General features: G+C 36.3%; 2 protein-coding genes and 1 long non-coding RNA gene across 9 annotated transcripts; 1 reads left to right on the forward strand and 2 right to left on the reverse strand.

The window, feature by feature from the left end:
* Positions 1 to 704: 704 nt before the first annotated feature.
* On the reverse strand, positions 705 to 2,186 carry LOC101973059 (large ribosomal subunit protein uL3). The gene has a single exon (XM_078047486.1). It carries the CDS (start codon positions 2,148 to 2,150, stop codon positions 939 to 941), a length of 1,212 nt encoding a protein of 403 aa, XP_077903612.1. The 5' UTR covers positions 2,151 to 2,186; the 3' UTR covers positions 705 to 938.
* Positions 2,187 to 11,289: 9,103 nt separating this feature from the next.
* Carnmt1 (carnosine N-methyltransferase 1) lies at positions 11,290 to 58,839 on the forward strand. 7 transcript variants are annotated; one of them, XM_040285661.2, is made up of 8 exons: positions 11,290 to 11,775; positions 19,676 to 19,871; positions 20,835 to 20,998; positions 37,928 to 38,068; positions 38,990 to 39,168; positions 42,027 to 42,140; positions 57,132 to 57,286; positions 57,930 to 58,839. In XM_040285661.2, the coding sequence occupies exons 1-7, from the start codon at positions 11,324 to 11,326 to the stop codon at positions 57,254 to 57,256; spliced, it is 1,371 nt and encodes a 456-aa protein (XP_040141595.2). In that variant the 5' UTR covers positions 11,290 to 11,323; the 3' UTR covers positions 57,257 to 57,286; positions 57,930 to 58,839. The 7 variants fall into 7 exon arrangements, with proteins under 7 accessions (XP_040141595.2, XP_040141594.2, XP_040141593.2 ...); XM_040285660.2 differs by having other exon boundaries at positions 58,422 to 58,839; XM_040285659.2 differs by lacking the exon at positions 57,930 to 58,839 and adding an exon at positions 50,376 to 50,479 and having other exon boundaries at positions 11,291 to 11,775; positions 56,602 to 57,368.
* LOC120889788 (uncharacterized) lies at positions 27,473 to 40,870 on the reverse strand. The gene is made up of 2 exons (XR_005733899.2): positions 39,789 to 40,870; positions 27,473 to 35,881 (listed from the first exon to the last, which is right to left on the reverse strand). It is a non-coding gene; the product is annotated as an uncharacterized LOC120889788 (long non-coding RNA).
* Positions 58,840 to 59,063: the final 224 nt, after the last annotated feature.

Genomic DNA, 59,063 nt, shown 5'->3' on the forward strand with positions numbered 1-59,063 from the left:
CCAGACACTGGAGAACTATCATCTCAAAGATATATTTAAAAAGAAGGATCTCAAAGTGGTTCCTGAGGCCTAGAAGGGCCTCACAGGGATGTGGGAGAAAAGGAAGAAAATAATTTGCAGGATGCATGTTTATTGTCAACATTTATCTCTACCAGGGTCAGCAAATTTTGTCTCAGTGGCCAAATCCAGCCAGTGACTTGTTTTTTTAAAAAATAAAGTTTTATTAAAACACAGTCACATCCATTCTTTCATCTGTTCCCTGTGGTTGCTTGCATGCTGTAACAGCAGAGTGGAATATCTGTGAAAGACTTTAGCTTGCAAAGCTGAAAATATTATCTGGTTCTCTGAAGAAGTTTGCCAACCTTAGCTCTATATATCTTTCTTACGTTTCTAAATTGCCAATACTGTGCCAGATACTGTGCTAAGAACAGGGTCAGTTCATGACCTAAACAAGTTCATGTTCCACTGGGGAACCAGATATTTTAACAGTATGAGAAGCTCAGTATGAGAGGAAAGAGAGCTTTTGAGTTTGTAGAGCAAGGAGTGATTCTTCAAGATGGAAGTGAGGGGATAAGGACAGAGTCATGGGAGAAGATTAAAAAGATGGCCTGTGGGAAGGAAATGTTATGTCAAAGAAATTACACTTTATCTAACAGGCAGTGGGACACCATTAAGGGATTTGAATCAGGAGAGTAACAGAATCATTTCATGTTGGAGAAATAAACTATTTATTAAAAAAAAGAATCATCTGAAATCGCTCACATGTCCTATGTCACTGAAGGGAAGTGTGAAGACTAGCAGATAAATTAAGAAGGGTTGTAATAGGCCTAATTTTTGGCCTAGGCGAACCACTGTCACAAATAATTTTTTTTTTTTTTTTTTTTTTTTTGTCACTAAAACGCTTTATTGGCCACAGCCAGCTGCTCAGGATCCAGACATCAAGCACCTTCCTCCTTGGCAATGCGGTCTTTCTTAAGTGGTCCCATGAATGCTTTCTTCTCCTCCATGGTCTGGAAGCGGCCATGGCCAAACTTGGAGGTGGTGTCGATGAACTTAAGGTCAATCTTCTCCAGAGCGCGCCGTTTGGTCTGTACCAGCAAGGACTTGCGGAGAGTGAGCACCCGCTTCTTGGTCCCTACCACACAGCCTTTCAGCATGACGAAGTCATTGGTCACTTCACCATAGTGGACAAAACCACCCAGAGGGTTGATGCTCTTGTCAGACAGGTCGTAGTCAGTGGAAGCATTATTCTTGATTAGTTTGCCATCCTTGATGAGGTAGCCCTGGCCAATCTTGTAGATCTTCTTATTGATCTCGGTGCGGTGATGGTAGCCTTTCTGGCCAGCCCGAGCCACAGAGAATGCCACACGGGCAGGATGCCAGGCTCCAATACAGGCGACCTTACGCAGCCCTCGGTGGGTCTTGCGGGGAAGCTTCTTGGTGTGCCAGCGACTGGTGACCCCTTTGTAGCCTTTGCCCTTGGTCACTCCTATGACGTCAATCATCTCATCCTGTCCAAACACCTGGTTCACTGGGACCTGCTGCTCTAGCCTCTCCCGGGCCCAGTCCAGTTTCTCAGCCACAGTGCCTCCATTCACCTGGATCTCCATCAGGTGGGCTTTCTTCTGGCGCAGAGGAAGCAGCCGCATCTGAGTGTGGGCGATAATGCGGATGACCTGGCAATATTTCTTCATGCTATTGAAGTCCTTCTCCAGTTGCTTCTTGCCCATGTCATCCTGCCACTTCTTGCAGTATTTGGTAAAGGCCTTCTTCTTAGATTTATGCCAGTTCTTATAGAAGCGCCTTTTGCACTCATCACTGATATGCTCAGCAAAGATGGTCTTGAAGGTTCGGAGGCCTCTAGGGGTTTCCACGTAGCCCACAATGCCTACAACCACCATGGGCGGTGTCTCCACTATGGTCACAGCCTCCACAACCTCCTTCTTGTTCACCTTGGATCCTGGCCTATCAACTTCCCGGACGATGTGAGTCATGCCAGCCTTGTAGCCCAGAAAGGCTGTGAGGTGGACAGGCTTTGAAGGGTCATCCTTTGGGAAGCTCTTCACCTTCCCTCGATGCCTGCTGCTACGCTTTCGAGGCAAGAAGCCTAAGGATCCATGTCTGGGAGCGGAGAACTTCCTGTGAGACATCGCGCCGCCAAATCCCGCCGGTAGAGACAAATAATTTTTAAGTAAGCCTATTGATTAGCAAGTAAAGTACACACTAGGATTTCATTGGCAGAGAGCATAGAATACATTAAAGTAATCTGAGGCCAAACATTAATTATGTACATGCATATTTATTTACTAACACTTGTAGTATGAATATGTATGTGAATATATATTAAATTAGAGAGGATTCATTTCTTTCTTTTCTTTTTTTTGGTACTGGGAATTGAACTGTGGGACACTTTACCACTGAGCTACATCCCCAGCTCTTTTTTTAACTTTTTATTTTGAGACAGGGTCTCACTGGGTTGCTGAGGCTGACCTCAAACTTGTGATCCTCCTGCCTCAGTTGCTTAGTCACAGAGATTACACGTGTGTACCATCATACCAAGTAAGATAATTCATTTCTTAAAGAGGATTTCTGTTCTCACTACTTTGTTTCCTTTCCTTTTCCTTTCCCTCCTTTCCTCCCTTCCTCCCTCTCTCCCTCTTCCTTCTTCTTTCCTTCCTTCCTTTCCTAAACATGAAGACAAACCTGCCTAGGAGGACTGACACAGGAGGATGGCAGGTTCAAAGCCAGCCTCAGCAACTTACTGGGGCCCTATGCAACTTAGTGAGACCCTGTCTCAAAACTAAAAGGGCTGGAGATGTAGCTCAGAGATAAAGTGTCTTTGGGTTCAATCCCCAGTACCAAAAAGAAAATAAAGGGGGCTCATGTAAGTAAGTAAATAAATAAATAAATAGATAAATAAATAAAATAAAATATATAGAAATTTAGGATATATGAAAGAGTGTGTATATATATAAATTTTGTATATACATTTCAACAATGTACTATTTTCATTTATGTCAATCACAAATTTCTACTCATTAAAATAATGTCAAGAAAGTAAAAAAAAAAAAAACTGAAGATAAATTTATTACCAATGGCCTTTCTAGTGTTAAACTTCCCTACTCAATGCCACCCCATCCATTGTTCACCTTTGGAATTTCCCCCCTTCCCTTACTGAGGATTGACCCCAGGGATGATTTACCACTAAGTTATATCCCCAGTCCTGTTTTTATTTTGCTTTTATAGGCTCTTGCTCTAAAAATACTGTTTTACCCATCTTTATCCCAGACGTAATTTCAAACAACAAAAATAATCTGTAAATTAAGTATAAGGAAGTTTAATCAAACTGATATATTTCCCATGATTATGGCTTTGATGCTCTTCTGAGAAGTAATAAATACCCAACTCTTCCCCAAATGTTTTATCTGAGGACATTTGCTTGGCTATTTTCTTGAGCATGCATGGACATAAGTACTGGGTATTTCAGCCTAGATTTCCAGGTGGGGAAGTGTGGAATGTCCACCAACAGACAAAACAACAAAAAGATTTAGAGCTGGGCTGGGGATGTGGCTCAAGTGGTAGCGTGCTCGCCTGGCATGCGTGCAGCCCGGGTTCGATCCTCAGCACCACATACCAACAAAGATGTTGTGTCTGCTAAGAACTAAAAAATAAATATTAAAAAAAATTTTCTCTCTTTCTCTCTCCCCTCTCACTCTCTCAAAATAAATAAAATTAAAAAGTCTGGATAGTTTCATCCTTAAAAAAAAAAAAAAAGATTTAGAGCTTATCAGTTGGAAAAACATCCTTGTAGTGACTCCTTTAGTGCCCCTGGAAAGAAATATCTAGCAGTAAGTAACCTATGATTTATTTTGTAAACTTACATCATGGTAGGGAGCATGTGGTGGAGTCGAGCTGCTAAGGACAAGATATACTATTCCAGGGCTTGTCTCCAGTGACATACTTCCTCCAACTAGGCCACACCTTTTACAGTTTCCACCACCTCCATTCAATTATAACCCACCAGTGGATTAATCCAAACCATCAATGGATTCATCCACTGATAAAATCAGACTTTTCGTGATCCAATCATTTCCCAAAGTTCCACTTCCAAACATTGATGCATTGGGGACCAGGCTTTTACCACATGGACCTTTGAGGGGCATTTCATATCCAAATCATAACAATAGCTATGTGACTTTATAGTCATATAAAGTCTCTATATTACAGTGTTCTCATCTGTTTTTTTTTTTTGTTTTTTTTTTTAAAGAATGATGACTCAGGCTCAGTGGCATATGCCTGTAATCCCAGAGGCTTAGGAGGTGAGGTAGGAGGATCACAAGTTCATAGACAGCCTCAGCAATTTAGCAAGGGCCTAAGCAAATTAGTGAGGCCCTGTGTCAAAAGATCAAAGGGGCCAAGGATATGACTCAGTGGTTAAGTGCCTCCATGTAATCCCTGGTACAAAAAAAAAAAAAAAAAGATGATACTATTGTGAATATTAAGTTATATGCAATGATATACCACAGTGCTCAGTGCCATACCTGGTACTTATAATTCATTTATTCATTCCATAGAAATTATAGAAAATCTTCACATGTCAGACACTGCACAAGATGCAAGAGATATGGGCATGAACTAAGTAGGTGGTCTTCCCACCCTCCAAGAACTTAGAGTTGAAGCAGACAAAGCAGTCTGTTAAAAGGTAATCAACAAAGGTAATCAACAAAATATATACTTACAAAATTTCAACGAGGTATCTACCTGGGGAATGTGAGGCTAATAAAAATATACTTAGGATTAATAGATGAGTTGACCTACAGACTTCAAAGCTTTTATTTACAAACATTTACTGATTATGAAACACCTTTGAGAAGAATGAGGCAGTAACTGTGTTGGTATGACGGGAAAGACTAAAGGGTGTTTCTGTGAATTGCTTAACCTAACGTGGAAGAACAAGCTGAGGCTTCCTGTTCAGAAACTAGAGCAGAGTTTCTTTCTTTCCTGTTCATCATGTTCATCACTTGTACACCTGTTGGAAAGATCAGCTTTGGAAACGGCTGCAGCAAATCTATACTGGATACCAAGGCAATTTAGGAAATAATAGATAAATTCAGAGCAAAAGAGAAGCAACTAAATACAGAAAACTGCAGATATAAATATTGTTATCAGGGCATGTTCTGAAGAAAAAGACTGCTGAAAACAAAGGATATTATCTGTAAAATTGTCTTCGAGTCAGACTATCAGAGCCAAAAGGATCTTTTTTTTTTTTAATATTTATTTTTTAGTTGTAACTGGACACAATATTTTATTTATTTATTTTTATGTGGCTCTGAGGATTGAACCCAGGGCCTCAATCTCATTGTTTCTTTTCATAGATGAAGACAGTGAGTCCAATAAGTTAAATAACCTGCTCAAGGTCATATACCTTGGTGTGCCAAAGACAACATCTTAAGTCAAATCTGTTTTTTTTTTGCTCCTATACTGCATTTCCACTTCTTTACTGGACATGTCCAACCAAACCAGAAGACAGTGTTAGTTAGTGACACACTAATCAATGACATAATCTGGCAATTACTGTGGATTTACTCATTGAACATACTTCCTTCAACTTTCTAGCTTGATTTCTACTATCTTAGAAATTAGAAAGATAAAAACTCCATCTATAAACTTCCCTTTAAGTTTCTAACTTGGAAGAAGTGAGGACAATGAGGTGGCAGTAATGTATAGGGAAACTGGATCTTATGCGGAAGCATTTGGTTCTTCCATGGTAATTACACGACAGGTTTTACTATCTTGTTTCTTAACACTGTAATTAATGCATAGTGGGCAGTGCGTGCATTGGTGGCTACGAAAAAGTTTCCTTAGAAACAACAGGTATACAGTGGCTCAGGGGTCTGAGACAAAAGGATTGTGAGTTCAAAGCCAGCCTTAGCAACGGGGAGGTGCTAAGCAACTCAGTGAGACCCTGTGTCCAATAAAATATAAAATAGGGCTGGGAATGTGGCTCAGTGGTTGAGTATCCCTGAGTTCAATCCCTGGTAACCCCCACCCCCTCAAAAAAACCCAACAGGTATAGCTGTGTTGTTCCTGAATGACACTTGAGCTTGATTCCTGGGTCTTCCAGAAATTCTTTAGTCTTAATTTCCTAATATTGATCAGTTTTTGCTTAAACTAGCTAGAGAAGATTCTGTTGTCTGCAACTAAAAATCATGACCGAGGTCTTAGTAACAAAGACCTTTTATCAAACTCACTAATAAGAAGAAAATTGAAATTAAGAAACTTGAAGGTGTATTAAGTACTTACTTATAAATAAGTTGAGGGAGGCATAAAAAGACTTGATTATCATCCTCAAAGCAGTTAAATAAGAATCCATTATATGCCCAAGGGACTGAATGTCTAAGAGTACAATTGCTAGGTTGTATGGTAAGTTTGTATTTGATTGTTGTATTTTGTTTGTTCATTCACTTGTTTGTTCTGGAGATTGAACCCAGGAGTGCTTAACAACTAAGCTACATTCTTAGTCCTTATTTTTAAATTTTGATGCAGGGTCTTACTAAGTTGTTGAGGATCTCACTAGGTTGCCCAAACTGGCCTTGAACTTGTGATCCTCCGGCTTCAGCCTTCTGAGTCACTGGGATTACAGTTTTGCACCACTGCACCTGGTCTATCATTCAGTTTTCTAAGAAACTATGATAGTCTTTGCAGGACATCTCTCAGGAAGGACCTAGACCAATCTAGTTCTCTCCCCTTTCTCACTTGTGGTTCTCAAGAATAACTGTAGAATCTGCAGGGAATGCAACAGCCCTGAAGAGACTGAATGTAACAGCCTGGGCTCTGTTCCAGAAACAGGATGCCCTTCAACATTTTAGCATGATGTGTCATGTGGCCCCTGGGTGGACTGATTTTCAGGGTCCCTCAGCTGTGATGTAGGGGACATATGTACAAATGAGACTCCATCCTACCTGGGCAGTTTTCTTGACCCTTGGGAGACCAGATCACAATGAATGCTAGGCTTCTGTTGTCCCTTGATGGCTATCTGTAAATAATAAATCAGCCTCATTAACTTGTTGTACATTTAAGTGTTCTGTCTCACCAGACTCAAGACAAATTGGTAGCCAATGCATAGAATTCCTGCTTTGCATTATTTTCCAGCACATCTGCCATCACTTCATATTCCCATCAGCGATATATAAAATGTATGAGCTCTAACTGTTCAACAGTTCTGCAGAAAAAGTAAAGAAAGCATGATGGTGCTTTGGGGTCATTTCTGGAGATTAACTGATCTCGTCCTGCTGAAAACATTCCAAAGCTTTCAGTCCAAGTGTGTTGCCATGATTGGGAAAGTGTCCATACCCCTATGCAAATTCACTGCAAAGGAGTTAGATGAAGAAGTCCTAAGAAAAGTGTTTTGAAACAAGCAAGGCTAAAATGTATTCGAAAAGGCTTCTGAAAGAAGAGAAGAAAACTTCATTTATTGAGTCAACATGTCAGGCATTTCTCTTTATGGTATCTATTTCTCTTTATGGCATCCATTTCTGGAAAACCAGGCAAGGAACTGGTAGATCATATCTAGAGAGAGAATATAAGGGTAATCCTTTTCAGATTTCTCCCTTGACCCTGTAAGAAAGGTAATATTGTGTCCATTTTAGAAAAAATACAATTGAAGTTTCATGTAACTTTTCAAACAGGACTTGAATTAAGAAGTGGCAAAATGAAAATGAGAAGGCCATACTTCTATTAGCTTGAAGTTGCCTTCAGCTCAGTTTAAGAATAATATGAGAAACATAGGCAGTCAACATAGGAAGAAATTAATTAATTAACTTTGGCTTTGCTATTTGTGTGTCCCTAAGCAGGAAAATTAATTTATCTGAGTCTGTTTCTTCATTTCTTAAAGAAAGACAGCGACACTTCCTTCATAGAATTGAGGTATTGAACAAATGTGATAAAATAGGAAAAAACAATTTGAAAATGTAAAATAATAAAAAAATGTGAGATAGCATAATATTTTAAAAATTCAATTGAGTCATCACCAAATACTATTAAATACAGGCATGAGACATGGGTGGATAGGTGTGGTGCTAATAACTTTGTAAATGATCTAATAACAATCACTTAATATTTGTTTCTCTAACTGTAAAATCAAAATTGTTTAAAGTCAAGCACCTTAATAACAAGAAGACCCTAAGAGTTTCCAAGTTATGACACAATCAAGTAAGCCTTTACATATGAAATTAATTTGAAAACGTTTATATTTCCCAGTATATTGAAAAAAAACACATGGAAATGATTATCAATGGCACTGTGGATTATATCAAAAGGTCATTCTGATTTATGTTAATACATGTCACAAATTATGACGTATAATTCACGTTTGTATACAAAAACAACATCAGCAATGGTCAATATTGTAAGAACTTATACATAACTTCCAAATATCAGTCTCTAAGAAAAATAGGCATTAGACAATCTCTGGAAAACCAGGCAAGGAACTGGTAGATCATATCTGGAGAGAGAACATAAGGGTATTTCCTTTTGAACTTTGAATTAGTTATTACTGCATTACTGTTAAGAAACAGATTGAAATTTTATTTATTTATTTATTTATTTATTTATTTATACTGGGGATTTAACTGAGTAGCATTTAACAGAGCCACATCCCATCCCCAGTCCTTTTTTTTTTTTTTAAATATGAGACAGGGTCTCAGCTGCTGAGAGTTTCACTAAATTGCTGAGTGATAAACCCAGCCTAATTCCATCTTAAGACTGGGAGCCATCTCATCACAAAGTCATGAAAAGTTAATTTCTGTTTTACTGTAAATTACTGTGATTTCTAAACTTATTTAGAATTCCTGCCCCTGCCTTGAACTCACCCATGCCTGGCTTTCCCTGACCAGATAACAACCCTCTAAAACCTTAGTGGTTCCTCATAAATTCTGATGTTGGAATCTAAATTTACTCCCTATCTTGAAATATCATGCCATGTAGATCATTGACATACTATCTGCCTTTGTATTATCCTTCTCAAAATCCTGTTATCTTTAAATTCTCAAGACACTCCCTTTATGCAGCTTTTTGTGCTATAAAACCTTCTTCCTAGAGGGCTCGGTCTGCTGTTCTCTGGCCTGGGATTTCGGGTGAGACAGTTGCTGGCCACCTTTTGTGTACACAAATACAAGCTTGCTTTAGTTTGATTTAAAATTGGAGTTGGTAATCTTTTCTTTGAGGCCTTGAACTTGCCATTCTCTTTTCCTCAGTATCCCCATCCACTAGAATTATAGGTGTGTATCACCTTGTTCAGTTTTTATTTTCTTATTTTGAGACAGGGTCTGGTTAAGTTACCCAGGAGGGCCTTGAAATTGTAATCTTTTTGTCATTGCCTCCTAAATTACTAGAATTATATGTCTACACTACTGGTCTGGAAATAGCCTGACATTTTAGAAAAGTCTTACATAAAACTTAAGATTACCACTTTTCAAAAAAATTTTTTGTCATTGTCTTTACATCCAATATTAATTTTGATCATGAAAATATGAAGCCATTTACTTTCAATATAATTATACCTTTTTAACAGACTTTAGAATATATGGACATATTTAACTCTTCTGAATAAAACAATCTTTTTATTATTATTTTGTAGGAGTGATTTTCTAGGTGGTGCCTTAAATTTAAAGGAATAGTTATTTCCTAAAAATAACATCAAATCAAGTAGGACATTCATTTTAGCATTGAGCCATAGAAGAAATTAAGCATACATACATAAATAAAAATTGTTGCAAGGGGCAAAATTGAGACATATGTAATTGAGGGGAGAAATAATGTCCCTGTGCTTTTGCCCCTTTCAATGCTTTATTCACTCAAATTACTCAATACAATTTCACTCTATAGGTTCTTAAGAAATGACAATCGTTAATGCTGGCACTGCAATAGACATAATCAATTCACAGCAAACAATTATAGATTAATTTTAAGCACTGCAAACAGTGCTAGTGACAGACATTCCTCTGCATGCTAAATACAAAAGCCTCAAGCCTTAGGCTTTATGTCCAGCAGATGCACACTCACTCAGACCAAGGTGACCAGGTCAGGAACCAAGGCAGGCTTTTCCTGGTGTGGAGGGGACAAAGACCGGTTGAGGTCAGGGTTGGAGGGAAAAGGTCCAGATGAGGCAGCAGAGTTTTAGAGCTGTGAAGATCACACAGAGGATCAGGAAATGATGACAAGTATTGGCATGTTAGTCCAGGTCCTCATCAGGCTCTCCTGATGCGCAAGTGCATCCTTGTCTTGGCTGGCTGAATCCCTGTTCATTAGCTCTATTATTTATACTAAATTTGGGGGGCTTTTGAGCCCCCCTTTCAATCATTATCAGCTACCACCAGATTTCTCCATGACATCATTTACCTTGGGATCAGAAACATCTGGTCTGTTGGTCTCCACCCTGATCTTCTCTCTTTTCCCTGTTATCAGAGGCTTCACTCTGTTTATCAGGATGAAGGAAGTAACATGTTTGAGGCCAAACTAGAGGGCTCTGTGGGTCTGCCTGGTGAGACTGCAGGTTTCAAATTGGAGTTTTTTAAAATGGGGTTGCTTAGGCTTAGGCCTAAGGCCATCCTCACAAAACTAAAGAAAAGAAAAAAGAACTCAAAAGAGGTTAGGTCAGATCTACTATTGCTAGGAGCCACTTTTAGATGTTTTTGGGTGTGATGGTCTTCCCAGGCACTGGCTTTGAACAGAATTAGGTTTCAGCATCACCAGCTAGGACAAAATTAGGACTTTATGTATGTTTTGCTTTATTTGTTTTTTGAGACAAGATTTCGCTATTTTTCTCTGATTGACCTTCAACTTGGGATCCTCCAGTAACTGGAAGTACAAGTGCCGGCTGATGCACCCAAACTCGGCCTGGTCCCAGGACCTGCAGCTCATTCACCATTGGAAAGATGATTATGCTTATGTAATTAATAGAAATTCATTTAGGAAGTTCATTAAAACTTAAACTTAGATGAATTCAAAACCTTTCTTTTAGACTTTTTGAATTAGAAATTCCAAATAAATTCAAAATCTAACTTGTTCTCTTTCCTCTTCCTTTACTTGCTAGTACCTCAGCCTGAGTTAACTTGCCTGTTCCAGAATCCAGCCCTGGCAGGCTCTTAATTAAGGTCCACCCACGCCGACGCTCACAGGTGCCAGCTGTTCAAGTCCCACCCCAACTCCTCCACCTGGCTTATAGTCCCGCCCCCTGGAAACGTCGTCCTGACGTCAGCGCGTCGTCGCCGAAGCCCGGCAGCAAATGAACGCAGGCGGCCACAGTCCACCGTCGTACCCTCGTATGCGCCTGCGCGCATGTTCCAGGACTCCTGAAGACCTGGCGGAGCCCAGCGCGGATGGAGGCCTGAGGGCGGCGGGGGCGGGGCGCGCCACGAGCTGGGGGCATGTCCTCGGCGGGCGCCGTCTAGAGGAAGGCCGGGCAGCCGCCACCACGCTTTCAGTCGCAGCGAGACGCAAGCGAGCCAGGCCGAGGGCCGTGGCAGCTATGCAGCGACGGCGGCGCCCTCCACCGCCGGCCTCTCAGCTGCCCGAGGGCTGCGGGGGAGGTGGCGGCGGCGGCGGCGGCGGCGGCGGCGGCGGGAGCGAGGAGGTGGAAGTGCAGTTCTCCGCCGGGCGTTTGGGCTCGGCCGCGGCGGTTTCGGTGGCGGCAGCCGCGCGCAGCACGGAGGAGGAGGAGGAGAGGCTTGAGCGCGAGCACTTCTGGAAGATCATTAATGCCTTCCGCTACTACGGGTAAGGAGCCCGTGGCGGACCCCGGCCCAGCGCGTCGGGTCCTTCGACCCGGCTGCCGGAGCTGACCCCAGCGCCGGAGTCCTCTCACACCACCCTAGCCCCTCCCAGCCCTGCATACCCGCGTGTGGTGCCGCGCCGTCCTCTGCTCAGCCTCGTGTCTCCTGACCTCAAGATCAGATTAGCTCTTCTGCCTTCATTTTCCCATTAAAGGTTCGGCGTTGGGGGTGACCTTAGATGTGCTGTGGCCATAGTTTCAGATAGAAGAGGATAGTGGAAAAATTGCCCAGTGCAAAGCATGATATGGTATTTGTTTTCGATATCTTCCAAACTGAACGTATGGAGCGCGCAAGTTCACCTACACGTGGGATACAGGATACCGTAGACTTGTTTTCCCAAACTGTAGCCAATTATCGTAAGAACAGGTTTCCAGCTCACCCTCACCCTCCTCCTTGTTAACCTAAATGCACTTTTGTGGTGAGCGATCCAATGATGCCGCTCAATGACTCTTAACTGGTCGGCAGAGGTATTCCTTATATCCACAATTTGCTAATTTAGTAAGGGAGATGAGAAAAAGCGCTGAAAGAGCCAGCATTATGTTCTTTTATTCCGAAAATTTGTATCAAATTCTCTTCGTGGGCTAGGCATGGTGGTAGGACCTATATGTTCCTCGTTCATAATACAACTTCCTAACTTTAACCTTTCTTCTAGATAGATGTTAAAATATAGCTTAATCACAAAATTATAATTCCAAGATCTGAGAGGGACTTGGACCAACTGGATTTTCAGGTAAAGATAACACATTTATTCATAAGTGATATGAGACTCCACCTATCTGGCTTCAATTGGAGCCAGAGAGATAAGACTTCTTAGGAAGTAAACTCAGATGGGATCTTGCTGTGCAGTACAAACTTTTTTTTTTTTTTTTTTTAATATTCATCCCATTAGCATTACAGTTCAACTGGTGACCTCCTCAAGGGCAGGGACTGAGCCTTATTTATTTTTGTGCTTGGCAAATAGTGTTTTAAGGTTCTATTTTTAACAAATAAAATATAGTAGCAAAGAAATACGTTAATCATTCTGAAATAGTCTTGTTAATTTTTGGCTTATGGTTACACTAGTTTGTTACTATTCTGAATTCAGATGCTTGCTTTTATTAAAAGTTATTTAAGATCTAATACATTTAACAACAGGTTTTTTGGGGATTGAACCCAGTGCCTTGAGTTTGCTAAATACATACTCTGCCACTGAGCTACATTCATCCCTTTTGACAAAAAGCTCAAAGGTCTTGACAAAATAATATACTGGGGCTGGGGTTGTAGCTTAATGGTGGAGTGCTTGCTTAGCATGTGTGAGGAGGCACTGGGTTTGATTCTCAATAGTGCAAATAAATAAATAAAATAAAGGTCCATTGACAACTAAAAAAAAAAAAAAAAGACTGATTAAATCTAGGGTTTAGGGCTGTATTGCTTGGAGAACCCAAAAGAAAATTTGAGCATTTCTCCAGATTGAGTAGCAATCAAGGGAATAAGCCTGAACACCAGAGAGGGGATCTGTTACAAGATTGTGCCTAGAATTTCTATACCATGAGAGGAAGCAGCTGACATTAGGTAGCTGAGTGATGGGTGCAGAAAAATCTGATTCATTTTACTATTGAAATATCTATAAGCTGGGCAATGTGTCTCAAGCTTATATTCCAGTGACTGGAGAGGCTGAGGCAAGAGGACGATAAGTTTGAGGCTCACCTGACAACAAGACCTGTCTCAAAATAAATTTTTTAAAGAAAAGGGCTAGGAGTATCACTCAGTGGTATAGAGTGCCTCTGGGTTCAACCACCAGATAAATAAATAAAGAATATTGAGAAACATCTTGAAATATAGAAGACTTAATTGGTTAAATGTTGAGTAATTACACCCTGTTTTATTATGTTAAAACCATTTTAGGACTGATATTTATTATTATGTATTGGTTGGGCCTTTGGGGTGAAGGATTTTCACTTGGAACTAGTCTTAAGTGTGGCAATATATAGAAAATGGTTCTGTGTGCATGTACTAGTAGTTGTGATTCTGTTCCCAGCACTCACCTTTCTTCTTTACCAGATTAATACGGGATTGAGGACAATTTCATTTATCAAAAAACCCCCTTTATTTGCATGCACTCTCTGCATGAAACACTTCAAGTCCCTGGATTGAAAAATAGTATGGCATCAAAAATATGCTTTTAAAAATATCATTTAGAAGTGAGGAATATGGAAAGCATTGTGTAGCAGAAAACACTCTGGATTTTTTAATGGTATTGTAGACTTTCACTGTCTAATACTGCAGTCACTAATTATATCTGACTAAATTTAAGCTTAAATTAATTAAAATTTAATGAAATTCACAACTTAATTGCCCTGTCTTATGGCCTTATTTCAAATGCTTAGTAGCTATACATGGCTGGTGTCGGCTGTATTGGATTGTGTATGGAAATCTTTTTATCATTGAGTTAAATTCTGATTCCTAGTCCTGTTTTAGACCCATAGCAATTTCACATTTTGAAGTGTTTGGTTTTATTGCAAAATTTCTTCTAGTGAATGTGTAAACGATTTAGAATAAAGATCAAAGGGCAGCAATAATCTTTTGATTCATGGATGTGGACTTCTGATGCTTGGTTTAGAACCAAGGAGTCTGTTGTTTGTAACTAACTGTTCCTTTAAAGCAGGGTAAACAGTTTCTTCAAAAGGCCAGGCAGGGGCAGGGGCTGGGGTTGTGGCTCAGTGGTAGAGCACTTGCCTAGCACGTTTACGGCACTGGGTTCAATCCTTAGCACCACTTAAAAATAAATAAATATTATCCATCTACAACTAAAAAAAAAAAAAAATCCTCTGTACAACTACTGGGGATTCTGCCCTTGCATGGAAGGAACATAAATAAATGGGTTTGGCTGTGTTCCAGTCAGAGGCAACCAAGTTGCCAGTGGGCCATAACATAAGTATTTCCAGTATAATGAAGTTAGCTTCAATTATAATAGTGTAATAAGGATACTATGTTCTTATGTTCCTGTAAGATGCCACCAAGGACCTTGCGTATGCTGAACATATGCTCTTTCACTGAACTGTTTCTGAATCCAGACACCACCAATTTTAAGAGTGTCCTTGAGTGTATTTTTGGGCAGGTTTGCACATCATTAGTGTGTTAGTAAGCTTTTTTTTCAGTGTAACCAAATTACTTAACAAGAACAACTTAAAGGAGGAAAAGTTTATTTTGGCTCGGGTTTCAGAGGTTTAGCCCATGGTTGGTGGGTTTCATCACTCTGGCCCCAGGTGACATTAAAGCATCCTGGCAGAAGGGTATAGAGGTAAAAACCTGCTCATGGTGGCTAGGAAGCAGAGAGAGAGAGGAGGAGGAGGAGGAGGAACCAAGGGTACAAAAATGTAAACCCAAAGGCACACCCTCAGATACATACTTCTTCTGGCTACAACCCATTTGCTATGGTTACCACCTAGTTGATCCTTTTAAATTATTTGTCCATCAGAGGGATAAATGCCTCATCTGATGGACAAATAATAATTAGGTTATAGCTGACATAATCTGATCATTTCACCTGCATTAACACAGGAGCTTTTGGGGGAACACCTCATGTCTAGACTGTAACAAGTAACCAGGGGTTAAAGATTATCCTGCATCTCATCCTGCTCTGTATTTTCTTCATTTCTATATGAAGAAAATTGACAGCATAACTCACCTCATCTGCAACCATAGTAATAAGTTTCCAAGGAGAACAAAAAATGTCTTGGGAGGGTAACTGAACATTTATTGACTACTTTTTACATATGCTGAAATCTAGAAATTCAGTAGTGACAAAATGAGACTTGTATTTTAGAAGAATTTATTAGATTAGAAGTGGTGAGAGAGGGTCAAAGAGGACTTATGTTGGTGCAGTGTGCAGTTGGGGACAGTATTCTTAGGTAGCAGGATTCTCAGTAATCTTTGGGAGACACAATGGGGCCTGTGATAGAGCATTAGAGGTAGAGTAATTGCAGATAACTTTGTGAAGTAGAATCAGAAAGTTTGAGCTTGTTGATGCTGTGACTAAGATTTGGAGATGATGACACCTTTGACTGTGATGGGCATATTTATGGTGTATATTCATCAATATTTGCATATAGAAAGGAATCCAAGTTTTCGTAGGCCTGGGCTAAAATCATTTTGGTTAGGAGTTGTTTAGATAGTAGGGATTGAATCTGGGGCCTGCCTCATGCATGCTAGGAAAGCACTCTGCCACTGAACTGTATCCCTAGCCCTAGTTGTATTTTGAGAATGGCAAGAGGAAGGTTGGGAGCATCTTGTTGGCAAGGAATTCTTTTTAGATATAAGTATTTAATTTTTTTTTTTTTTTTGTAGTTGTAGATGGACAGCATGCCTTTGTTTTATTTTTTTATATGGTGATAAGGATCAAACCCAGTGCCTCACACATGCTAGGCAAGCAGTCTCCCACTGAGCTACAACCTCAGCCCAATATAGTTTTCATGTTTTGTTTTGTTTGGTTTGGTGGTGCTGGGGATTGAAGTGAGGAATTATTGAAAGGGTGTTCTGAAGACATTTTAACCTGGTTGACAGTAAATTTTATTGGGGGGGGGCTATCACTAAGTTTTAAATTTATTTCTTTCCACATTTTTTATTGATGCATTATAATTATATATAAAGATCGTTTTTTTTAAAACATTCACACATGCGCACAATATAACAATATAATTTGTCTAGTATCACTCCCCAACACTTCCTCCTTCCCTTCTTCCCACCCAGACAGTGAATTTTAAACTGTTGCAGCTCTGCTGTTTGCCTATTGAAGTCAAATACATAAGAATGTAAATTGATACAATCTTTCTGAAAATCATTTTGTATAGTCTTAAAAAATATTTATTATTTCAGACCTGTTAATTCTACTTTTAGTAATTTATGCTGATTTTTCTAAAAGATTGTCTATCTATTTTCTGAATTTAACTGAGTAATTCGGGCTGAGTAATTTATGTGGAAAAGAGCATATAGTTCACAGTGTTGAAGACTGGGAAGTTCAAGATAGTAAGGTCCTTCTTGATGGCAGTCCACAGAGCCCCAGAGGCAATGGCAAACATCACATGGTGAAAGGAACTGGGACTTGACTAAAATCTCTTCTCCTTTTCTTATAAAGCCACAATCTCATTGGATTAGGGCTCCACCTTTATGACCTCATTTAACCTTAATTACTTCCCAAGGTTCCTCCCTCCAGATACCATAATTCACTCTTTCTGCCTCACATGAGGATTCCAGTTTTAGCATGAGTTTTGACAAGACTTTCAAACCTGTCGTCATAAAGACAAAAGTATCTAAATACCCAGTATCTGGGCAACCAAGATTTACTAAGCTATTTAGAATTATGGTATATATGAGAACTTTTTCCTAATCTGGGAAAATTCTTTTGATAAGGATGAAGAATTACATGTTCTTCTCAAACTTTGTGCATATGAATCACTTGTGGAATTTGGCGGACTGCAACTCAGTAAGTCTTGGGCAGGGCCTGAGATTCTGCATTCCTTACCATTTCCAAGTGATCTTCTATTGTTTCTATGGGATTTTAAGTAGAAAGATGGTAAATGAAATAAACCAGCCACAGAGAGACATAACTTATCTACAGTAGTCTTACAGGAATAGAGAACAGAATGGTTACCACAGACTGACTTGTGGGTTGGAGAAAATGGGGGAGATTTTGGTCAGAGAATACAGTGTTTCAGTTAGACAGGAGGAGTATTAAGTAGGTGAGGTGACAGATTTGTTAATAAGCTTGATTTAATCATTCTACTTTGTGCATGTATAGCATCACTTTTTAACCCCATAAATATACCCAATTAGATTTCAATATTCCGTTTTTTAAAAAGGAGCTAGATGACTTTGTTTTAACAACCAAACAAATATGCCAAAAGTTTTGCACTAGAAGAGGTAGTTATTTATTAACCTTCTTTCCACGAACAGTTTTACTTTTCTGCATTTTTCAGATTTTCACAAGTGAAAAAGATGTGCCTATTACTTTTTGAATGTTTACTAAGTTTTGCATGCATTAGTTCCATTTTCAATGAAACAGATTGGGGTAGATGGAGGAGTATCCACCTCATGGGGTTTTTGTGAAGATTTTCTTCAGGTTAATGTAAGTTAAATACTTGGTATAGTGCCTGGCATTTATTAAAGCTCCACAAATGGTAGCTTCTATGATCATCATCATTGTTATTTATTATTTTGTTTTAGATGAGATAGTTGGCACAGAGGAAGGAAGTAACTCTACCAGGGTCACTTAGCAAATGGGTGACATAACCTTGATTTCAATACAGATAATGTTTGACTTCAAAGCTCACTATTATACTGTTTCCTGGGGAAAAAAGCCAATAGCAGTGCAGCTACTATATACACTACACATAAGTTTCTAAAACCAGGGCCAGATTTTGTCAAGAACTTCTGAATTTCTTTTTACTGTTTAGTAATTTGGCATATAAAGGTAAAAATGCAAGAATTATTTCGATGTACAGAGAAAAAGATTAAGGCAACCAAGTGATAAAGGCATTTTTCGTATTCATTTAGTAGTGAGTAAATTACAACAAACATTTAAGATATTTTGTATCTAGAAAATAAAAGGAACAATGCAGTGAATCCTCGTGAACCTTGGTTTTCTTTAACATTGTCCTATCCCTATTTCCCTCAAAGAATGTTCCTGAATTATAATTTTTTGATTTCCTTATAGTTTTTTTTCATATAAGTTCAGTCCTTAAGTGATATATTGTTTGGTTTTATATAAACATTTGATATAGTCGGGTTTTTACATTTTACCCATCTGGGTTGATATAAAGTGACATTTCATTGTGAGTGTATATTTAACTTAAAAATTATATTCTCTATTTTTTTTTTAATAAGTAGTTCCCAAAGTGACAAACTTATTTGGAAACTTTTGGAATACACATTATGAATACTGTCATGAAACCCTGTAAAATTTTAAATTTTACATTTGCTTAATATTTTTGTAGTAAGACTCCATATATTTTTCAAAATCAATTTGATTAGCTTTTCTTTTTTTTTTTTTTGGTACCAAGGATTGTACTCATGGGATCCTTACCCACCAAGCATATCCTCAGCCCTTTTTTATATTTTATTAGAGACAGGGTCTTGCTGAGTTGCTGAGGCTGGATTTGAACTCTCAATCCTCTTGCCTCAGTCTCCCAAGTTGCTAGGATTACAGGCGTGTGCCGCTGTGCCCGGCTTGATTAACTTTTTATTAGTTTCAAACTACACTTTTTATATATTCTAAGATATTTTGTGCTCTTTTTGTATGTGTGTGTGTGTGTGTGTGTGTGTGTGTGTGTGTGTGTGTGTGTGTTTGTGTGTGTACTGGGTTGGGAATTGAACTCAAGGCCTTGTGCATGATAGACAAGTGTTATATCACTGAGCTAAGTCCCCAGCCCATTATAAAAAATTTTCACAACAGTATTTTGCTATTTAATGATGGAAGAATCTAAGACATTCATTTGATTTGCTAAAATATTAACTTTAAAAATCAAAGTCATAAAACTAATTGAACATTAATGCTATTTGTTTCCTTTTCTTCCCTTCTAATTGGTGACAATATTTACTTTTACTAGATGTAAAGCATTTGTTGCTGGATATAAAGCATTTTACTAGATACAAAGCATTTTGTTTCATTGCTCTGTGTAGGATTTGTAATAAAGTAAAAATGTACAAAATTTTCTAAGTTGATATTCCTTAAGAAGCTATGAGGTAAATGATAGAACAGTATGCAACATAATAAGGGAATAATTACATAGAAAGACATTCTTAAAAAATAAGATTGGCCTCTGATGAGAATTCTTTCGCCAATTTAAAAAACACCTTTTATGTTTTAGCACCAGTATGCATGAGCGAGTGAACCGAACAGAAAGACAGTTTCGATCACTTCCAGATAATCAACAGAAACTACTTCCTCAGTTTATTCTTCACTTGGACAAGATTCGGAAATGCATTGATCATAATCAAGAAATACTACTGACCATTGTGAATGATTGCATACATATGTTTGAAAATAAAGAATATGGAGAAGATGTATGTGAAAGTTTGTTCTACTTGCTTTTATTTTAGGATTTAACTTCTATATTTTGAGGTCTTTAAGTTATCGTTCTAGATTTCAATTTTATAATCTTGTACATGTCATTTGCTTTACTTAGGGAATATTTTCATGTCTATGTTGAGTCATTAGATTTGGCTTAGAGCAGTATGCCAGAGAACTAGATTTGTTCACTGATTTTTTTTTTTTTTTAATACTAGGCATTTTGATATACTTTTTTTTTTTTTTTTTTTAGTTGTAGTTGTCAATACCTTTATTTATTTTTATGTGGTGCTGAGAATCGAACCCAGGGCCTTACACATGCTCGGTGAGCACTGTACTGCTGAGTCACAGCCCCAGCCCTTGATATACTTCTGACATAGGGTTTTAAATGTTCTGGCATATGAGGTTAGGTACTTTAATTTTTATAAATGACTTTTCTAGCTAACTAAAATTAATTTCCCTTGCTAAACTAATTTTTTTTTCAGTATCTTGTAACTATTGGTATTCATCTTTTATTTTAGAAATTATTTTCACTTAAATCTCAAGGGACTGGCAGTAATAGAAACTGAAGTCCTCTTTTTGTATCCACAGGATAGATACAGTTGGGCCACTCCAGTGTGAGCCTCTCCACGCTGCCCCATCAATGACCTGGAGGGACTTTCTTCCCTCTCTTAGAAGATAGGATGTTTGGTCTCCATAGCAGCTCAGTTCTGGTCTCTCCTGAGTAAAGACTGCTTAATTATATTGTGGTTTTATGATTAATGAACCTTAAGCTATTGAGGGTAGAAGTGAGACCACCAAACTCTTTCATTTAGGATCTCAAGCTGCACTTGAACCCCATTGAGGTGAGAGGCTAGTGATTTATCCATTAAACAACCATATAGCCCCTTAGTAGTATGCCTATTTACCCTATTCAAAATTGATACTCAGTACCTAATTAATTTCTGTTTTTTAAACAGGGGAATGGAAAGATTATGCCAGCATCTACATTTGACATGGATAAATTAAAATCTACATTGAAACAGTTTGTGAGAGACTGGAGTGAAACTGGGAAAGCAGAAAGAGATGCCTGCTACCAGCCAATCATTAAAGAAATTTTAAAAAATTTTCCAAAAGAGAAATGGTAAATAGTACTTTGTTTATGATCAATCTCCTTAAGATGTGTAAACAGTTTCTCTATAAGACATTTCATGGTCTTGATACAATTTTATAGTTACCCTGTGACTTCATGTTTTGCATGTGAGCATTATATTTTTTAACCAGATAATTTGTCTGTGTGAGGTTGCAGATCACATTTTTGAATGCTTTTTAAGAGTTAAAACAAATTAGAATGAATGTTCATTATCAGTGATGTCCATTTTTTTTTATAATATGCTTTATGGCATGTAAAAAGCTGCAAACTTTTAATTCTCATTACTTAGTAATGAAGCAAATGAGGGATCTATGTCTTAAAGTTCTTAACATTGGTGTGCTGTGGAATTGTTGGACTGTTTGAAGCCCATTCTCTACTTTTCAGATAGTATTTGTAAATAAATAAAATGCATAGGATTGCAAACAAACCAGTTATTTTGAGAGAAAGTTATCAAAATATTTAAAAAGCAAATTTGTGATATAATGTGTTTTTTACAACATGTTATATTAAATACAGCCTAGCAGCAGGTGTAATTACTGTATTAAGAAGATGCTGAATGATGTGTACATTATCTTGAGAACTTCAGCAACTGATGTAAAGTGAAAATAAATGATTTCTGTTGATGATAAAGTCACAGGTGCTGCTAAAACTACAATCATTTGTTACCTGCATTCAAAATTGAAAATATCAAAGATAATTATCTTAAGGTATAGCTCCTCCCTTCCCCATCCCCTCCATAGATTCAGTAAATTTTGTATACACACCCCTTGGATTCATTGATCTCAGTTTTGGACCCCTGACTTAGAGGCTCTGTAGTTAGAGAACAACTGGACGGAACTAGTTGAGAGATTGGTTGATGAGAGACTTAAGGATCTTTGTAGAGAAGCTCCTACAGCTTTTAAGTTTGATCTTATCCTTTCATATTCATATTCATATATATATATATAACACACACACACATACACATGTGCCTTTTTTCTCTTTTTAGCTTTTTATTTTGAAATAAATATTACAGCTAAGTTGCATGAATTGTGCTGAGAATTTTCATATACTCTTTACCTAAACCTATCCATTTTTAGCATTTTAGCAGATTGTTTTATGATTTCCATTTCTTCCTTCCCTTCCTCTACTGCCTTGTGTGTCTAAACTCACATATACATCTACATTAAATCATTTGAGAGATTAGTTTGTATACATCATGTTTTTTTTAATTGCTTATTTGAGAGTTTATTCTAAGAACAAGCATGCTTTCTTAGTTATCAAATTAAGGAAATTTAACCATATATACTGTTATGGAATTTAACTGTTTATTCACATTTCATAGGTTACCCTAGAATCTGGTTTAGAATCTAGTCTAGAATATTGTATTACATTACATTTTATATATATTAGTCTTTAATCTGGAACAGTTCTTGGCCTTTTTTGACTTTTAAACATTGACATTTTTGAAGAATACAAGGAAGTTATTTTTAATTGCTTCCTTTTGGAATAACACAAAAGATAGCTTGCTATATGTTTTATTTTGTATTTTGCTTTTGTCAGAGATATCACATTCAGAGACATACAGTGTCTTTCAATCCATCATTGATATGTTTAGTGTTGTTCCCCACCACCCCATTGACATGTTTAATATTGATTACCCTCTAAAGGTATTACTCAGTTATTATTTCTCTTCTCTCAGCTAATAAGCAGTTTCTGGCAAGGCACTTTTAGACCATGCAATTAATATTCTGTGTCCTCTCAAGCTTTCTCCCTCCATAGAATTATCCTCCATTGTTGATTCTTGATGGACTAAACTGTGCTGCGATTTTATAACTGTACTGTAAGGAAGAGCCCTTCCTTCTCCCATGCCTTTCTGTTTAGCTATTTTTTGGTTGCAAGCTACTCTTGGTCCCTATTTTATTCAATGGATTATAATCCATTACTTTTATTTTTTGTTGTTCATATTGCCTCAGGTTTATCCCTCTGAGTTGCTTCCTCTCCTTTTGTCCTGTTCCTTTTTTTTTTTTTTTTTGGATGTGTGAGTGTAAAAATGAGATTTCAGGCCCATCTTGTACTTTTCCTGACTTCATTTATGGAATTGACTATTCTTCCAAGGACCTAGTTCCTTTTAAAATGAAAATGGTATATGGAAACCAAAATCTCAAGCTCAGTCTGTTCATTGTTCCTACGATTTCATTTGCTTCTGGACCTTTCAGAAGACAGAGCTACACATATTTAAACACACACATCCATGCATGCACATGAAATCATGCTGATAACCAGTGCCATTCCCAAACTCGGTGGGGCTTCCCTCTTGTCTCCCTCTGTTTTCTAATTGTTTACCTTTTTCCACAATGAGAATCCTAGCTTCCAACATCAGTACATTCATTCATTTGTTGAAGTATATACAAAGTGTTTTCACGATTCTTGTAATAAGGAATTTAGGATTTGTTAGCAGTTATTTTTCTAGACTAAGGGTAAATAGTAAAAATATTCTTCACAGTTTAATTCAAATTAGCCCTCCTTTCAACTTTCAGCCCAGTTATGTAGTTCATTTGAAATTCAGTACCTAAAGATTTATTTGTTTTTGTTTACTTTTAGGGATGTTGTCTTTCTTTCTTATTAATTCTTTTTAGTTTTCAATTCATAGACAAGCAACTTGACCAAAAAGTGATGCGCAGAAGTGTCATTCCTTTCCTTTTCCTTTTCCTTCCATACTCCATCTCACCACCCCCACATTCCATTTATGTAATCAATGTCTGGCTTCTCCCCTGGCTCCCCCATTCCCACCCCCCACCCCCCAAAATAAGCAGGCTACTTTTGGAAAAAAAAATAATTTTAACCATCTACTTTTAGCAGATATAAAAGGTGTTATATAATTTATTTTGCACTTCACTTTTTTTACTTTGTAGTTGCAGAGTACTCTTTCATTTAGATGTATCATACTTTATTCAAATAATCTGTTACATTTAGCTTTTTGGTAGTTGGCAATATCTTGCAAATATTAATGCTGCAACTAATAATCTTATGCATATAAAGTTCCATATGTGTATGTGTATATACATATATATATATACAAACACACACACACACACATTTTTTTTTCTTTTTTTGGTATCAGAGATTGAACCCAGGGGTGCTTAACCTTTGAGTTACATCCCCCGCCCTATTTATTTATTTATTTATTTATTTATTTATTTATTTATGTATTTGGAGGCAGGATCTCACTAAGTTGCTTAGGGGCTTAGATCCTTGCTAAGTTGCTGAGGCTGACTTTGATCCTCCTCCCTCAGCCTCCTGAATCACTGAGATTATCTGGCCAGAGGTATATTTTTAGTTTAAATTCTTAGAAGTGAGAATTGTTGAACAAAAGATAAATGCATATGTAGCTTGGGTAGTGTTCTGAATATCTATTACCAGAACAAATTACCAGAAACTTCTTAAAGTGGCACACATGTATTTCACAGTTTTGGGGGGTTAGGAGTCTGGATGTGGCTTAATTGGATCTGCAGTGTAGGATCTTACAAGACTACAACAGGTCTGCTGGGGCTGTGAATTCACTTTGAGGCTTGACTGGAAAAATATCTTCTAGGGTCACTCATGTTTTATTTTGTTTATTGTTTTTTGGATTGAGGACCTTAACTCCTGACTGGCTGTCAATGAGAAGCCTATTTTGGCTCCTAGAGACAACCTATAGTCCCCTTGTCTTGTGGTTTTTCCCACAATGGCTATTTACTTCAGCAAGCCATCAAGGAGAATCTCAGATCTAGAAAGCGCTAGGTAATCTATGCAGTGTAGTAGTCCAAGTAGTGATATCTCATTATCTTTGTCATATTCTGTTGTAGGAGCAAATCACAGGTCCCACACACTCTCAATGTGAAAGGAAATGCATAAAGGCGTGGGACAACAGGAGTTGGGTAGTACTAGGAGAGCACTTCAGAGTATCTACCACAATTAGTGCTGAATTTCCTTATAAGAGAGGTACTGTTTTGCCATCCTATCAATAATGTATAAAAGTGCCTTTTTGCTTAGAGCTCTGAGAAACTTTTTTTTTTTTTTAAGAGAGAGAGAGAATTTTAATATTTATTTTTTAGTTTTCGGCGGACACAACATCTTTGTATGTGGTGTTGAGGATCGAACCTGGGCCGCACGCATGCCAGGCGAGCGTGCTGTCGCTTGAGTCACATCCCCAGCCCCAAACACTTTTGATAATCCAATGGGTGTGAAATTGTACTTGACATTGTACTTTTTAATTTGCATTTTTCATGAAAGAAGTTGAATATCTTCATATATTGAGACCATTTTTTTTCTTTTTATTTTGAACATTACATACCCATGCACTGCCTCCTTTTAAAACTGAGGTGAAATACATATAACAAAAGTAACTTTGGGGTAGGGAATACTCAGGATTGAACTCAGGGGCATTGTACCACTGATCTACATGCCTAGCCCTTTTTATTTTTATTGAGACAGAGTCTTCCCAAGTTGCCTAGGCTGACATTGAACTTGTCATCCTCCTGCCTCAACTTCCTGAATAAAAATTAACTGTTTTAAAGTAAATATTCAGCCGGACATGGTATCACACGCCTGTAATCCCAGTGACTCTGGAGGCTGAGGCAGGACTGTCTCTAAATAAAAAATACAAAATAGGGCTGGGGATGTGGCTCAGTGGTCGAGGGCCCCCGAGTTCCATCCCTGGTAGCCATAAATAAATAAGTAAATAAGTGAGTAAGTATTCAGGTCTGGCATGTAGCTCAGTAGTGGAGTGGTACTTGGGTTGAGGCACCATCAAAAATAAAACAATTCATTTAGTACATTCACAGTTCATTTAGTACATTCACAGTATTGTACATGAGCCTCTATATAGTTCCAAAGTATTTTCGTTTAACCAAAATAAAACCCCATACCTATTAAGCAGCTACCCCGCCATTCTCCCCACTGTATACCTGACCCTGACTTTTCAACTGTTTGACTCTGAGATGCTTTGATGTGATTTTCTTTGTATATATCCTGCCTGTGGTTTGCTGTTCTTGGTGTTTAGGTAAATCTATATCATCAATTCGAAAATCTTTGCTATTGTCTCTTCATGTTATTTCTTTATCCTTTTTTTTATTGCTTTCTCTTTTGGAACTACAATTACAATGTGTATATGTATATAAAATTATTATTCCCTCTAGTAGGTTTCACATTGTCTTTTTTTCTCATTATTCCAGCCCCCAACTCTTTTTATATTCTTTTCAAAGCTTTCTCTCATAACATCTTGCTTCTTTGCGTGTCTCTTGCCAGACACTGTATGTAAAAGAACAATGGAACAAAAGAGGTAAATAACATTAACTAGAGAAAAAGGCATTTTCTAACATCCATGAGGCTATTAGTGTGTGGGGGCTTAATGAATATTTTTAACTTTCTGATATACTTGCATGTATCAGCTGCTTCAAACAACCATTTAAGAAAAAGTTGTCCATAAACCTTGCATCTGGAAATATGGTAATGCAACAATATTATTCTTCTCTAGGAAATGAAACAATTTCTGAGGTTTCAATTGCTTTTTACCTTTTATTTTATACACATTTACTTCAGCACTTTCCTGAAGTAGAGTAATAGGAAAACTTTCGCAACATGAAGAAATACTTGGTCTCTCAAGGCATAAAATATAGTTAATTCTTCAGCAGTAAAGGAACTGTGTCCAAAGGAAACTCTTAGCATATGGGTTCTGTCATCTGAAGGGTAGTATAAGGTATTTTGTTGTTTAGTCAGCTTTTAACATGTAATGGCTTCTGATTTACCTTGTTTGAATACTGACTTGTCTGTGTACCCTGTAGATTGTTTTCAGCTGAATAAATATCATGACAATCACTCACTGTATATCTACTTGTGGCCAATAATTTTTTGACATGCTGTGCTATAATTGCTTTCTGAACAGAAAGTAAAATGGTAATGGTCATTCATTGTATACTCATGGTTCATATATCACTCAAAGCTGTCATTTTATTTAATTGTTGTTGACAGTTCTGGCAATACTTGATTTCTGATTTTATATTTTTTTCGAATTTGTTCGTGTTAGTGGTGTGAAATCTAGAAACAGCTCAGTAAGCAAGCACAGTTGGAAGGATAGTTGAATTTATAATTATTCTAACCATTTACCAGACTTTTAAAAAACTTCTTGCTTCTGTACGTTCACATATCTGATGTATAGGATTCAGAAGTAGTATGGTTAATAGTTTACTTCCTTTTAAAAATTTTATGTCCTGCAGAATTTAAAAGAAAGATTTTAGAGATAATGTTTTCTAGAAACTAGTTTTATTCATAGGCTACAAAGCTGGACAAATTTCAAATACTTGAACTACTAGAAATACTTGACAATGTATAATACTCATTTGACAAACTTTTACTTTCATCTTTAGGGCTTAGAGGTTTATGCATTTTCTGCTCAAAATTTTTGTAAAAGGTATAGGATGCCTGAAGTTCCTGTTTCTCTATATAGTGTCTAATACTTTTTATGCTCTTTTTCTGTGTCTGGATTGAATATAATTTGTTATAGATGAGATTGTAGGATCCTCCCCTCCTCCCTTTTTTTTTTGCATGCATTACTTATATACATGGTTTGCAAATATTTTCTCCCATTCTGTAGATTGTCTTCACTTTCTTGATAGTATCCTTTTATGCACACAAGTTTCTAATTTTGATGAAGTCCAGTTTAATCTAATTTTTTGTTGTTATCAGTCTAGGCTTTTCCAATTTCTGCAGGAAAGGCTGTTGGATTATTAATAGGGGTTGTGTTGAATAAGTACATGGCTTTGGGTAGTTCGCATTTTTTGTTAATGAAGTCAGATCTTCCTGTGAACACAGGATGGATGTCTTTCTATTTATTTATCTTTAATTTCTTTCAACAGTGTTTTGTAATTTTTAGTGTTTAAGTCTTTCACCTTGGTTACATTACTCATGATATTTAAATGGCTTAGATGCTACCATAAATGAAATTGGTTTATTAATTTCCTTTTCAGAATTTTCTTTGGTAGTAAATAGAAATATAACTGATTGTTCTATCTTGTACCCGACAACCTTGTTTAATTAATTAATTTTTTGGTACCAGGGATTGAACCCAAGGGTGCTTAACCACTGAGCCATATTACTAGTCCTTTTTATTTTTTATTAAATGCTTAGAACTTTCACTAAGTTGCTGAGGTTGGCTTCGAATCTGAGATCCTCTTGTCTCAGCTTCCCAAACTGCTGGGATTTCAGCTTTGTTGTAGATTCCTTAGGATTTCCATATGTAAAATCATATGTTAAAAGTGATAGTTTACCTTTTCCATATGTAAAATCATGTTAAAAGTGATAGTTTTACCTTTTCCTTCCCAATTTGAATGCCTTTTATTTCCTTGTTTTGTTTCTGTTCTTGGGAAAGCTTTCAGTCTTTCACATTGAATATGATATTAGCAGTGGGGTTTTCATAAATACCTTTTATCATGTTGAGTAATTTTTCCCCTTTCTAGTTTCTGAAGGTTTTTCTCATGAAATGATGATGAATATTGTCAAATGCCCTTTTTTTAAAAAATATTTATTTATTTATTTTTAGTTCTCGGCGGACACAACATCTTTGTTGGTATGTGGTGCTGAGGATCGAACCCAGGCCGCACGCATGCCAGGCGAGCGCGCTACCGCTTGAGCCACATCCCCAGCCCTCAAATGCCTTTTTTTATTCTATTGAGACAACCGCAAACCTATTCATTTTGTTAGTGATATATTACATTAAATGATTTTCTTATGTTAAATTCTAACCTTTCATTCCTGGAGTAAGTCCCATTAGTTATGGTAAATAATTCTTTTAATTCATTGGATTTGATTTGCTAATATTTTGTTTAGGAATTTTACATTTATATTCATAAGATATACTGACCTGTAATTTTCATTTCTTTTTATTTTTCAAGATTTTGAGTTCTGTTTGTTATTTTTTTCCTTATTCTAATTAGTTATACATGACAGTATAATGCATTTTGACATATCTTACATAAGTGGAGTATAACTTCTCATTCTTCTGGTTCTACATTTTGTAGAATTATACTGATTACATAATCATACATGCACATAGAGTAAAAATGTCTGATTCATTCTATTATCCTTTCTACTCCCTTACCCTGTCTCCTCCCATCACTCCCTTCTGTCTAATCCAAAGTACCTGTATTCTTTTCTAGGCTTCCCTCCCCCATTGTGAATTAGCATCCACATATCAGAAAAAACATTCATCCTTTGATTCTTTGTGATTGGTTTATTTTGCTTAGTATGATATTCTCCAGCTTCTTCCATCTACCAGCAAATGCCATAATTTCATCCTTCTTTAAGGCTAAGTTATAGTCCATTGTGTATATATTCCACATTTTCTTCATCCATTCATCTGTTGAAGGACACCTTTTCTTAGTGCTGTCATGTCTTTATCTGACTTTGGTGGCCTCATGGACTTAAGTTAGAGCATGTTTGTCCGCTTCAGTTTGAGATTGAGAAGAGCTGGTGTTGATTCCTCTGTAGATTTGGGCAGAATTCACCTGAGACCATCTGGTCCAGGACTTCTGTTTGTTAGAAGTGATCTTTGTCTTTTTATCTATGGAATATTATGTTGACAACAATCTGTTTTTAATTCTTCTCCTTAGGAAGCCTTCCTTAGTAAGAATGGTTTTGAAAAATCATAGCTTAACTCGCAATAACTAAAAGTAACAAATTTTTAAATGCTAGTCTTATTTAATAAATTCTAATACATGCTAAAATTTTATGGACTTTTATGAGCATTATTGATCAAAATATCTTAAAGTTTCTAATTCATGTTTTCTCTGAATACATATATGCAGTACTCTGCTCAACTAAGTAATAGAAATTAGTTATTTAGCATCTGTGAAAATAAATCCTGAAACCCAGAATACCTTTGTTTCTGAAAGTGGGTTGTAAGGTAAGGATCTTTGCAATAGGTGTGTACCAGAGTTTGAATTTCGAAGACTAAAGGTAGAATGCTTATGTCAACATTATTTCTAGCATTTAAAACTAAATTTCCTTATTCTCACTGACCACTGAATAGTGTGTATGTTATGATATCTAGTCAACCCAATGATGTCAGTGTGTCTAAAATGATTTGTCATTGCTAAAGAGAGTGAACTAGTATATGGTACTGTTTTACTGTGATTTTTGTGCTATTAGTATTGACAGAATGTAAACTGGTGAAAAGAAAGAATTAACTCTAGTTTGTTCTAATGTGTTATTTTAACAGTAAAAGAAGAAAATATATTTTGGATAGACAAAACATTTCAGAGTGCAAAATTTGAAAGGTTTCAAGGGATGTAAGATCTTCTTCCTAGAACTGTGCCCTAACCACTCAGTTCCATTTCAGAAAGTAATTACTGTTACAAAAGTAGAGATGGAATATATAAATTTTAAATGAAGTTCACTGGAGTAAAAAAAATTGCCATTTTTTCCCAAATGGAAAAATTATATATTTCTTCCTGTGTTGTTTGTTTTACTTGTTTAATTTAGATTGATTTCCTTATAGTAGTTGAACTATCAAGAATTTCTGAGAAGAAAGCTAATGAAACACAGTAAAGACTACGTGCATTAATTAAAGTCACAGCTTTGTGATAAAAAGTCAACCTCAGGACTTGAAAGGGGGATATTAATTATAGCCCTTCAGAATCCAGGTTGCTTAGATAAGTCCTGATAAACTTTGGGTCTCAGATAAATTTCCAGGATCCTGTTTGTGCTGCAGATAACAAATGGGAATTAATGTCTTTATTTATTTATTTTGTGATGCTGGGGATTGAACCCAGCATTTGAGGCAAGAACTCTACCGATTGAACTATTCCCAGCCCTGGAATTTGATGTCTTTATATTCAAGCAGAATTTGACTCAAATTTATGTCACCTAAATTTTGACTATCTTCTTTTTGAAATTTCAGTAAAGATCTTTTTTAACTGAACTCTCTGTAAAAGCATACCAACTGAAATATGCTTAGAACTAAGTATATTTGTGACCATTAAAGTATTTTTCTGATGTAAACATGTTTGTTATATTAGTTTGTCTACCTTGTCCATGTTTAAGACTTTGAGTTTATATGCACAAACTACTTTGAAGATGCATTGACTGCTGTGTGGGATCTATTACTCAATAAGCAAATGATGTGTAAAGTGTGCTGACTGCCAAATGTGTTAGTAATTGGTAGCCTCTGTTTTTTTGGGTTTTTTTTAATGGTACTAGGAGTTGAATCCAGGGGTGCTTTATCACTGAGCTACACCCCCAACTTTTTTGTTGTTGTTTTGAGACAAGGTATTGCTAAGTTGCTGAGGCTCATCTCAAACTTGCCTTCCTCGGCCTTCTGAGTCATTGGGGATTATAGGCACACACTACTGCACCAGGCTCTTGTTTGTTTCTTGGGGGGACTTTGCTATAAAAAATTCTGCTCATTGAAATGAGCAAGTAATATATATTTTCTTAATTAAAAGTATGAGTTCAGTATTTAAAACTCCTCAAATATGAACATATGTACAATATAACTCATCATTTAATAGAGCATATGTGTTAAAAATTATAATTTTTCAAAGTGTCTATTCTAAATGTAAGATTTAGTGCTATAAAGCATATAGTTGCTAAGGAAAGACAGATGATTATGTTTTGGGCCTGTCTGAAAGGAGAAATCACATCATGTAGAACCATATTTTCTTATGAGTCCTGAAAGCCACTTTTTTTTTTTGTATCTGGAATTGAACTCGGGGCACTTGACCACTGAGCCATGTCCCCAGCCCTATTTTGTATTTTATTTAGAGACAGAGTCTTACTGAGTTTTTGAGGCTGGCTTTGAACTTGTGATCCTCCTGCCTTAGCCTCTTGCTGGAATTACAGGCATGTGCTACCATGCCTGGCTAGATGGTATTTTTTAATATCTTAATTTTATTGGCTCTATTTTAGAAGAATTTGGAGTGATATTTTGTTTGGGGGGAAAATCTGTGATGTCTTGGCATTTCCTTGTACTTCAAGAAATACAAGTATGTACTGTTGAGTAGTTGAATTTTTTTCCCCTCTTACATAGTTGAGCATTAGGAAAAAATATTCTAACTTTAAAAGAAGCATTTCTTTCCGCTTAGATTAAGATAAATAAATTATAAGTCAAGAAAAAAGTCTGTTAGCTAAAGGAACCCATTATAAAAGAGAAAATAGAAGAAGTGTAGATTGTCAAATAATATATTAGTAGTTTAAAGGCTGAAAATAGATTACTCCCTTCTCCTGAAAGCATTTATATGAAGATAGCTATGTTTTTTTAAATAAAAATTATTTCAAGTAAAAATTTCAAGTGTTCATAAATTGAGAATAATAACCCAGTAGAAACCATTCAAGATTAATCACCCAGTATAAAAAAGGTGATGTAAATAGACAGTTCATAGAAATAAATATAAGATGCTCAATCTTACAAGAAAATGCAAATGTAAAAACTACATTAAGATAGTATTTTTCACTTACTACATTGCAAAGATTTAAAAGTTAGAAAACTATGAATAAAGATGTGGGGAAATTACGTTTGTTTATTTATTTTTATGTAGTACTGAGGATCGAACCCAGGGCCTTGCACATGCTAGGTGAGAGCTCTATCGCTGAGCCAGAACCCCAGCCCCAACGTGGGGAAATTATGCTGGTGGAAAAAATAATTGGAAATCTTTGTGGAGGACACTTTGGCAATACTTCTTGAAATGCAAATGCTTATCTTTTGATTCTAGCAGTTCACTTTCAGGGAAGCTATTCTACAGATATGCTTCTCTATGTGTAATTATTCATGCCAAAGTTATTAGTTTTAACATAATAGCAAAATATTAGAAATAATCTAAATGTCTTTAATTGAGATTTTGATAAATTTTAGTACCATCACTGTGAAGTGAATTTAGAAAGATTTGTGTACTGCTAGAGAAAGAGATTCAAGATGCATTCTATCTTTCAAGCTTTTTCTTGACATGCCAGTTAGTATATATTTTAGACTCTGCAGGCAGTATGGTCTCTGGAGATTATTAACTGGTGTGTGACTGAAGTGCTGACAGCATAAAGTGATTTCAAAGTTTGTCCCGGATATTTGGGAACCATAGTTGATTGAGGTGATCATTTATGCTGATTAAGCTAATAATTTTAAATGAGTTTTTGTGGTTTGTAGGCATGCTAAAGGGTAAGATTCATAAGTATTTTCTGAGATCAGCAAAAACTTGTCTGGCTCAAATAAGTTCTTTGGGAATTGGGAGTGGAAGAAAAGGTCAGTTGGCAGTATTTTTGAAAGCAATAGATACTACTAATTTTAACCCATTTTTAATGATGCATAATAATGTCTATTAAACCTTGACATGTTACCATATTTACTTCAAATTTATTTTTATTTTTCAAAGAAACCTTACAGGTAAAGTTGAAACTGCCCTGCACACCCATTCAGAGCATTCCCTGTCTTTTGAGATAACTACTAACATGTATTTGCTTTGTTATTTGAACCTTGAGTTACTATGCTAACTTAATGTTTATATGCTCCCAAAGAACACATCTTCGGGCCTGGATTGGGAATGTAGCTCAGTGGTAGAGCTCTTACGAAACATACCTGAGGTCCTGTGTTCCCCAGCACTGCCAAAAGGAAAAGAAAAAAACACCTTGTAGGTTTCAGGTACAGTGTTTTATGCCAATAGGCCCAGGTATTTGGGAGACCAAGGTAGAAGATCACTTGAGTCCAAGAGTTTGAGGGTTGAGTAACATAGTGAGATCCTATCTCAAAACAAAAGCCTACAAAAACCCGTTTCTGTATGTTTTCAAGTTTTATCTAATATTTTGTAGTACCATTTCACAATTGGTTTTTACACAGTGTGTTTGTGTTGTTTTTATTGTTGTTCTGTTGTCTGGGATTGAGCCCAGGGTCTTGATCAGCCATATGCTCTATCACTGACTATGTATCACTGACCATGTATGGCCAGACCCTGCTCAGTGTAATGTTTTTATGATATATCTGATGAGTACTGTTTTCAGTAGAAACAGTGCAATCCACAAATGCAAGACAGATATGTAGTTATCATTTTCTAGTAGCCACATGAAAAGGTAAAATAGAAATATTCACAATATGCTTTAATAACCCAGTATATCCAAAGCATTATTAACCTGTCATCAAAAAGATTGCTGATACATTTTTCATTTCTTTTCTCTATCAAGTCTTTGAAATTTTTTTTTAATTTTTAATTTTTTTAAGGCACTAGAGATTGAACCTGGGGTGCTTTACCACTGAGCTATGCTCGAAGCCCTTTCTAATTTTTTTTTTTTTTTTGAGACAAATTCTGGCTAAGTTGCTGAGGCTGGCCTTGAGCTTGCTGTCCATCTGCTTCAGCCCCCTGAATCATTGGGATCATAAGCATGTGCCACTGTGCCTGGCAAAATCCATTTATTTTCAATTTACAACATATCAGTTTATCCATTTTAATAGCACATGTGGTTAGTGCCTTTTACTGTATTGGTAGCTGTGATTGGTAGAACCACTTTTGGTACTTCAAACTTATATGTATTCCTACCACTAGGGGCCAGCCAAGTGTCACCATGTTGATAAAAGAATATGATATAGTGTTGGGGACTTTTCTAATTTACCTAAAAGCAAAGAACATTGTGTATATAATAAAGTAAACCTCTATCAAGAACAACATTTAGTGGGGCCTGGTAGCTCATACTTGTAATTTGCAGCTATTTGGAAGGCTGAGTTAGGATGATAGCAAGTTCATGGCCAGCCTATACAATTTAGCAAGGTGCCATCTCAGAAGAAAAAAAATTTAAAAGGCTGGGAGTGAAGCTACTTTAATAAAGCACCCATGGATTCAGTCACCAGAACCCCTGCTGCCCCCAACAACAACAACAAAAAATTGTTAGTAAAATAGTTGGAGCCCAAATATAGCAAATAGTTCATGGCTTCTTTAGACATGATTGTCTGTGTGCCCTTACATGTTCCTTTTCTTATCCATTCTGGTCTTGAATAATTCCTGAAACTTACTCCACTTACACCCTATATATTTGAGAATTCACATCTGTAGTAAATATACTGCTTTACCATAGTTATATCTTATTAACTTGGTGGACGTGTTTCCTTTTTGCTAATAATCTCACACAGGCTACATTTAATTACTGAGCTATATACTATAATATTCCTATTCTCTGTATTGTTATTTTTGATACAGGGAATCGAACCTAGGGTGTTTTACCATTAAGCTACATCCCTAGTCCTTTTAATTTTATATTTTGAGACAGAGCCTTGCTAGATTGTTGAGGCTGCCATCGTATTTGAGATCCTCCTGCCTTGACCTCCTGAGTTGCTGGGATTACAGGTGTGCACTACCACACCAGGCACTCTTCCTGGTTTTTTAAAGTTGTTTCAGGTTGGTTTAAAATCATCTCATCATTAAAGTCTATAATTAAATTTGTTTATCTCTTATGCTCCACAGAAATACCTTTATAGAAATACCCTAGATGCCTTAATGATTTATAACCATTCAAGTATTTAGTTTTATATATATTATAATTAGAGTAACTTTCCAATATGGTGTTAATGTCCATTATGTAAAGAACCACTGGAAGAATTCTAGCTATTGAACAGGTTTAGGGGGAAATTCTCTTCATCTTCACCCATTCTTTGCTAGTTTTTGATCTCTTTTTTTCCCTTCTATAGATGGTTTGTTTTAATGTTTCTTCTCATATGTGCCCACTGAAGTTCTTTTGTCATAAAATATGTAGCTTTGTAATAGTCTCTGCTAATTCTTAAGGTAGAACCTTGATATGTTTTTTGTTCAGTGGCTCGATGATAGTCTTTTAGCAGAGTCATATGAATATATTTTCTCCCACAAGGTAGAGGTAGAGAGTTCTTTGGTTCTGTTTAGGGAAAATTTGAAAATAGTAGTCATAAAGTTTCCATAAATTATTAAAATACAACTTTTCCTTAAAGTTAATTTCTAATATTTTTACTTACTCATCAGCTATGCAGAAATTGATTACCAGTGATTTTTTAAAAATAAAGACTGAATTTATTTCCAAATCCTATAATTTCCTGTTGCCCTGCTATATTACCTTGATATATATTTTTTTAAACTCTTGAGAATTACATTCAGGTAGAAATGCAAATTTTGATTGAGCAGTGGAAACTGAAAAAAGGGGGTAATTCTGGAGAGCGAGGTTGTTGGTCTGTCTGGTAGAGAGAAGAAAGTGAGATTCAGGCCCAGGTAGACTGTTTTTGTGCAGATTCTTATACAAGGAAGAGCACTGGTCTTAGAACTAGGAGTTTTCAAGTATAGTATTAAAAATATGCATATTCTCATTAAATGACTGATATAGGTAGACCTGAACAAAGTGAAAGGATAGGTCCATCCTCTTCATTAAAATTATAGTATAGATAAACACACAAGCACACAGTGTATAATCTAGAACAAGAAGAAAGTGTTCCATTTTATTTTATCTTAGTGAATACTGTTAACTACTTGGAGTTCGTTCACCTAGATAACTCCTAAACATACCTTACTATTATAATAGGTCTATTTGTCACCCATTTTTAACAAACTTCCTTTTATTGTTTTTCTATATAATTAAGTGAAACAAGCAGACTTTATTAAGGTGTTCATACAGACACATGTCCATGTTTAGTTATGTAGGACTGAATCACCTTAGGCAAATTACCAGGATACTATGTCTGCAAAAGTCCCGAAGAGCTGTATATTCATTTAAATTTTTTAAAATTTAGTTTATTTATTTCTAATTTTAGATGGACATAATAACTCTATTTTTATGTGCTGCTGAGGCTCAAACCAGTGCCTCACACACACATTCTAGGCAAGTAAGACTTTACCACTGAGCTACAACTCCAAGCCCCTACTTGTTCATTTTAAAGTAGGATATGCTAAAATTCTCATATGGACTACTAATAAAATGTTGTTGTTCTGATTGAGCATGCCAGACTTTAAGTCCATGTGGTTGAATGATGGAATTGTAAATAGGAGTAGGTTTGGGAACTTCATTTGATTTGTTACCCAAATTTATGTATACAATTGTGAAATTCCTTTTTTTTAAAAAAAGAAAATTATTCTGAATGTTGTTTTTTCTTTTTTTTTTTTGAGATTCCTTTTTGACACGATGCCAGCTGATTGTATATATTTTTCTTTAGTTTCTTATAGAAATACATTTTGCTTTTCTCAGGATTATGTTGATTTGCCAGAATTCCTAAGAAAAGACCTAGTTTTGCTAAGGCTTTTGGCAGTTTCAAAGTGGGAGGATTAGAACTTACAACAAAGAAAATGTATGATAGCAGTGTGGTGCTAGCAAATAGAGATAAGTTCAGTTGTGAACCTGTGTTTTGGTGTTATATATATTTGCTGCCATATATGCTCAATTACAAGGCAGTTTCCCATTTTCCCCATGAAAGTTTTTCCATCTGAAATCTATATGGTGTTAGAGATATACCTGACCCATATTTAATCTGTTTGATTTTACAAATCATTGTGTTACATATAGAATTCAGCATAAAGTTGTTTTGTTTTATTATCTCTTGATGGAATAATTTTGTTTAAATTCATCATAGGAATAAGTTAATTTTCAGGTAACAGCTTTTAGAAATATGAGTACCTTTATAGATCTTCAGTTATAAAGTGACTCCTTTTTTTCTGAAAGATAAATTTTAGGGAATAAAACTCTTGTCTGATATCTGAACACCTTTGATAAGTCCTTAAGCTTTTTTTTTTTTTTAAATTCACAAGTATCTCTCAATTTTAAGAAATCAGATTATTCTTTTTTATTCTTTCAATTTTAAGAAACAAGCTTATTCTTATTGAACAATTGAGTAAGTTTTTAGTTGTTAATATGGATTTTGTCTTTCTTTTTAAGTTTTTTTTCCTTTGAGGGGTTGGACATAATTGCCTTATTTCATTTCAGGGATCCTTCTAAAGTAAATATTCTGGTACCTGGTGCTGGACTAGGAAGACTGGCCTGGGAAATAGCTATGCTAGGTTATGCTTGTCAAGGAAATGAATGGAGTTTTTTTATGCTCTTTTCTTCCAACTTTGTTCTGAACAGGTATTTAATTTATTTTTTGCTGGAAATAGTAATTTCTCAGAATCAGATTGACTTACCTTTTTTTTTTTTTTAAGAAAAATACATTGTATTTATAATGTAGATCATCAGTGTTTGTGTTAAATTCAAAATGCTTATACAGATTACCACTTTATTGCCTAATTAACAGAATGTTGACACAAGATGAGTAAGTTACTTTTTAAAAAGTGGGTCTTCCATGAAACTGAAATGATTTCTGTACAGAATCTTTGAAGTCCTACAACAAAGGAAGGAGTATTTTCTCATCATTTCTTAAACTTCTTCAACCTTTTGTTTCCTTTAGTGGAATAAGAATTTAGTGAAGCAATTGTGATTATGTTTTCCTTGAGTTATTATAAAATGGCCAGGCACACTTACATGACTGAGTTGGAAAAATCCCTGAGAACTTCTCTGGCCTCTGTTAGAAGGTAGTAGAAAAGAGTTGTTATTTCTAAAGTCAGAAGGTATGTGTTAGAGGAAAACAAATAGCTGCCTTATTTAAATAATATTGTCTCTGGCAGTATGAGTTTTAGGGGGTTGGTGATAAAGGGAAAATTTTGAAGAGGGTTGTATAAAATAATAAAAATTAATAGCAGACTATTTTAGTTGAAGCCAATACTGTTTCTTAAAAATTAGTTGGACTGATTTTACTTGGTTTTGAAGTTTAAAAATATATTTTTATAAGTTTGAATGAATAGCATATTTATATCTCTGAATTTAATTTTTTTTCTGTCTTTTAATTCATGATTGGTTGCTCATCTATATGTATATTATCCTATATGAGTTGGGGGGGTAGTGTTGGCACAAATGAATTATAAATGCAAATTTACATTCAAACATCATAATTTAAAGTAGATTTATTTTTGGTAAAATGTTAACACTAAATTTTATGTTCGTATTTTACAGATGTTCTGAAATTAATAAATATAAACTTTATCCCTGGATCCATCAGTTTAGCAATAACCGGAGATCAGCTGATCAGATACGACCCATCTTTTTCCCAGATGTTGACCCCCACAGTCTTCCTCCTGGTTCTAACTTTTCTATGACAGCAGGAGATTTTCAGGAGATTTATTCAGAATGCAGTAAGTTCAAAGCAAGTATTTTAAAGGTCTTATGCTTTATTGAAACTTAATGAGCCAATGTTTTGGTCATTCATTGGATGGTAGAATACAAAGTATACTTCAGTGATAATTTGGACTATTTTCCAGGTCATGCACAAGGCAATGATACTAAATATAAAGAAACATCTGTAACCGAGAAATTCAGAATTTATTGAGTCTGTTAATATAAGACCACATGTAAACAGTTCAGATGTGTATTGAATGTAGTGAAGATGAAAGTAAGCTAGTGTGAGAAGCTTATGTAGGCTCTTTGTAGAGAGGCCGACACTTGAATAAGGAGAAATAGCACTTCAGGCAGGCAGAAATACAAAGGTAAGAGTGAATGAGGTCATCGGGGACAATGACATAGCTAGATTGGCAGGAAAAGAGATTTAGTGAGACATATGGCTGGAAAAGTAGGTTGTTCCAGAATATGGAAGACCTTTATAATCAGGTTGAAGACATTTGAATTAGGCATTAGAGAAAGAGAGATAGTAATGGGGAAAGAGAAGAGAGGGATTAAGACTAAAAGGAAGAAGAAAAGCAAAATGCCGAGCAGTTAGTGAGATTCTTCTTTCAACAAATATTTGTTGAGCACTTACCTCAGGTATATTATAGGCATTCAGAAGAGAACAGTGAGCAAAACAAAGTTCCTGTCCACAGGAGATTCATACACTAGAAGGGAGAGATAAATAAGAACAAATAAATATTGTGAGGAAGAAAAATGGGAAGGCCTAAGAGTAGAAAATAAAAATGTTCAGATGTGACCTCAAATGAGTGAATAAGCAATGCATGCAGATTTGGAGGAAAATGTTGCAGAGGGAGTAGGAGAGGGTTGGGGGTAGAGAGAGTCACTAAGTACTGAGCACAGTGTGGGGTTTGAGGGCAGAGGGTTAGTGAGGTAGACTTGTAAGCCATTGCAAGGACTTTGAGTTGTACTGTGAGAGAGACAGGAAGCCATTGGTGGGAAGGCTTTTAGAACAAGGGACAACATAGAAATTTTTAATCTATTTATTCATTTTTAGCAATGTAGAAATTTTTGGGTTTTTTTTCCCCGAACTCTGAGATTGAGCCTGTGTGCTCTGACATTAGGAAGGGAGAACTGGAAGATGTGAACTGTTATAAAAATGTTTAGCAGCAAGATCTCAAAAAAGGGACTCAAATAATGGAAAGCCTCATTTAAGCAAATAAGTCACTTTCTTTTTCTGGGTGGTTAAACACAGAAATTTATTGTCACACAGTTATGGAAACCAAGAAGTCCAAGTTAAAGGTGCAGGCTTATTTGATTCTTTTGTGAGGGCTTTCTTCCTAGCCTGTAGATAGTTTTTTTTCTCCCTGTGTCCTTACATTATCAGGGAGAGGGAGTGGGGGGGGGCAACAGTGTGTGCACAAGTGAGCTGATATTCCTTCTTATAAGGGCACCCATCTGGTCATCGGGACCCTGTTTTCTTGACTGAATCCAAATCCAATTATCCCCCCAAAGTCCCATCTCTAAATACCATCATGTTGAACATTTAAATATAAATTTTGGAGGGACACAATATAATTGAATTCTTTCTCCTGGCTTCTCAGAATTCATGTCCTCTTGTTTGGGACACACATTCATTCCATCCCAACAGTCCCCAAAGTCTTCACATGTTCCACCATTAATACTAAAGATTATCTAAATCAGACATGGGTGAGACTTGAGGGTCTTACCTGAAGCAGAATTCCTCTTTAGCTGTGAACATGTGCAGCGAGTTCTGTGCTTCCAAAATATATGGAATAGGCCTCGGTATAAGATACTTATTTCTATTAAAAAGAAAAAGATGCATAGGATGTGCCTTTGGTACAAAGAATAGACATTGCCATCCCAAATGGAGAAATAGGAATGGAAGAAAGAATGATAAGTTCCTAAGAGTTCCTTTTTCTGGACCAATGTTTAAGATAACAGTGCAGGTGATCCTTGCTGGGATTGGGTACGTTCATTACACCAGCATTGGTAAAATACAACCATGTCATTCTGGTCCCTATCATTGTGCTAGGCCACAGCCTTCAAGAGGTAAATAGTATTCTTTGCTGGGTGTCCACTTGCCCTTGGCCCCTCATTTCCTTGGTGATTTGGTAGTGGTTAGATTATTTGATGTCATTCATTTTTTTCAAATGACAATAATTTGCCTGTAGTCTCTGTAAAGCCTACTAGAATTGGTGATTAGCATAGGTTCATATTAGATTCTAAAATTCAAATGACTATTATATTGTCTTAATATATTGTAAATGAAGGCTGGAGGCTGGGGTATAGTTCAGTGGTATAGTATTTGCCTAACATGTGCAAGGCCCTCAGAAGAAGGAGGGGGAGAGTAAATAGATGATAAAACTTACAGATATTATTTGGTAATGATTTTAGTGATGTATGTTATTATGAATGAATTCCAAATTGATCACTTTTTCAGATTGATAAACATCTATGAACTATAGAGTATCCCCTATAAATGATTATTTGGTTATCTTGATTATAGTAGTGATCAAAAGAATTCAGCTTCTGACTAGGTGGGAGTACACACTTATAATCCCAGTTTCTCAAGAGGCTGAGGCAGCAGGATCACAAGTTCAAGACCAGCCTCAGCAATTTAGTGAGACCCTATCTTAAAATATAATCAAAACGGGCTGGGGATGTAGCTCATTGGTAAAGCTCCTGTCTAACATGTACAAGGTTCTGGGTTCCATCCCCAGTACTGCAAAAAAAAAAAAAGTTTTTGTAGCACTACAGTTAAATATTTTAGCTGGTCAGTTTGTTGAAGGATTAACAAAAGGAAAAAAAGCAAGATAACAGATACAGTGATTTAATTTTTCTTTATTAGACACCTGGGACTGTATTGCCACCTGTTTCTTCATAGACACAGCTCACAATGTGATTGATTATATTGATACCATATGGAAAATACTCAAGCCAGGTGGAATTTGGATAAATCTTGGTAAGTGCTTCAGTATTTATTAAAATTTTACACATAACTCTGAGTATTTATAATTATTTTACATTTGGTGACTTTACTAAATGTTTGTGAAAGTTGGAATTAGATACATTCTAGTGGTGATGCCTCTAAAAGCAGTGGAACCCAAACATTGTATGTTCATATTTAGGTCAGTCTTGCTATGGTCATAATTGCATGTACTATACTGATTTTTATTTTATTTTTTTTTTTTAATTTTTAATATTTATTTTTTTTAGTTCTCGGCGGACACAACATCTTTGTTTGTATGTGGTGCTGAGGATCGAACCCGGGCCGCACGCATGCCAGGCGAGCGCGCTACCTCTTGAGCCACATCCCCAGCCCCTGATTTTTAATTTGATGGTTAGGCATTCATTCCTTTGTCTTCCCTAACTCCCATGCCATGGAGACCGTTCTGATAGGAGAGTGGTCTTTATTTTTTTTCTTAAGCATTTGGGAGAAATATTTTACTTCTGTCATGAAGCTGTCCTCCTTAGTACACCTATATATCAGGAAAAGAATACATGTAATAACTTTTCTGATTACCTTGAATTTAACAAGGAATAGAGGTGGGGCATGATGGTGCACACCTATAATCCCATATACTTGGAAGGCTGAGGCAAGAGGATAACAAGTTCGAGACCAGCCTCAGCAACTTAGTACTGTCTCAAAGTAAAAAATAAAAAAGACTGGGGATGTGGCTGAGTGATAGACTCCCCCTTGTGTTCAGTCCCCAGTATCACAATGGATAGATAGATAGGAAAAAGAATAGAAATATAACTTCATTTATGCAAAAAAAAACTTGAACTCCTGCTTGATGCTAGAAATCAATGGATGACTGTGACATGATCCCTCCCTTCCAGAAACTAAGGGAAACTGTCAGCTTTTCCTTAAAATAAAGGAAGTACAATGCTAACATCAAGGAAAGTATGCATGTCCTTGTATACATTTTTTTTTTTTTTTTAAGCGAGATATGTAATCTATGTTCAGAAAGACAGCAAGGCTAGATTTTTTTTTTAAAGGCTTTCAAGATGAGGTATCATACTTTAAAAGAAAAGATGTGGGCTGGGGATATAGCTCAATTGGTAGAATGCTTGCCTCGCATGCACAATGCCCTGGGTTCAATCCCCAGCAGCACATGCACACACAGACACAAGACACACACAAAGTACATGGTTTTGACTCCATGGTCTTCAGGATTCGGCTAGTTTTATTTTCTGCTTCCTTTTTAATGGTTTTATTCTTCTAGAGATTTTGCCAGTAGGACTCAGACTAGAAGTAGTAGTACACCTAAACAGTAGTAGTACGTCAGACTTCTTTAGAATTCTGTAAGAACAGATGAGAGTAGCTATACACTGCAGTCATCATTCTTTAGTACTTGAAGAAAGTGAATCTTCAAACTGGGTTAAGTGATTAGCAGAAAGGTCCTATAGCTTATATATGGTAGAGATAGGTTTATAGTCAGACATTTATTGTCAGTTTGTAGCTGAAGATTAACATGATCCTGTTATTTATGTGATTAGAATTTTTGATCCCAATTCTGAGTTATGGTTATGGTAAGATTTTATATATTTCTAAAGCACTTAACTTTCATGGAAACAACTTTGTTTTTTAAAACTTGTTTTGTTGTTTATTGATATTATTATTATGTAATAATATTTTTAATCTTCTGGAACTAATAAAATTGGCCCCTGGAAAGCATACTGTTGCCTAAGAGTAGATGGGCTGCAGTGTTTGTTATGGACAATGGTTAACAGGAAGTTAGAGCTTTCAGACTCCTAACCATAGAATTTCAAAACAATTTTAAGAACTGAAATAATGGAAAAACACAATCCTTACAAATAGTTTTTTAAAAAGTTAATACTTTATGCACAAAATTCTTTGCATGTACAAGTTAAAGAATATAAAAAACAATAATTTCACAATGAGTTTTTCCTTAGATATTGGTGTGTTCCAGGTGTTAAATTAGGGTTTTTCACTCTTTATGTCATGTACTCATTCTTTTTTTTTTTTTGGTGGTGCTGGGGATTGAACCCATGGCCTTGTACATGCAAAGCAAGCACTGTACCAACTGAGCTATATTTCTAGCCCCATGTACTCATTCTTTTTTTTTTATTAGTTGCTCATGACACTACAATGATCTTGACATATCATACATTTGATTCAAATGGGGTATGAATTCTCATTTTTCCACATGTACAGATTGCAGGATCACATTGGTTATACAGCCACGTATATACATTCAGCAATACTAGTGTCCATTGTATTCTGCTGCCCTTCCTATCCCTACTCTCTGTCCCTCTGATCCAGTTTCTTGACTTTCCCTATTCATTCAGTCCCTGATCCAAATCTGATCCAAATATTTTTGTACTCCAAGCCAGTATTATCCTACTTGGATGTACCATAGATACTTCAAAATCCATGTTTCAAGAAAATGATGTTCATACCTTTCCTATTCTGTCATTCTCTTGAATTCCTCCAACAAACTAGGGAGTACCTCTTTTATTAACTTGGGACTCTCATAATTATGATACCACAGATTGGGCCATTCAAACAATAAAAGTGTATTCTTTCATAATTCTGGAGAGTGGAATTCCAAAAATAAAGTGCCAGCCAGGTTAATATCTGGTGAGGATTCTCCCTTTGTGTTGCCAATGGCTGTGTGCTTATGTATTTGGCATGGGCATGGAGAGGGCAAGAGTGCCTAAGAGAGCTCTCCAGTGTCCCTTCTTACAAGGACACTAACGCTGTTCGATCATACCACTCTTATGACTTCATTTAACCTTAATTACTTCCTTAGAGTCCCTACCTCCAAATGCAGCCACACTAGGGATTGGGGCTTCCGTATTTGAACTGGTAGGGTAGTAGGGACAAACATTCAACCCATAACACTCCTCTTTTGTCTCACCATCTGCATCCAGTAAATCCTTTTATCTCAGTTTCTCAATTGTGGCACTACTGACATTTGGGGCTGGATTATTCTTCAACTGGGGTCTGTCCTGTACATCATAAAATGGTTAATAGTATCTCTCCTTACTTGATTCCAGTACCACCTCCCAGTTATGACAACCCAAAGTATCTTTAAACATTGAAAAATGTCGCTGAGAAGGAAAATGCTTCCAGTTAAAAAAATATTGCTCTAATTTCATCATTACTTGCCTCAGTTATCATTGTAGTTTCTTTAGTATCCCTGTCTTCAAGTTATCTGCAGCCCTCCACACCCCTTTCATTTCTCCATAGTTTCACCAGAGTGATCTTTCCAACATGAAAATCTGTGTCTTTTGGACTCCCTAAGTAAAATTCTAGCTTTCCTGATAACATATATTCCTCTTCTCTTTTCTTGTACTGGGGGTTGAACCCAGGGCCTCATGCATGCTAGGCAAGTGATTTACCCCTGGAGCTGCAGTCCCAGCCCAATAACTTAAATCTCTTGAGGATTATGTCTACTTTTTGTGATCTTTCTTCTGTCTTATGGCTCTGCTTCCTTCTCTTTCCTTCCCCTTCATCTCTAAATGTGATGAGAACAGGGATCTAATGCTTCCTTGTCTCTTGGGACAGAGCCTGAGGGATAGTGGCTACTTAGTGAATGCTATGTTTGTGAATGAATATATTATTCCACATTTGAAAGAGGGAACAAAGTAATGTTCAGGTGTCATGGGGAGAGTGGCTTCCAAGAGACATGATAAAGTTGTGCCTCTATTGGTGAATTTATAACATTCTCATGGTTTTGACTTCAGCCATATGGATCTGGGGCCTTGATTTTCTGTGTAAACTGAGAGTGTATTAATCCCTTGGGAATGACTTTACTGTCTGCTTATGTAGATTAGAATATCATTACATTCATATGTGAGAACTGTTACTGCCAACTACCCTCCAACACTGACAAACTACACTGGAGGTACAATTAGGAAAATATTGCCCAAATTGCATCAAATCAGGGTTGGAAGGATTATTAAGTTTTAAAATGCAAATTGAGTATGGTGGGCACCTGTAGTTCTAGCTACTCTAGAGGCTGAAGCAGAAAAGCTGTGAGTTTGAGGGCAGCCTGGGAAACTTGCTGAGACCTGTCTCAAAGAAAACAAAAAACAGTCCTTGGCTGGGAATGCAGCTCATTGGTAGAACATTTGTCTCGCATGCATGAGCGGCCATGGATTCCATCCCCAGCACCACACATTCACACAAAACCCAAATTATAAATGTTTTTATTAAGGGGAATTTTAGGTACTCTTTAATATTCTTCAAAATACTGTTTTTTACAGGGTTTTTTTTTTTGAGGGGGGGTGGTACTAGGAATTGAACCAGGGCCACTTAACCACTCAGGCACATTCCCAACCCTTTTAAGAAATATTTTATTTAGAGACAAGGTCTCACTGAGTTGGTTAGAACCTCACTAAATTCCTGAGGCTGGCTTTGAACTTGTGATCTCCTGTTTAAGCCTCCCAAGTCGACGGGATTACAGGTATGTACTGCTGTGCTGTTTTTTTACATTTTTAAATAGGTTGTTGGGGGAGGAAATGCAGATTAGTGATAGAAACTATACATAGTCCAGAAAGCCTAAAATATTTGTCATCTGGCCTATTACATAATTACATTGACTATTACATACATTTGTTAAGTTAATTTTACTTGTAGAAATCTGTTAGAGAAAAATAATCAGATACCAGCAAAGACTATAAAGACTGATTAATGGTCGATATACTCAACAAAAACTTAGACTGTACCTGCCTTTTTTTTTTTTTTGAGAGAGAGAGAATTTTAACATTTATTTATTTTTTTCTTAGTTCTCGGCAGACACAACATCTTCGTTTGTATGTGGTGCTGAGGATCGAACCCGGGCCACACGCATGCTAGGCGAGCGCGCTACCGCTTGAGCCACGTCCCCAGCCCCTTTTTTTTTTAATTTAAAAAAAATTTTTAAAAAAAAACTTTTAGTTGTAGATGGACACAATACTTTGTTTTATTTATTTTTATGTTGTGCTGAGGATCGAACCCAGTGCCTCACATGTGCTAGGCAAGTGTTCTACTATTGAGCTACTACCCCAGCCCTGAACATGTATTTTTAAGAGCAGTGGAGTTGATGAATAGTCATAAGATTCCCCAGAGTAAAACTGTTCTCTAGAAATAATTAGCCCAATAGAGAAGTGTTCATAATGAAGATGCAAAACTATGTATGTGATATCTTATATTACACATCTAGGAAAGTGCAAGGTAAGACATTTTCAAGTGTTTGTCAATGAGTGCATTAGAAATCAGTTTGACTCTATTTTTATACTTTTTCATGTTACTTCAGCTTTCTATTATGAGCTTATAATTATGGCCAAGGAAAAATATATCTTTGTTCCTTTTATTACAGCCACTAACAAGAATACCAGGAGACATGAAAATTGAGAAAATTAAAACTCTTAGATGTGTGTCCATATTTTATTTTGTCTTTATATGATCAGTGTCAGATATTTGTGATAAGTTTCACTTAAAGAATGGACAACTAGGTAATGAAATGAAAAACTGCTCAACTTCAAGGAAATGCTCACATTACTTTTATTGCATATTGTTTCCCCCTTATCAAACTAGCAAATAGTTTGTTTATTAAAAATTGTTTTTTTAAGTCAGATGGGTTTTTTGGATGTATAATGGACATAATTATAAAATTATCTCTATTGAATACATAGTTTGATTCATTTTGGAAATGGAATAAACCATATAACTATTATTAAGACAGAAAATATTTCATTTCCATTACCCCCAAAAGTTCTCTTGAACTTCACAAGAAAATACCAACCCGTTTTCTAGACTAACTGTACCATTACATTCCCACTGCTCATTAAGGCTTTGAGACAAGTATATATCATAGCAATTGTGAGTGAAAATCTAAAACTTTTGAAGCCACCTACATGACACCACAAATGGAAAATTTTACCTTGACTTGGAATAACAATCAGTCAAAATGCAGGTGTGCACCAAAAACAGTTTTCTTTAGTGGTTGTGGAGTATAGCTTAGTGGTAAAGCACTTGCCTAGCATGTGTGAAGCCCTAGATTCAATCCGCAACACTACAAAAAACAAAAACCTTTCAGGCTATGTATATAGGTATATATGAAACATAAATGAATTTTGTGTGTTTAGATTTGGGTCCCCTCCCTAAGCTGTCTCATTATGTATATTCAAATATTCCAGAGTCCAAAGGACATTTTTAGCCCCAAGGGTAAGGGACTGTCAACCTATAAATCTTTTGGAAAGCATTTTAGCAGTTTAGATCAATTCAGTAAAGTGTTTGTTCTCTCTGATTTTCAATAAATCTTGTAAGGGAAAATCTGAAATGTGTGGAGATGATTTGTTGAAATACCATTTGTAATAGAAGACTGTAGAAAATATATATCACATCTTTTGTCTGTCACAATTATAGATGCTTATGATGTACATTTAGCAGATTGCATTTTAGTGAATTCAAAGAAACTTAAGACCTGTTCCTTGACATTTAAATTGTGACCTAGTTAGAAAACAGTACTAATTACAATGAGCAGTGCAACACTGCATTAAATGAATTGTAAGATACACTGTATTAAGAGGAATAGCAGTGGGATAAAGACTGGAATAGATTGCATGAGTGTTTTGAAGCAGGGCAAAAGCATGAATTGGAGAGTGTTTTTTTAGATGGAAAGCAACAAACATAAGTAGAGGTAAAATATGGCCTGGGTATATATGAATCATTATAGTGTATATATGTACACATAATAAAGCATTGTTATCAGAGGTTCTTAGTGAAACAGGAACAGCATAAGCTTTAAAAGCTGGAAAGAGCTTTAAAAGCTAGCACACTCCTATCATCTCAGTGGCTAAGATGGCAAGTTGAAGGCCAAAATAAAAAGGCTGGAGATGTAGTTCAGTGGAAAAGTACCCCTGGGTTAAATCTCCAATACCAAGACCAAAAACAAAGAGAGAGAGAGAGAGAGAGAGAGAGAGAGAGAGAGAGAGAGAGAGAGATAGATAGATAGATAGATAGATAGATAGATAGATAGATAAAAGCCAGAAAGATTTTGCTGTGAGGCTCTGCCTTCTTTAAGAAAAGGTTTAGGGATACTTTAGGGCACATCAGAGGATAGGTAGATGGTTAACTATGGGATTATTTTTACTATACTGTTGACAGAAATGTAGGCTTATTGGAACTTGTTAGGAAAGTATTTTTATCTTTTGGAAAGAGTGCTAACATTATTTAAATAGTATTCATGATAATTTTTTTTTCTAGTGGTTTATGTAGGATTAAAAAAAACATGGGGGACTTAACTCTAAGTATGATCCACAGGATGGCAAGCCTCTCTGGAGCAGAAACTTTGTCCCTTTTGTTCCTTTTATCTTCCATGATAAAAGAAACCCTTATTCATACAGTGAGAAGTGGGGTTAGAAAACTAGATGCAGGATTTATAATTAGTCTAATGAAAGTTAAAGAGAAGATGGTCTACATTAGTATCAGGTACAGTGTGTTAAGTGATAATATTTCCTAGGATGAAGCTGATGAATTGGGCAAAATGTGAGAGATTAAAAGATTGGAAAATCCTAATTTGAATTGTATGTTAATTCTGTGAATAATTGGAATTAGAATAGTAAAGTGGAGAAAGTTAAAAAAAAATAGCTATAACAGCTGTCATTGACTTAGTGCCTTTTTCATGCAAATATATTGCCTGTTATCTCATATTAGAGTCATGCTGCATATGAAGCAGAGTTGGTAACTTGCCCATAGACACAGTTAGTAGGTATTAGAGCTGGGGCATGAAAGCCAGCTAGGTAGTGTCACCTCTTCCTTACAGGAAGCCTTCCCTATAACTTCTCTGCCTCTCCACACTCTCACCTGGGCTAGCTTGAATCCTTTACTGTTTTTGTATGATAACTAGTTTGAAACTGCAGTTTTAAATTTATTTATAGATTTATAATTATATTACCTTTGGAATTTAGAGACTTGGTGCATTCAGGCCCATGTTGCCAGGCAGATATACACACAGGGACTCATTTACCATGAGTATAGGCCTAGGTTTTAGATGGTAGTTACAGGGCCAGAGTTTCAGAGGTTTAGATAATTACCCTCAACGAATAAAATAGGTCTTTTCCTTTTTATGTTTGTCTCATTTACTGCTCAATTTATTGAGCTTGATGTTCATTTAGTGTAACATAGCTACTAAGTGCAAGCTTATATATCAGGTAATTCATTCATAGTATCTTTGACACACAGGTCCTCTGCTGTACCACTTTGAAAATTTGGCAAATGAACTTTCCATAGAATTGAGCTACGAGGATATAAAAAATGTTGTTCTGCAATATGGATTCCAGGTAGAGGTAAGGATGGAATGAAATATTGCCAAATTTTAACTTCTAAAGCCCTTAAACAGAAATCTAGATATTATGGCATTACTACTATTACTACTACTTTTTTTCTTTTTTTAGTTATCGTGGACACAATACCTTTATTATATTTATTTATTTTTATGTGGTGCTGAGGATTGAACCCCAGTGCCTCACATGTGCTAGGCAAGTATTCTGAGTCACAATCCTAGCCCTAGCTTTACTACTTAATCTTCCTGTTTTCTTATCCATAAAGTGAAGATAATATAGCTTTCAAGATTATAAGGATTTGGGATAATGTATATTAAGGAAAATCTATAATCCCTGGCAAAATAGGCTTTCAGTAAGTGGTAGCTGAATTACAGTATTGATGTTGGTAAACTCTTACTAATAGATACCAGTAGTCTATGCTCTGGAAAAACAAAAAGAGCAGTGTGGGAAGGCAGGTATAAAAATAATATACTTCTTTTGTTCTCCATACTGCTTGACCTGTTTTTATCATGTGAATCACACATTTTATGACACTTTGGCTATTGTGTTTTAGTTGTTTGTTTACTTAGGAGTATTCCATTCATTTAAAATATAACTAACAGATTTGCTAAAAATAGAAGCAATGTATTATAATAGTGTAGCGTTCAAACTCTGGAGTTAGATTGTCTGCATTTGAATCATAGTTCTAGCATTCATGGTATGACCTTGAGCCACTTACATGACCCTTCTATGTGAAGTGCAATTAGTGATATTACTGACCTTACAGGGGTAGCTATATTGTTATAAGTTGATCTGCTTAATAATGCCTGCTACTTGTGAGGCTCAGAATTTATTAGTGGGATTGTTATGATCATAATTATCATCATCACCATCATTATTGTTTGCATTGCAGGTGGAAAAAGAATCTGTGTTGTCAACATATACTGTGAATGATCTCTCTATGATGAAATACTACTATGAATGTGTCTTGTTTGTGGTCCGTAAGCCACAATAATGGTCTTAAGTGATATCACCCAGAAAAATATAATAAGAACAAATGCTGAAATAAACAACTCAAAATCAACTATCAGTGATGACAGGACACAACCTCAAATCAGTGGTGCCTTCTTATTCTTAACAAAATTTAGAAATAGTGTCTATTTTCTTAATAATGTCTATTGCTTTTTTCAGAAATATACTATGCCATGCAGATTTGTATTACACAAGTAAAAATGGAGGAAATAATCTTCACATATACTTTTTCATTGAAGCCCAGAATTGTCTTGCAGCAGAAAAAAACCTAATCTCCAGTGTCTTCATGAAGTTGTTGCAAATCTGCCATATTAATGATTGATAGTATTGAAGTCCATAATGATCTTTTTATTATTTTATGTGCATTGCATATGCTATTTTTAGAAGTTTAAGGATCCTGTTACATTCATCACCTGGAATTATGATTTTGTTCACTTTCTTCCTGAGCAATGTATACATAAAATGTGTATCTATTTCTTTTTTTATCTAAATTAGTTGACTTTATTTTTTCTAAATCAACTGAATTTAGAGAAGCTTCATACATTTCATTTTTATGAAATGCTAAATTTAATTGTATCACTGGTCAGTAAAATGGAACTGAGAAATTAAGTCTTTTGTCCACACTATATGGAACACTTTATGAAAGCATGCTCATCATGGATCACTTTGAAATGTATGGAATCTCAACATTCTAAGTAAGGCACAAAAGCCTTTTTTTAAAGTAGTGCTAGGAGACTGGAAAATTAAAATCTGCCCATTTGAAATGTATGATTTCAAACTAGAAATGAATACAGTTTGCCAGTGTGATGTTTACAATAATGTCTTTAGATTATCAGGATTATGAAAGCAAGCACTTTTTAAGTTAATCATATACTAGTAAAAACTGTCATAATGGTATTACTATGGAAAATCTTGAGTATGAAATTCAGGGATGAATTACTGCCCATGGTCTGTCTTTGAGTAGCTGGCATTCATGTAATTTCATATTAACACCAATTTTGTTCCCTGATAGATGGAGCTTAAACATTATGTATGCTGCTGTAAATTACTACCTCTAGCAGATCTATATTGGAGGCAGTTTTTTTTTTCTTTTTTCTCTTTTAATGTTTGTTCTTCTGTTTCCAGTACCTTGGAAAGCAAAGATGAATAATGTTTTAAACTTTTCTTGGAGAAAAGAAAGAACCCTTATTGAATATTTTCATAAATGATTATGATTGCTTTAAGTTATCTCTTTGGCATTTTGGATTAGAGGAACTTAATGTGCTGGTAGCATAAGTGTCATGGTTTTGATAAGAAAACTTAATTGTAAATGTTCAGACCTTCGTAGAAGACTGTAGGTTGTAAGAATCATTACTGGATTTAGCATCTTTCTGGTTGGGGGCGGGTTCCGCAAACAACAAGGGAGCTTTTTTATCTTTACTCCCATTATGCAGGATAAGGTTCCATGGAGCTAATTTTAATTTGAGTTGTCAAGTCAGGGAAATCTGAAACCCGAGATTTTTAAAAACAGAACTATGTTGTGTTTATGTCCCTCAATACTTGGCATACATTTATTTGGTAGGAATTCTCATTACCTATATAAATGAACTTGAAATTAATTGCAAAGGGGAAAAGCACCCCAAAATTATTTTTTTAAGGGAAAAAGAAATTTAAAAGGAACATAAGTATTTAAAAACATCCATTGAATAGCAAGGAGTACATACTGTTTTTGAACAATGTAAAAAATGCCTTTTATTCACTGATGACTAATATTTTTTATCACTTGTATCAAAACAAAAGATCTTTTTCTCACAAAGGCAAAAACAAGTTGACACTGGTGGATTGGTTTTATTGCCTAAAAGTTTTTTTTTTTTTACTATCAGGTTTTATTCTTTAATAATATTACCTGTATTTCTAAATTACAGAATATATTTTAGTTAATTCTGAAGTTATTTCATTTGTTTTAATTTCTTCCTCATATCATGAATATTATTTTTAAATGTCTATACAAATTTGCATCACTTTTTTTCTTGTAACTTTTGCAGTTAATATATTCTAAACTTGAAAATGTGGTATTAATCAATGATAGAAATGTCACTGGAGGATCTATTTAACTTTGTATTTCTTAAATTTAGTCCTGGCTACTAAAGTATGTAAGCCTTAACATTTTTTCCCCCTTAATTTAGCTCAAAACACAAAAAAGAATTGTTTGCAAAATGGTCAGTGTGCTTGCTTTTTTTTTTCCCCCCCTCTTTTTCATATTCTGAAGTGGTGCAGATTTTAGGCTGTGTTAAATGAGTGAGGTGGGATATATAAAATATAAAGAGAAGCTGTATAAATCACAGTATAAAATTATGAAGTTTGGGAACTACAAAGTGTACTGTATTTATATGTAATTCTCCTTCTAAAAGTTGCCACAAAGGCTGAATTGGAAGCTTCATGTCTGCATGAAATTTCCTATATTTTTAATGTGTATGATGGAGTTAATTTTTCTTGAATATTAAAGTCTGCCAATTGCTATGAAACAATATTTGCTTGGTTGTTTCCATCTAAGTTAGTGATAACCACAGATATGGGAATTTTAATTCATTGTGCACACATACTTTTGAACCCTGTTAATCTTCAGTGTTAGTCTTCAGTGCTTCTAGAAGTTAGTGATATGATGCCCTTTGATTATGCTAGGCTTTGTATTAATTGTTTTCACTTTTTTTCATTCAAGTTCACTGTAATGAACTTAGAATCCACCAAGGTAAAGATCAATCTTGATCTTTAATTTAGCTAAATTACAGAAAAAGAGCTATAAAGGCAAACAGTAGGAAGGGTTCCAGGACCAGCAGTTAGTAGGAAAAGCACTTAGATCTTCAGGGTTTACTTTCCTCCATTCTGAGGCCTTCTCAGGTGCTTCTGTTGAGGCCTCCAGAGAGAGAGAGAGAGAGAGAGAGAGAGAGAGAGAGAAAAGAACTTGAAGCCACTGTACTCTGGCTTGGCACTTCCACTCCTAGTCTTTCCTCCTTTCCCCATCCCTACCTCTGTCCATGCATACATTGGTGATCTGCCTTACCGTTTCCAGTTTTGTCCACACTGGCACCCAAAGCCTCATCATTACTAGCCAAGCTGGGCTGTGGCAGGAGCCAGGTGTTAGGCTTTGCACTATTAGGTGACTTTTCCTTCGCTCACGTTTGAATGGCCACCAGGTCTTGCTACTCTATTTTAACATCGCATCATCATCTTCCTTAGAAGAGAATGAGCAACATGGAAGTACAGTCATGCACTGCATAACAAATGTTTCATTCCACAAAGGGCATAATATGTCAACTACTGACATTGTAACTGTTTTTGTATAAGGATGTATGAGGTTATTAGTATTAGAAAACACCTAATGAGGGGCTGGGGTTGTGGCTCAGTGGTAGAGCACTCAACCTAGCATGGGTGAGGCACTGGTCCTCAGCACCATATAAAAATAAATAAAAGGTATTGTGTTCAACTAAAAATTTTAAAAACTAATTCAGGAATATACAAAGATGTATCACAGATCTGGAATAAACTTACCAAAACTACCTTGTAAACACTGCGCCCTTTCTTTTCTCCAACACTAATATCACATGAAAACAGTTATCGATGGGGGAACCAGAAACCAAAGGAAAAAAAGTAACTCGGTAGTTTAGTAGAAGCAGGGAATTTGGTGCCCTTCACTGTGCTGCTTCGCTCTTCTTACTCTTGCTCTTTTTTTTTTTTTTTCCTCAAGCCCATCCATGTTAGCTCTCAATAAATTTGAGTAAGCCATCTGAAACTTATTTCTTTGGAGTTCACCACTGTGCTTATCATCTTTTTCCCATCTGTTTTTCTTAACAGACCCTTGTTGTTTGAGGGTTCAGTGCTCTCCACAGAACCCTTTCTTGGTGGAGGTTTGGTTTGACCGTCATACTACTTACTAGGTGATGTACACGTTGCCTGACAACACTTCTGGAAGAGCTAAGATTCAGTCCAACTTCTAAACAGCTTGAGAAATGATCATGTCCCCCCAAGAGAAAGCAGTTCAGCAGGCCTTGGTGTTAAAACATTTCCAGATATTCAGTGGCATTAAAAGGCAGTTTTCAAATAAGTTACATAAAATTTCCTACAAACATGTGCTTTACTCATGGAGCCATTGCCAGTGGAGCAGAGAGTTTTTGTTAATGCTTTTGGTTTTACTTTCTTCATTAAAGTACTACCAACCAGCAAAATGTTACATGACTTTTCTACTGATGGTAAACCACAAAAGGTGCAATTTAATGGTAGCTAATGCATGAAGAAACAAGTGGTGGGGCTGGGCTTGTGGCTCAGTGGTAGAGCGCTTGCCTGGCATGTGAAAGGCCCTGGGTTTGATTCTCTGCACCACATAAAAATAAATGGATAAGTAAAAGTAAAAATAAATAAATAAACAAGTGGCTTAAGACAGATGGACAGAAACCAGTTATGTCTGTAACTGATTGAAACTAATAAGTTTATTCAAAATAAAGTTGGAGATTATAATTGGAATTTTAAATCAAATTTGATGACTTTCGTGATAAAACGTAAGCTTGTTGTTTTGAAACTGGAAGTAAACCAGGCATGGTGGAACATCCCTGTAATCGTATTTGATTTGGGAGGTTGAGGCAAGAGGATTATAAATTCAAACTGGTCTGGACAAAATTTAGTGGGACCTTATCTCAAAATTTAAAAATTTACAAAGGAGTGGGAATATAGCCTAGTGGTATAATGACCCTGGCTTCAATCCCTAGCACCCAAAAGCGGGGTGGATGGAGAACAGAAGGAAGAAAAAAGGAAGAAATTTAAAAGGAAACAATCAGATGATTGAAAATGAGGCATTTATTAATCCATTTCACACAGACAAGGAGATAAGTGACAGTCTCTTGTGTTGAAGTTATGTATTTTAACAGCTTCAAATATAAAAAGTGCTTTTTTTCCAATTTAAAAATCTAATAATTCGAAAATAAGGTTTACAGTATTTTAAAGTACAGGTTACAAAATGGTGTGCATATACTCTCGTGAACACACCAGCATTATACACTTGGAAAAACTACAAGCAGGATTTATACAGCAATACATTCACAAAATACAAGCAAACTAAAGGAAGGATTTTTTTTTCCTTGCAGAACCCTTACAAGCTGTGGCATTTAAAATTTGTTAGCCTTTCTACTGATATGCAAATTATATACAACTATACATAGTTATCTACCCTGGTAGATTTCAACTTCGTTTAACTGTGGCTGAAACTTCTCACTTTGTTTTCTTGATGAAGATGTGCTGCCTGGCTATTGACTGAACTGTTTGGATTTGATTTATCCAGAGACTAAACTGACAGGAGACTCCCATCAATTCTGCAAGATGTCTAAACACATCAGCATATACATTTGGATGAAATATTCTAGATAAAAACCAAATGGTGGTTTATTTGGCTATTCTTCAGAAAATCCTATTATTACTTTAAAAGTAGCCTCTTCAAAGTTGGCCTCTTCTGGCCCCAATATAACTGCATTATACTGCATAATGTCGTTTTCAGATGACGTACCATTGATGCCAAAAGGGGGTCCTCTGCAGTGCTCCCAGAATGCACAGCAAAGATGGAGAGGGAGCCCAAGCTATCACTAACACTGGTCTTCTGTCTGTCCTGCTGGGTCCACAGCTAACCTCCTTAGGGTAATGAGGGGAAGCAGCCCTGAAGTTTTGAGGAAGAATTGTCATCTGGGCAAAAGTGAAGATCCTTTGTCCCTTGAATTCCTGCATGATCCTATTCCAGGTTGGGGCTGATGTATTCCCACGATGCCACATGGTCATAAGGTGGGTTTCTTATTGACAGTATATACCTGGGTCTTGCTATTTTATTCAATTGGCTGTCTTTCAATTAAATATTTAAACTATTTACATTTTCATGTAATTATTGATATGGTTAAATTCATGAGAGAGAGAGAGAGAGAGAGAGGAGAGAGAGAGAGAGATTGATTGATTGATTGATTAATTCAGGGGAGAATTCCATCCAATGAAGGTTGAGGGGTTGCACTTGGTTGCACTCCAAGGTCAGGGTCACTGATTGGGTCCCTGGGGTCAGTGGTCAGGCACACCCCCACACGTATGGGCTCTCTCATCAGGAAAGGGTCCCTCTCATCAGGAAAGGGTCCGGAAAACTTCGACTTTGCCAAAGTGCCTCAGGCCCTTAACGGGAGTCACCCAATCACATGTTAGAATGGCTTCCCACAGACCTTTGTTTTATTTATTTATATGCTGAAATCAAACCCAGTGTCTCACACATGCTGGGGCAACGCTCTACTACTTAGCTACAATCCCAGCCATTTTAAATAATTTCTAGTATGTGGTGTTTTAAAAATATGTTCACAAATTCTTTGTTAATCCCCCCTTCAGAACAGTCTAATTCCCCTTCCCTTGAGTGTGGGCTTGTAGTACTTGACCTTTTTTTTTTTGCCAGGCGACCGCACTACTGCTTGAGCCACATCCCCAGCCCTGTAGTACTTGACTTTTAATGAATAAATTGGTGGAAAATATGTGATTTCTTTCTCTTTTTTAATCTTTTTCTTTGGTGGGGTTCTTTTTTGGAGCTGGGGGTCGAACCCAGGGCTTTGCGAATCCAAGGCAGATGCTTTGCCACTGAGCTACATCCCAGCCCATGTGATTTCCTAATTAAAGGACATTGTGGCTTCCACTTTTCTCTAAGACCACTTGTACTGAGAGAAACCCAATGATAAGCAAATAGCCCTGTGAAGAATCCCAAATGGAGAAGAACTTAGGCCTCTTCTAACAGTCATGTGAACTGAATGAGACTGGAGATGGATACTAGGACCTTGTTGAGTTTTCATGACTACAGCCACACCAACATCTTTTTTTTTTTTTTTTTAAAGAGAGAGTGAGAGAGGGGAGAGAGAGAAAGAGAGAATTTTTTTAATATTTATTTTTTTTTTAGTTCTCGGCGGACACAACATCTTTGTTGGTATGTGGTGCTGAGGATCGAACCCGGGCTGCACGCATGCCAGGCGAGCGCGCTACCGCTTGAGCCACATCCCCAGCCCCACACCAACATCTTGACTTCAACTACAGGGGCATCCCTGAGCCATTCAGCTGATACTGAATTCCTACACTATCAAGTTTTAGCATAATTTGCTACAAAACAGTCATTTCCTTATATGCATCCAAGTTTCTATCTGGCATCATACTGCTACCTTTATGTCACAGGTCTTTTAGCAATGAATTAGCTCAGCTTTTGTTGTCTTAAGTGCCTAGGTGTATGTGGTTTTGTTTTTGATATTCTGTTGGGGTTCCTTGAGCTTGTTGGATCTGTGGTTTGGTGTTTTGTCATTATTAAAAGTTTTTTGTCCATTTAACTCTTAAGATATTCTTTCCCATTCTCTCTTGTAGGACTTTTTAAAATGAAGTTTAGATTATTTGTTATTGTACCATGAACTTTATTGTTCTAGCCCAGACTCAGTCTTAGGAAGGCTCTGTGTGTCTTAGTCTCAGAAGTGGATTTTTCTTAGCAGTCCTATCCTTTTTCTCGACCTATCAGTGGTTGGACTTCACAGGAATTTCCTGCTCTACCAACAGTCCT

The sequence above is a fragment of the Ictidomys tridecemlineatus genome, chromosome 4 (genome assembly GCF_052094955.1).
Source record: "Ictidomys tridecemlineatus isolate mIctTri1 chromosome 4, mIctTri1.hap1, whole genome shotgun sequence".
Lineage (NCBI taxonomy): Eukaryota > Metazoa > Chordata > Mammalia > Rodentia > Sciuridae > Ictidomys > Ictidomys tridecemlineatus.

Coding starts and splice junctions, on each gene's coding strand:
- LOC101973059 (XM_078047486.1), bottom strand. CDS start 2,150: ATGTCTCACAGGAAGTTCTCCGCTCCCAGACATGGATCCTTAGGCTTC.
- Carnmt1 (XM_005324110.5), top strand. CDS start 11,324: ATGCGCCTGCGCGCATGTTCCAGGACTCCTGAAGACCTGGCGGAGCCC. Junction 42,141..50,375: donor TGGAATTTGGATAAATCTTG/GTAAGTGCTTCA, acceptor TTTGACACACAG/GTCCTCTGCTGTACCACTTT. Junction 50,480..51,368: donor AATATGGATTCCAGGTAGAG/GTAAGGATGGAA, acceptor TTTGCATTGCAG/GTGGAAAAAGAATCTGTGTT.